Genomic DNA, 72,089 nt, shown 5'->3' with positions numbered 1-72,089 from the left:
AACGGATCTAGCCTCACCCTTGGAGTCGGGGGCTGGGAGGAGCGTCCTCGTCCCAACCTGAGACCCGGATCAGAGTGGTGAAAGCCACGGAGCCAAGCCCGGCAGTCTCAGACGTCTCTGAGATTGACTGGTGGCGGAGGCCCTAACAGAAGGGCTGGCGGTGGGGGAGCACTAGGCGCGGCTGCGGCTAGGGCTAGGCCCCCCGAGGAAGAAGGGGAGGCAGGGGGAAGACAGGCAAGAGAATTTACTCATGAGCAGCCGGGGTCCAGAGAGAATGAGTCGGAGACTGGTCCGGGGGAGGGTAGCCGCCACTCCGAGAGGCGGCTAAAAACCCCTCCTGGGTTTCGGTATCAAATGATTGGCTGGAGGAGACGAAAATGAGGGCGAGATTGAACCAAAGCGAAGTATAAAACAGGGTTTATTAGGGTCTGCGGGCGAGGTTCTCTGGTCCCGAGGGAAGGGGCCAGAGGAGTCGCACGTGCCTGGGGTATAGGCGCGGTTTTTAAAGGTTTTGGCTCAGGATGTTGGTGGGGTCACAGGGCGGGGACTTCTCTGTTTGGCTGATCTCGCTGCCTGGGAAGTCTCTGCTGCAAACCCGGTTGTGAGCCATCGGCCATCTTAGGTATTGAGCCACCTTCCCGCTGGCGTAATGGCGCCCATGAGCAACTGAACAATTAGTTTCAGTTGTACAGTATAATAATTAGAGATCTATAACTTGTTAAGTGGTCACTCCACTAAATGAAGTACCCCTCGTTCATCTTATATATTTTTTACAACATTGTTGACTATTTTCCTGATGCTACATTTTATACCTTGATGACTATTTTGTAACTATCTATTTGTACTTCTCGCTCCCTTTGCCCTTCGTTACCATCACCCCAACCCACCTCCCATCTAGTAGCCCTCAAAATATTCTCTGTGTCTATGAGTTTATTTTAATTTCTGTTGTTGTTGTTTTATTCTTTAGATTCCACATATACCTGAAATCATTTGATATTTGTCTTTCTCTATCTTACTTATCTCATTCAGCACACTACCCTCTAGGTCCATCAAGGCAATATCTTTTTCTATCCACTTCCTATTAGTCTGTGTGTGTCTTTTAATCTGAAATGAGTCTCTTGTATGCTGCATATGTAAGGGTCTTGTTTTCTTATCCATTCAGCCACACTATCTTTTGTTTGGATCACTTATTGTTTCCATTTGAGGTATTTGTTGATAAATATGTAGTTATTACCATTCTTAATTCATGTTTTTGATACATAGTTTTCTTCTTTAAAAAGTCCCTCCAACATTTCCTGTAATACTGGTTTTGTGTTGATAAATTCCTTTAACTTATTTTTTATCTGGGAAGCTCTTTATCTGTCCTTCAACTCTAAATGATACCTTTGATGGATAAAGTATTTTTGGTTGTAGATCTTGGGTGTTCAACACTGACTATTTTGTGCCAAGCTCTAATATCCTGCAAAGTTTCTTCTGAGAAATTGGCTGCCAGTCTTATGGGAGCACACTTATAGGTTACTAATAGCTTTTGTCTTGCTGCTTTTAAGATTCTCTCTTCATCTTTAACCTTTGGCATTTTAATTATGATGTGTCTTGGTGTGGGCCACTTTGGGTTCATTTTTTGGAGGAATCTCTGAGCTCCCTGGGGTTTATGTCTATTTTCTTCTCCAGGTTAAGGAAGTCATCCATTATTATTTTTTCAAATATATATTAGACTTCTTGTTCTCCTTCTTCAGGTACCCCTATGACACAGATGTTGTTAACCTTAATTTTGTCCCATAAGCGCCTTAAATTATTATTATATTCTTGATAACTTTTTTCTTGCCATTCTGGTTGGGCGTCCTTGCTATCCCCATTCTGTGAATCTGTGTTTCAATCCTCTTCTCCTCTACTGTGTTGATTCACTCTAATATATTCTTCATCTCAGATAATGTATTCTTCATTTCTAACTGGTCCCTTTTTAAATTTTTCATTTCCATTTTTATGTTTTTTTAATCTCTATGTTAAAGTTTTCACTAAATTCATATACTCTTCCCATAAGTTCACTGAGCATCCTTATAACCAGTGGTTTGAACTCTGCATCTGGTAGATTGCTTGACTCTATTATTTCTGGATCTCTGTCCTGTTCTCTCATATAGTTTCTGCTTCTTTGTCTTCCCCTTTTGGCTGCCTTTCTCTGTCTGTTTCTATGTACTAAACACAGCTCCTGAGTCTTCTGGTCTTATTAGTGTGGATTTGTGTAGTAGGTGTCCAGTGGCACAGTCCTGAGAGGGCTTCAGCCACATGCCAAATTTAGCCTCAGCCTGTGCTCCTCTGGAGCCACCTGTTAAGATTCAGAAAGCAATCAACAGGTGCTGTGCTTACAGTTGCCTTAAGAGGCCTGCCAAAACTGAGGCCAGCTGCCACTAGTGTGTCTTGACACTGCTTAACAAGTGGCACAAGGACTCACAGAGGACACAACTGAATGTGGCTTGGGTAGGGTCATGAGTTGGGGGAGGCAGAGTTTCAGGTAATCCTCTGGGAAGAGTGACTTCTGTTATCCAGTTTGATGACATCTCAGATATGGTGGCACTGCTTCCACACAGTGGGAGAGGAGAGGGCTCAAGAGAGAAACAATGGATACTGCCAGCACTGCTGCCTGGTATAAAGCCTCACCTCTGGCCCTCACTCCAACAACTCAGTGTCTCCCGAGCAGATAATCCAGCACTGGTGCTCAAAGTGAGAAAATGTCACCATGAAAGTCTGTTTGTGGACAGGCCCCTTTAAGAGTTGTCTGCAGCTGCTGGTTGCAGCTGCTGTAAACTCTGTCACACTCAGCAGCTGGAGACTGGGTAGCCTCATGTCTTCAACCACTCTCACCTCCAACGATTGCAGGACAATTTTTTAAAATTAACTCCCTAGTCGTAGCCTCTGTTACTATAGACACCCGGGTGTCTCTGCTTGCTGATTTCTCTGTGTTTTCATCACAATTTTGATGTGATCACCAGCAGGGATGAAGTGAACATCAATCATCTATACCAATTTTCCTGGTTCTTCAAGTATACAATTTTATTTTATTTTTTTATATTTTTGTAGTGACATTGGTTAATGAAATCCAATAAGTTTCAGCTGTACGCTTTAACAGTAAGGCATATATATGTTTATACTATGTGCTCACCTCCCATAGTTAGATTTCTTTCTGTCACCACATATTTGACCCACTTTACCCCATTTACCTCCCCCCTACTTCTACCCCTTTTCCTCTGGTAAACACTAGTCTATAGTCCATGTCCATGAGTCTCTCTTTGTTTGTCCTGTTTATTTGTTGCTTTTAGGTATATATCCCACATATAAGTTATATCATGTGATTTTCAACTTTTTCTGTCTGACTTATTTCACTTAACATAATTACCTTGAGGTCTATGCATGTTGCTGCAAATGGCAGTATTTCATCTCTTCTTATGGCTAAATAATATTGAATTGTATATATGCACTACAGCTTCTTTATCCAATCATCAATCATAGGACACTTCGGTTGCTTCCATGTCCTAGCCAACGTAAATAATGATGTTATGAAATTCAGTATATATACATTTTTTTCAGATATATATTTTCAAGTCTTTGAGGTAAATACCCAGTAAAGGAATTGCTACATCATATGGTAGATCACTTCTTAATTTACTGAGGAACATCCATACTGTTCTCCATACTGCCTGTACTGAATTGCAGTCCCATCAGCAATGTATGAGGATTCTTTATCTCCACATCCTCTCTAACAGATTTTATTATTTCTTTTGTTAATAATAGCTATTCTCACAGTTGTGAGATAATATCTGATTGTGCTTTTCATTTGCATTTCCTCAACAGTTAGAGATGCCGAGCATTCTTTCATATGTTTGTTGGCCATTTATACATCTTCTTGGGAGAAGTGTCTTTTCAGGTCTTCCGCCCATTAGTTGAATTGATTCCTTTTTAGTTGTTATTGAGTTGTAAGAGTTCTTTGCATACTTTGTATAGTAGGCCCTTTTCAGAGGCATTACTTGCAAATATATTTATCCATTCTGATGATTTTCTTTGCTTTGCTGATGGCTTCCTTTGCTGTGCAAAAGCTTTTTAGTTTGATATAGTCCCATGCATTTATTTTAACTTTTACTTCCCTTGTTTTTGAGGTCAAATTCTTAAAATCCTCTTTAAGTCCAAGGTTGTTGAGTTTAGTTCCTATGTTTTCTACTATGCATTTTATTGTTTCAGGTCTTATATTCAGGTCTTTAATCCATTTTGAGTAAATATTTATATATATTGATAAACAACAGTTTAGTTTCATTCTTTTGCAGGTGGCTTTCCAGTTTTCCCAGCAGCGTTTATTGAAGAAGCTTTCCTTTCTCCACTGTATGTTTTTATAAAAAATTGTTTTCCTATATAAACATGGCTTTACTTCTGGGCTCTTAATTCTGTTCCACTGGTCAGCGTGTCTCTTTTTCTATCAATACCATGCTGTTTTGATTATGTCACTTTGTAGTAAAATTTGAAGCTGGACAAAATAATGCCTCCAGAATTGTTCTTTTCTCTCAGTATGACTTTGGTGATTCGGGGTCTTTTGTGCTTCTACAGAAATCTGATTCTTTTTTTGTTCTATTTCTTTCAAAAGTACTGATGGGATTTTGATGGGGATCACATTAAATATGTATAATTCTTTAGGTAATAAGGTCATTTTAACTATGTTGATTCTTCCAATCCAAGAACATGAATATCTTTCCATTCTTTGCATCTTCTTTAATTTCTCTTGATAGAGTCTTATAGTTTTCATTATATAGATCCCTTATAAGTTTCATTAGATTTATTCCTAGATATTTAATTCTTTTTGTTGCAATTACAAAAGGAATTATTTTATTTTTTTCCACTTCTGTTTTGGACAATTCAATATTATAGAATAGGAACACTATGGATTTTTTTAACATTAATTTTGCATCCAGAAAGCTTATTGTATTTGATTATTGTTTCCAGTGCTGTTCTTGTGGAGTCTTTAAGGTTTTCTAGATAAAGAATCATGTCATCTGCAAATAGTGACAGTTTGACTTCTCCATTTCTTTTTTGGATGTCTTTTATATCTTTCTCTTTCCTGATTGCACTCTCTAGGATCTCTAATGTTATACTGAATAGCAGTGGTGATAGTGGATAGCCTTGCCTTATTCCTGATCTTAGAGGAACGGTTATTAGTTTTTCACCATCAAGTGCAATGTTGGCTGAAGGTTTGTCATACATGACCTTTATTATGATAGGATACTTCTATACCAATTTTGTTAAGTTTTTTTTTATCATAAATAGTTGCTGTATCTTGTCAAAGGCTTTTTCTGCATTTGTTAATATGATCATATGATTCTTGTATTTTAATTTGTTTATGTTATGTATCACATTAATCAATTTGTGTATATTCAACCATTCCTGTGTCCCTGGGATGAATCCCACTTGATCATGTTATATTATTTTTTAGTATGTTGCTGTCTTTGGGTTCCTAGTATCTTATTTAGGATTTTTGTATCTGTGTTCATGACAGATACTGGTTTGTAGTTTTCTTTTTTGTGTGTTATCTTTACCAGGTTTGGAAGCAGGGTAATATTGGCCTCATAAAATGAGTTGGGAAATATTGCCTTCTCTTCAAGTTTTCAGAAGAGTTTCAGGAGAATAGAGAATTAACTCTTATTTGAAGGTTTGGTACAGTTCACTAATGAAGCCATCTGGTCCAGGACTTTGACATTTACGAAAGTTTTTGATGGTTTTTTCAATTTCCAGTCTACTTAGATTTGGCAGTTATTCATGATTTATTTTAGGAAGGTTGTATCTTTCTAAGCACTTTTCCATTTCTTCTACGTTATTGAATTTGGTGTTATATACATTTTCATAGTATTCTTGTATGCTCTTTTTATTTCTGCAGTATCTATCATAATTTCTCCTTTCACCCCTATTTTGTTTGTTTGTGTTTTTTTCTCTTTTATCTTTAGTCGGTCTAGCCAGAATTTTTATTAATTTTATTAAATTTATCAAAGTACCAGTTCTGTACAGAAGTGATGGTAGTATCCACTGTTTCTCTGTTGGGCCTTCCCCCTTCCCAATGTGCAGAACTAATAACCTATCTGGAGTATGAGAAAGCCAAGGACACTCAATCAGAAGGGGGAGAGGGGAAGAAGCCAAGACTATAAAAATAATTTAAGCCATCTATGGGACACTATTAAATGTAAAAATATTCATGCCATAAGGGTACCAGAAAAAAAAATGTCAAAGAGCTACTTGAAAAAATAATGATGGAAAACTTCGCTAACCTGGAGAAGGAAATAGACATAAAACCCCAGGATGCTCAGAGAGCCCCCAAAACCAGGAACCAAAAGAGGTCCACACCAAGACACATTATAATTAAAATACCAAAGGCTAAATACAAAAATAGAATTTTAAAAGTAGCAAATGAAAAGCAGCTAGTTACCTACAAGAGAGCACTTATAATACTTAGCTGATTTCTCAAAAGAAACTATGCAGGAAGAAGGGCTTGGCACAAAATGTTTGACATGATAAACACCCAGGATCTACAACGAAGAATATTTCATCCAGCAAAGCTATCATTTAGAGTTGAAGAACAGATGAAGAGCTTCCCTGACAAAAAATATGCAAAAGGAATTTATCATCACCAAGCCAGTATTACAGGAAACGTTGGAGCGACTTCTTTAAAAAAGAAAAAAAATATGTTTCAAAAACAGGAATAAAGAATGGTAATAACTACATTCTTAGCCACAAGTATCTCAAATGGAAAAGAATAAAGTGCTCCAACCAAGAGATAGACATGACACTCACTTCAGATTAAAAGATACACATACACTAAAGAAAGGGGATGGAAAAAGATATTGTCTTGATGAATGAAATAGGTTGAAAAGAAAGACAAATATGGCATTATTTCACTTATATTTGGAATCTAAAGAACAAAATCAACAACAACAAAAGAGCAGAATTAAACTCATTGATACAGAGAATCTTTAGAGGGATACTAGTCGGGAGGGAGGTTGGGGGTACAAAACAAAGTCAAAGGAATTAAGAAGTACAAATGTACTATTGCAGAATAAACATGGAGATATAAAGTGTAACATGGGAAACATGGTTAATAATGTTAGAATAAACATGTAATGGGGAAAAGGAGTACTAGATTTAGTGGGGTGATCACTTTATGAGTTATGTGGATCTCTGATCACTATGCTATACAACTGAAACCAATATATTATTGCAGGCCAACTATAATTGAAAAAAAAAGACTCATTGAATTGTTACAATATAAATACAAGCAATTAATTGTCTTTTACACTTCAATAAAGAGAGAAAAAATTAAGGACAATATAAAATAAGAATTTAAGTTTATAAAAGCAGATTCATTTTGCAGAAACATGGTGGAGTGAGGAACATCCCTGGATGTTAACCCTTAAAACAACAATAAACTGGACATCTAAAACTCAACAAAAAACCCCCAAACTGCACACCAACATGTTTGAGCATGGAATCTGCACGTAAGTGCTACCACAGGTCAGAACTCAAGGTGTCAGTTGGCAGGCTTGGAAAAACAAAGAAGCTGCATCTCCCAGCTGGATCATCCTGTAGGGGAGGGGGAGGAGAGAAGGTGCAGCCAGTTCGCTGAATAGCACTGCCTAAGAGAGTTGTGAACTCCACTCAAGCCAGTGGGAGGGCCAAGTCATAAGAGCAGAAAGCAGAGAAGCAGGATGGCAGATAAACAACAGTGGATTTTCACCTTCCGTGGATGCAAAACCGAGGCTGAGTCGCAGACACCATCCACCAAACCAGAGGGCCCCAATGCCCATACTATCTGAGATGGAATGCTACAGAACCCCAGGGGAATCTGAGCAAAAACTACCAAAACTGTCACTAACACTGACAGGAACTGAGACTGAAGGTTACAATTGAGATTAAACATCTATAAGAAGAAAAAATACATTATTGAGAATTTTATAAAGCAGAGATCCAGAGGCTTACATACCACCTACTGGAAAGCAAAAGAAAAACACCTTCTTTGCAACATGCTAGGGACCATTACGGAATAAATTTTCCTACCAGAAAAAAAATCAGAATACACATCCATTAATGCCCAGGCAGAGAAATAATCCATTAAAAACCATGAACAACCAAGGGGGAGAGGTATCTCAGAAAGAAAGAGAAAAATCTCCATAAAATGAGCTTTCAGACATAGAAATATGCAACTTAAATGACATAAAATTTAGGATAATGATTCTGAAAAAACTCAATGAGAACTGAAATGAATGATAGCAACAATATCAGAAACTGAAGAAAAAAATGAGTAGAAAAGAATAAGTTCTTTAGCAAGGAGGTTGAAACTCTCAAAAAAAACAGAACAGACCTACTGGAGATAAAGAACACACTGAAGAGTTGAAAAATGAAATAACAAGCTTGGGACATAGAGTCGAACAAATGGAGGAAAGGATCAGTGATATCGAAGACAGAAATCTAGAAATAAATCAGAAGGAAGAGAGAAACCAAAGAATGAAAAATAATGAAAGAGAAATTCAAGAACTAGCTGATACCATCAGGAGAGGAAACATAAAAATAATGGCAATTCTCAAAGGGAGAAAAAAGAGCAGGGACTAGAAAATATTTTCACACAAATAGATAATGAGAATTTCCCAAATCGAAGTAAAGAGCTAGAGCTTGGAATTCAAAAAGTCAACAGAAACTCAATTATCTCAATCCAGAAAGGCCTCATCAAGATGCATTGTACTAAAATTATTAAAAATCAATGAAAAAGACAGAATTCTCAGGACAGTGAGAGAAAAGAAGACAGTTAACTATAAAGGAAAATTCATTAGATTACCGTCGGACTTCTCAGCACAAATTTTACAAGCCAGAAAGGTGTGGAATCAAATATTCAAACTATTAAATGAAGGAACTACCAGCCAAGAATAATGTATCCAGCTAAGTTTCCTTAGATAAGAAGATGAAATAAAAACCTTTCATGACATAAAAAAACAATTGAAGAAATTATCCACAACGAGACCTGCACTACAGGAAATACTGAAAGGAGTCAGCTCACCTAAAACAAAATGACAAAAAAAATTACATAATTAGCAGAAAGGTGGCTATCAGGCAAATAGAAGCAGAGGAGTGCAACCCTTACTAAGAATAAGGCATTATAAGCTTAAATAATAAGAGAATTGCTATAGCAAGATAGCAATGAATGTTCACCATACATAAGGACAAATTGAGATAACAATGACTAAAAAAGGAAGAAATCAAAGAACCAAATTCACAAAGGGGAATGAAAATACGGCACGTGCAGAAGAAAATGGAAAGTTGTGTGTATGTGTGTGTGTGCTTGTGTGTGTGTGTGTGTGTATCCTTTACATATTTCTAATGGTAATCACACATCAAAGATTCAGAACTGAAATATATAACATAAAACAAAAATGACCAGAGGGAAAACCCAGAAGTGCCAACCAAAATAAAGAAACTGGAAACACAAAGACAAGGAAGCAATAGAAACACTGAGCTACCAGAAAGCAAAAGATAAAATGGCTGTAAGAAGACCTCATATTTTAATAATCATCCTAAATGTAAATGGACTGAACTCAAAAATAAAAAGTCACAGAGTTGCAGAATGGATCTAAAAACAAAACCCAACTGTATGTTGCCTTCGGGAGACACATCTCAGCTCCAAAGACAAATATAGACTCAAAGTGAAAGGGCAGAAACTGATATTTCAAGCAAATGATATTCAGAAAAAATTGGGAGTAGCAGTACTAATATCAGACCAAATAGACTTCAAAATAAAAAAGATAAAGAAAGATACTGAGAGACATTTCATAATAATAAAGGGAGTCATGCACCAAGAAGGCATAATACTTATGAATATCTATGCTCTCATTCATGGAGCCCAGAAATATGTAAAGCTATTACTAACAGAACTAAAGGGAGAAGCAAACTAAAACACTATAGTAGTAAGAGACCTAAATTGTGCACTGCTGGATATGGACAGATTATCCAAAAAGAAAATCAATAAGGAAATAACATCCTTAAATGACACATTAGACCAACTGGATATAATTGACATTTACAGAGCCTTCCATCCAAAATCAGCTGCCTATATATTCTTCTCTAGAGTTCATGGAACATTCTCAAGAATTGGCTACATACTGGGACACAGAAATAGACTCGACAGATATAACAGGTTTGAAATCATACCAACCACAGTCTCTGATCATAATGCTTTGAAACTAGAGATCAACTGCAAAAAGAAATTAGGAAGAACCACACATACATGGAGATTAAACAACATGCTACTGAAAAATAACTGGGTCAGAGAAGAAATAAAAAGAGAGATCAAGAGATACATAGAAACAAATGATAATGATACTACAACATATCAAAACTTGTGGGACACAGAAAAAGCTGTCCTAAGAGGAAAGTTTATATCATTACAGGCCAATCTCCAAAAACAAGAACAAGCCCGAAAAAACAACCTAATGCTTCCTCTTAAAAAGCTAAAAAGGAAGAACAAATAAAGACTAAAGTCAGTGAAAGGTAAGAAATAATCAAAATTAGAGCAGAAATAAATGAAATTGAATATATATATATATATATATATATATATATATATATATATATGCAACAAAGAGCTGGTTCTTTGAGAAGGTTAATAAAATTGACACATGCTTGGCCAGACTCATTAAAGTAAAAAGTGAAAGGACACAAATAAATAAAATCAGGGATGGAAGAGGGGAAATTATGACTGACATTGCAGAAATACAAAGGATTATACAAGAACACTATGAAAAAGTATATAACACCAAATTTAATAACATAGAAGAAATGGACCAGTATTTAGAAACATGCAAACTTCCTATACTGAATCAAGAAGAACTGGAAAATCTAATTAAATCAATAAGCAGTATAGAAGTTGAAACAATTATCAAAACCTACCAAATGTAAATGTCTAGGACCAGATGCATTCACCACTGAATTCTACTAAACATTCAAAGATTTAATACCTCTTTTCCTGAAACTCTTTCAAAAAATCGTGAAGGAGGCAGTACTTCCTAACTCATTTTATGAGGCCAATATTACCCTGATAACAAAACCTGGTAAAGATAGCACAAAAAAAGAAAACTATAGACCAGTATCTATCATGAACACAGATTTTAAAAATCCTAAATAAGATACAAGCAAACTGAATACAGCAACATATTAAAAAGATTATACACCACTATTAAGTGGGCTCCATCCCACAGTGATGGTTCAACATATGCAAATCGATTAAAGTGATATGCCATATAAACAAATTTTAATAAAAAGAATCATATGATCATATCAATAGATGCAGAAAAAGCCTTCACAAGATACGGCACCTATTTATAATCAAAACACTTAACAAAATTGGCATAGAAGAAAGTACCTTAACATAATAAAGGCCTTACATAACAAACCCTCATCCAAAATTATACTTAATGGTGAAAAACTAAAAACCTTACCTCTAAGATCAGGAACAAAGCAAGGCTGTCCACTATCTCTACTGTTATTCAATGTAACAGTAGAGGTCCTAGTGAGTGCAATCAGGCAAGAGAAAGATATAAAAGACATCTCAATAGGAAACAAGATGTCAACCTGTCACTATTTGTGGATGACCTGATTCTCTATATAGAAAACTCTTTAGGCTCAGGCTCTGGAATATACACATCATTTTATTATATTTTATTCATCAAAATAACTCACAAAGAAAGATCAAGTTCAAACAGTGAGGGAAAATATGCCACCTCGTGATAGCATGAACTGTAATGTATTGTGGACATGTTTTTCAATCTATCCAAGTTCTCTTCTAGGCAGAATCATTTGCATTTCTCCCTTAAAATAGTTTTGTACATTGTAATCTCAGTGAATCTCCTATTTGGCTGATGACACTTTAGACTCACACCCCAACCCCTTCTCTGGGTGAAAGTATTCCTTAAATTATGACTATCTCAGTAGCCCCATTGCATCATTCCTTCCTATACTATATACTCCTTCATGTGGATTCAAGACAACTGCTGAAGTCTTTACCAAGAACGCCACACTACATTGTTCTGCTTCCACGGGCTGTACCCATTCAGATTTTTCTAGAAGAGAAGCTATAAACTGTAACTGTAACTGTCTACATATACCATGCAAACTCCAAGAGGTACATGTCAAGCTCTCCCCAAATTTCCCTCGATACCCTTGACAACACTCCTATTACAGTGCCACAGGCAGACCTTAGCAAGCATCATGCCAAAGAGTGAGATACATATCTACTATTCTTGCAGGAGAAGGAGAGAGAAAAGCTGCTGTAGCTTGTCACTAAGGAGCTTATCAAATGCTAACTTACCTTCTTTCTTATTGGTCTCTTGTTTTTATAGACTTAAAGAGTGTCCAACAGAGATAATTTGTAATAACTGAGGGAGATATATGGCCCCAATTATTGATTGAGCCTTGGATGCCCTCTTGAAAATGTGGGGATTAACCATTCTTTGTTCTTAGCTTTGGGCTGCAAATACTAATACAAAGGCAAACAAAAAAGCCATCCTCAATGTCTATTTTATCAGTGGCCTTTGTTTATATTATGCTTGTGCAACCCTTAAAATAAGTTTTAAAAAATAGGTACTTCCTCACACATTTTAAATTTCATATCTAAAGTTTACGCCACATTTAAAAAGTTAAAAAGATTTCATTTCCTGACAAAATAAATGTTGATTTTAACATTTTATTGTAAAATTTCATGCCTAAAATAATTAGATAATGCACTTCCTATGCCCATCATCCATATTCAATATCTTAAAGATAGTGCTGCATTTGCTTTACCTATCCTTTTTAGTTATTATCGTTGTTGCTGAAGTATTTTAAATAAATCTTACGACCTATATCATCACACACTCATAACTTCAGCATGCGTTTCTAACACTATGAACTTTTAAAAAGAAAGCCATAATGTAATTCTCATAGCTTTCAAAACTAATAATAATTCCCTGATATCTCTTCTATTTCTTTATTTCTGTGTGTGGTAGTCAGCCTCCAAGATGACCCCACATGATCTCCTCCTTCTGGTGTTCAAACTCTTGCATAATACCCTCCAACATTGTACCAAAGATAGTCTGTGTTACCAATAGCATGCAGAACTTACAATATGTCAATTCTGAGATTAGGTTTAAAAATTATTGTGGCTTCCATCTTGTGTACTTTCTCCCTCTTAAGTCACTCACTCTGGGGAAAACAAACTGCCATGCAGTGAGTTGGCCTATGGAGAGGCATACATAATGAGGAACTAAAATCTCTGGCTAACAGCCAGAAAGGAGCAGGGACCTGCCAACAGTCATATGAGTGAGTATGGAAGCATATGTTCCAACTCCAGCCAAGCTCTAAAATGACTATAGCCCTGGCCAACAGCTTGACTCCAACATCATGAGAGACCTTGAGTCAGAAATACTCAGCTAAGCTGCTCCAAGACTCCTCCCTCTCAGAAACTGTCTAATATAATATTTACTGTTTTAAGCTGCTAAAATTTAGGGTAATTTTTAAATAGCAGTAGAAAAACAATGCACTGTGTAACATTATCCCAAAACCTAAAACGAGAAGGCTTTATTTATTAGTTTTGACTGTGGAATACCTAAGATGTTCTGGTGATCTTGTTTAAACTCAATAATGTAGATACATTCAGCTGACAAGTTGTCAGGGAACTTTATTCATTTGAAATATCTGGGATGGCTGAATCTTGCCCTTCACATAGACTTTAATTCTGGTCTTTTTCAACAGCATATCAATTTCAGGGCAGCATATGTAAGTGATTGAAGACAGAATTCCCAAGGCCTTCTCTTTAGGCTCAGGCTCTGGAATATACACATCATTTTATTATATTTTATTCATCAAAATAACTCACAAAGAAAGATCAAGTTCAAACAGTGAGGGAAAATATGCCACCTCGTGATAGCATGAACTGTAATGTATTGTGGACATGTTTTTCAATCTATCCAAGTTCTCTTCTAGGCAGAATCATTTGCATTTCTCCCTTAAAATAGTTTATTCTTTCTCCAAAACTCAAATCCTATTATGACATTATGCTCAAAGTCTTAATTTTATTATCTAATCTAGGCGTAGATTAGACTCATGAGATATAGTTCACCTAGTACATCTCTGGAAGTGCAGATCCTCTTGATCCTGAGATCTGTCAAATAACATATATTATCTGCCTTCCTAACATATGCCTGAAGGTGAAAGAGGATCAGATAACTATAATAGATAACTTTCATTCTAAAAAGGAAGGCGAAAAGATAAATAAAATGGATAAATCTTTAGCTACTCTTACCAGTAAAAAAGAGAGAGGACTCAAATAATTAAAATTATAAGGAAAATAGGCAACATTATCACTGATACTACACCAAAGATCAAAAGAGACTACTATGAACCATTATACACCAAGATATTACACAACCTACAAAGACTAAACATGAAAAAATATAAAATTAGAACACACCAATTATTTGTAAAGAGATTAAATCAGTAATCGAAAATATCCCAACAAACAAAAGTACAGGACCAATTAGCTTCACTGACAAATTTTACCAAACGTTTAAAGAACTAATAGCAATCCTTCTCAAATTCTTCCAAAAAAATAGAGGAGGAGGGAACATTTTCGAACTCATTTTACAAGGCCAGAATTATGCTTATACCAAAGCCAAATAAAGACACTATAGAAAAGAAAATTATAGACCCATAATCCCTAAACACAGATGTTAAAACTCAAAAAATATTACCAAACCTAATTCGACAGTACATTAAAGAGATTATACACCATAATCAAGTGACATTTATTCCAGGGATGCAAGAAAAATTAAATATCTGCAAATCAATCAATATGATACACAACTTAAAATGAAAGATGAAAATTATCTGATCATTTCAATAGACACAGAAAACACATTTCACAAAATTCAGCATGCATTTGTGATAAAAAATCTCAATAAAGTGGGTATAAAGAGAATGTGACTCAATATAACAAAGACCATATATAACAAGCCCACAGCCAATTTCATACTCAATGGTGAAAAGCTGAAAACTTTTTCTCTAAGATCAAGAACAACACAAAAATTCTCACTCTTGTCACTTTTGTTCGACACAGTAATGGAAGTCATAACCAGAACAATTAGGCAAGAAAAAAAAGAGATATCCAAATTAGAAAGAAAGAAGTAAGATCATTTCTATTTGAGATGACATAATATTATACATAGAAAACCCTAAAGACTCTATCCCAAAACTGTTGGAACAATTCTATCAAATCATCTTTCATTTCCTGTACTTTGTCATACATGTCTAGGGGAAGCTAGCTGTCACATTTAACATTCTGCAGAGACCTGTCCTTAGTCAGAGTTATGAGTTTATTTATATATATTTCCTATTTTTCAAACTTACTTATGTGAAATGACCATATTACTTAAAACATTATACAGATTTAATGCAATCTCCATCAAAATCCCATCGGCATTTTTTAAAGAAATAGAACAAAAAATCATCAGATTTCTATAGAAGCAGAAAAGACCCCAAATTTCCAAAGCCATCCTGAGAAAAAGGAATGAGTCTGGAGGCATCACTCTGCCTGACTTTAAATTATACTACAAAGCAACAGTAATCAAAACATCATAGTATTGGCAGAAAAAAACAGACACGCAGACCAGTGGAACAGAATAAAGAGTCCAGAAGTAAACCCATATTTATATGGGCAAATAGTTTTCAACCAAAAAAAACAGAAACACACAGTTGAGAAAAGAAAGCCTCTTCAATAAATGGTGCTGGGAAAACTGGAAAGGACCTGCAAAAAAAATGAAACTCTTGTCTATCACCACACACCAAAATTAACTCAAAATGAATTAAGGACCTGAATATAAGATCTGAAACAATAAAATGCATAGAAGAAAACATAGAAACTAAACTCAAGAAGATTTTATGAATTTCACCACAAAAGGGAAGTTAAAGTCAATGTAAAGGAATGGGGCTACATCGAACATAAAAGCTTCTCCTCAGCAAGAGAAATTGCCAGCAAGGTAAAGAGACAACTTGCCGAATGGGAAAATATATTTGCAAACAACACCTCCGATAAGGGCCTAATATCCAAAATATACAAAAAACTCATACAACTCAATAACGACAGAAAAACAAATGATCCCATCAGAAAAAAAAAAAATGGGCAGAGGACCTGAACAGTAACTTCTCCCTAGTGGATATATAAATGACCAACAAATATTTGAAAAGATGCTCAACATTGCTAGCTATTAGGGAAATGCAAATCAAAACCACAATGAGATGCCATCTCACACCTGTTAGACTAGCTATAATCAACAGGACAAATAATAAATGGTGGAGAGGATACAGAGAAGATGGAACTCTCATACACTGTAGGTGGGACTGCATATTGGAACTGTCACTATGGAAAGCAGTATGGAGTTTCCTCAATAAACTAAGAATTGATCTACCATATGATCTAGCAATCCTTCTACCAGGTATTTACCTCAAAGACTTGAAAACCCATATCCAAAAAAAAATTCACACGCCAATGTTCATATCAGCATTATTCACAGTGGCCAAGACATGGAAGCAACTGAAGTGTCCTATGATAGATGATTGAATAAAGAAGCTGTGGTTCATATATTCAATGGAATATTACTCAGTCATAAGAAGAGATGAAATGCTGCCAATTGCAACAACATGGATGGACCTCGATATAATCATGCTAAGCGAAATAAGCCAGACAGAAAACTTTGAAAATCACATGATATCACTTATATGTGGAATATAAACCTAAAAGCAATAAATAAACAAGACAAACAAAGACTCATGAAAATGGACAATGGACTAGTTGTTACCAGAGGGGAGGGGTGAGGGGAGAGGTAGAAGGGGTAAAGGGAGTCAAATATATGTGATAGAATGAAATCTAATTATAAGAGGTGAATACACAGTGTAAATATATATGTATATGTATCTGTATATGTATATGTGTATATGTATATGTATATGATTGACTGTTAAATTGTACAGCTGAAACTTATTTTGTTAACCAATGTCACCATAAATAATAATAATAAAGAAAGAAAGGAAGAAAGAATGGTAATAACTACATTCCTAACAAGTACCCAAAGAGAATAGAATTAAGTACTCCAAACAAAAGATAGAGTGGCTGAATGCATAAGAAAACAAGACCTCTACATATACTGCCTACAAGAGACTCACTTCAGATTTAAAGACACAAACAGACTAAAAGGAAGGGGGCGGTAAAAGATATTGCCTTGATGAACCTTGAGAGTACTGCACTGAATGAAATGGGTTGGACAGAGAAAGACAAATATCTCATGATTTCAATTACATGTGGATCCTAAAAACAAAATCAACAACAACAACAACAACAAAAGTGAAAATAAACTCATAGATACAGAGAATATTTAGAGGGATACTAGATGGGCGGGGGTTTGGGAGGACAAAAAATGTCAAAGAGATTAAGAGGTATAGATGGATTGTTGCAGAATAGACATAGAGATGTAGAGTGTAGCATGGGGAAGATAGCTAATAATGTTGTAATAAATGTGTAAGGAGGAAGAGGGGTACTAGATTTTGCGGAGTAATCACTTTACGAGTTATTTGGATCTCTAATCACTATGCTATACAACTGAAACTGGTATATTATTATATGCCTACTATAATTGAAGGAAAATCTCATTGAATTATAAAATAAAGATGTCTATTTCAATAACAATGGGAAAAAAGAAAGGGATACATATTCAAGGAGAAACAGTCCCACAAAAACATAACACATATACTGTTCATGTTCTAAATCTGCTTCTCTCTAGACTCATTTTTTTTATCATCTGCCCTCCGTAATGTCAATTTTTTGCTCAGTAATTAGAATATAGTTGCCTTCTTTCCCTAAATGTCTTCTTTCTTTCCCAGAAAGTTGCTTTTCTCTTAGACTCATGGCAACCTTCTCCACAGTCTCTCCCCATCTTTCTCTAGCTTTCTCTGAATAATGGAAGCTCTTTCATTCCATCCAGCGCACTAGTTCTCACTTGACTCTTCACCCACTAATCAATCACTCATTGCACAAGAATTTTCAGTAAACTCTTGCTCCTCATCCTCCCCTGCCAGAACATCTTTTCAGTTTTCGTCAAAGGCACATGATTACATAGCCAACCTAGATAAGAATAATAAAACAAAAGAGGGATTTTAAAAAGATTATTTCATTACAGATAACACCATAATCTATTGGGCAAATATTAGTCACTGTATCTACCCAGCATAAGATAAAAAATTTATGTATTTTACCCAGGGATTAGTTGAAACTAATTGACTCATAAGGAATTCCCTGCTCAAGCTCTGGCTAGAGAAAAATTTTTTTTAGTAGTCTCAGCCTTTATGTTTAACTGCACATATCACCTTGCTAGTGAGACCATGTCACCTTTAATCTTCCATTTCATCAGCTGTTGGTTTTGTTTTTTAGTTTTATTTTTCTGACAATGAATCTTTTTCTTGTTACTTGGATACCAAACTAAATACAAATGAAACTTGTATTCTAGAGTGAAGTAACTTTCTGTTCAAAAATGTTTTAGCATATGCCATATCATCTTTTTAGAAGTGATATTTTATTACATTATTCCATTTTTTTAAAAAAAGGATAGTTTAGGTAATATTTAATACCAGGTGGCAAAGCTCAATAAAAAGAAATAATAACAACAACAACAAAAACTTAAAAACTCATATCCGAAAAGATAATTGCACACCAATGTTCAAAGCAGCATTATTCACAGTGGGCAGGACATGGAAGCAACTGAAGCGTCTTACAATAGATGATTGGATAAAGAAGTGGTGGTACATACATACAATGTAATATTATTCAGCCTTAAGAAGAGATGAAATACATTTGCGACAACATGGATGCACCTTGAGATAATAATGCTAAACTAAATAAGCCAGACAGAAAATGTTGAAAAACACATGATATCACTTATATGTGGGATATAAACCTAAAAGCAACAAACGAGCTGGGCAGAGACTCATCGACATGGACAATAGACTACTGGTTACCAGAGGGTGAGAGGAGGGGGTAGAGGGAAGTAGATGTGGTAAAAGGGATCAAATATGTGGTGAGAAGAAGAAATTTAACATTGGACGGGAGAGACACACAATGCAATATATATATGCCTTACTGTTAAATTGTATACCTGAAACATACTGGATTCCATTAACCAATGTCACTGAGTGAATGGATGAATGAATGAATGAATGAATGAATGAATGAATAAAATAAAATAAAACTTCCAGATGAATGTTAAAATCATTTTCTCAAGTTTCAAAAATCCTCTTAGGATTTTGATCTGAATTACAGTAAACTTATATCCGAATTTTAGAAAACTTAGCATGTTTATATTCTGTAGTCTTCCTATCCAGGAATGTATTCTTCTACATTTATGTAAATCTTGTGTCTCTTAAGTAAAGGTAGTTTTTTATTTTTTTACCATTGTAAGTGATCTTGTTTTCTACTGTATTTTCCAACTAGCTATTATCAGCATATGTATAGGAAAGCCCCTTAGCCTGTCCATTTACTATATATCTAGGCACTTCACTAAATTTTTCATTCATTCTAAGATTTTTTTATGTGTAATCTTTTAGATTTCATATACAAATACTTCTTATTGCATTCACTGGAGTTTCTGTACCATTATTAAATATTGTAATAATGGAGTATGCCTAGCTCGTTCTTGATTATGATTGTAATGTCTCAGTGTGTCACTATTACAGATGATGTTGGTTATTTTCCTCTGAATATAAAAATATTAAAGACATATTTTTCATGTTTAGGTTTTTAAATTTTTAGTGCTTCATTTTGTTAATCTAGAAATGGATATTTAAATTTAGCAAATGCCTCTTTGGACTATGTAAGACTATTGAGGTAGTCTTATAACTTAGTTTTCTTCTGATCTATGGATATGATATATTAAGAGATTTCCTAATGTTGTCATCCTGACATTCTGGAATAAATTACATATAGTGATATTCTCCTTTTAAGTGAATCAATCTTTAAATTCTCTGTGTTATATTTCGCAAGTTATATTGGGATTATGTTAGCTTTTAAAAGTTCATTAGATTCCTCCCTCTTTTACCATGATCTGATTTTTTAAATTAATGGCTAATTACCTGTTCCATGAAAATCTGAAAAAAAAAAACATAATCAATATGGGAATTTGAATATAGCTTTCCAATAGAATATAAGCTTCAAGGAATATTTTCATCTGTTTTGTCCTCTGGTAGATTCCTACTGTCTAGAACAGTGCCTGACACACAGTAGGTATTCAGTAAAAATTTGTCGAATAAATGTAAAATAATGAATAGTCTCCTTAGATCTTTTGAAGAGTTTTTGAAGAGTTGTTTGGAAGGTTTTTTTCTGGTTTATCTCATGTTTTGTAGGTTATCTCTCTCTCTCTCTCTCTCTCTCTCACACACACACACACACACACACACACACACACACACACACCCTTCTAAAGAAATTGGTTTATTTTAAACAACTCAAGTATAGTTGTTACTAGAAAAACTATGTATTGTACTTAAGTCTCCTAACAATATTAAGAACAATTATCAAAATTTCCCAATGCTTCCTCTTATTACAAGTTATGAAAAGGCTACAAATTATATTTTAAGAAAATTTTCAAGTTAATATTTCAAAGTGTCAGTAATAGACATAATGAATTGTTAAAGTCTCAATTTGAAATGGACATGTAGCTCATTCTCTCAGCAAAGAAAGCTAAAATTTCTTTTCCAAGTCCCTTAAGACATTCTAGAACATATTATAAATCTAAAGGTTACCTAAAATAAACTCTAAATGTCAATTAAAGTAAAACTATGTCATTGAAAATAAAATACCAAATTTAAGCATCAACACTCAGATTATATAATCCTTTTATTTTGTCTATATTGCTACATCAGGGGTGATGTGGAGGTAGAGGAGCAAAAAAGGTCTCAGGTTAGAGTTGATTATACCCTACATAGTCTTTATCTTTTTTTCTTTTAAAACAAAAGACATATGGTCTAATAATTTTAAGTCAAATATGATTAATTTCAAAGAGTATTTTTTAAATACTATGGTAATTTATATGTAAAGACTTCTGGATTATGGTGGTATAGACTAACAATCTGTGATATATTTCACAAATACAATATACCATTTATTTATTTGACCTTGGGTAAGATGGTATAATTCCAAATGAAAAGAAACTGTAAATGAAAAATACAGCAAACCGAAAAATGAAATAAACTTGCAATACCCTCTGTTCATGAAATGTGGACTAGGGAATGCATAATCAGAAAGAAAAAATTAAACATATTTTTAATTCATTTTTATTTCAATTTAGTTTCTATAAAATACGTCCTAATTTAATTTTATAGAATTAACATTTTATGTTCTGTTTTTATAGCAGTCAACAAAATTATTTTAATAAGAAAAATATCAAAATATAAATGATTAATGAAGTAGCTCCAGTTGAATGGCCCTAAATAGTTATGATCTAGTCTGGCTTCATTCTGGGAGTACAATAGAAAGAACAGAATCATTTTTAGACAATTTTAATTAAGACAAGATGAAAGAGGTAGATGGGTGCTATTCTGAATAAGGCAGATCACTGCCCCCCTTCCCATAATTTTCCCTAATCTTCAAATATCATTCAAGTCCTTACAAATAATGGAGTTCATTTGTGGCTTTGGGGCACAAGGATTGGTTGGTATCCTGAGACAGAATCTAAATCCCTTCTTTAGAAGGTGTTACACAGATTGATGAAGATCCTTTGATAACTCTTTCTTCTTTCCTTCTTAGTAGCATAACCATAAATTTTGTTTGGGCATATTGATACCCACAATAAATACCACATTTCTTAGCCTCCCTTGAAGGTAGATTTAGCTATGTATCTACATTATGATAAGTAAAATAAAAGTGGTACTATCATATATAACTTTTGAGATATGTGCTTAAAGGAAAGGATACACATACTTCTTCACCTTTTCCTCCAGTCTGTTAAGTGAAAGCAGTTCAGCAAGCTTCTTTGACCATGAAGTGGAATATATATGTTGAAGATAACAAAGCAACGGAAGGTAAAAACACTTGGGTTCCCAATATATTTATGAATCTCCTCTACCCATACTAGATGGTTTCCTTGTCAACATTTTTGTTTGTTTGTTTAAATAATTATTATTTTAGATCTCGGCTACAGTTTAATCTAAACCTAGTTGAAACAGAAGGAATATTAGGGTAAAAATTTCAGAGACTATGACTCAGGGGTGCTCTCAAACAGCATATGAGTAGCAAGTAAAATAATCAACCATGCTTCCTATCTGTTACATAAATCTTTAAAGCTGAAAAGTAAAATAAAAGATAATAATCAAGCATTATAATGTTATACATTACTTTATGCCAACTATTTGCAACTTTTACATCATTATTTAAATATATCTTCAATGAATTTTTTTACTGAATGTATTAAACATATTTTGTATAAACATTAGGATGAATTTTATTATTATAAAAAGAAAAATATGACTTATATGATCAAATGGGAAACTTTGCCTATTGTAATACCAATTACCAATTAACTTAATTTTGTGGTTATGTTGACGTGTTTATTAAGACGTTTTCTTGATGATTCAGCTAGAAGATAGGGTGTCCTTTTAGGTACAATGAGGACACTAAGGTTTTCACTCTGTGCTCATATTTTTTTTTCCTTCAAAAGCAAATGGAAATGGGTCCACAGTTTTCAGATACCAGGAGCTACTACATTTTGAGATTAAGGTGTATGACATTGTCATAGATGTATCTAAATATGATAGCATAACCAAGAGAAATTCCTGAGCAATTGCATAATCTCCATAGTGCAACTAAAAAGAGGTAAACACTTAAACCACATAAACAATATCTTAATATTTTTGATAGTCCCTCTGACAGTTTCACAACTTAAGAAATTATGAGTTATCTGTTTATGTTCTTGATGGTGAACACATCGAAAGATTTAATGTATATGTAAAATGCTGCCAAGATATCTCCATTTATTTGCCTTTTCAACACAGGAACAGAAAATTAATACCATAGAATATCTAACTTGTGATTCTTCTCTATTAGAGGATAAACATATGGAGGTAGTATGATGAGAAGATCCAGAATCAAGAGACCAGGTTTCTACTTAACTAATTCTGAGATCTTAAGCAAAGCAATTATCTTACACTGGCTTCCAGCTCTATAAAATGGGAATTACTCCTGCTCCACCTACTACACAGTATTGTTGGGAAGATTAAATAAAATAATGTAAATAAATATGTTTTGAAAAGAATAGTAACAATAAACAAATAAAGCATTAACTTGCTATTCAAATTAGTAGATAGCAAACTGTTTTCATAAGTAAATCGACTACATAACAAAATACATTTATCTAACTCCCATCACCATAAAAATCACTCCGAATGATACAACTATAATGTAAAAATTGCATATATTCAAACATTCACCAAGTTGTCCGCAAATATTTCATAATGTTAAGCCAAATGACTAAGGAATGAAATATTTCAAAATTTAATATTCTATGATGTATATATCAAGTGTTGGGAAAAATTCAGGAGTAGTGATAAATTTATATATGTCCTCAGAATTCTTTTTTTTCTTTACTCTGTCCTACTCTCTACTCTCACACACTCCATTAAACCTGTTTTCTCTTTTTACCCCTTCTACCAGCAAAAATCTCACCAGATAACTAATTTAATCAAGGTAGGTTTTTTTTTTTAAGTATTAGAAAAATTGAGATCATGTACACTGTAGTATAAATTAAAGTCTCAAGAGAGATGTAGTTTAAGTTTTATGTCTAAAGTGTTGAGTAAACAAAAGTTTTTGCAACTTTATCCCCTAAGAATTTCAGTTTTGTGGTAGGAGAGTTAATCTTTTCCTGTGTAAGAATGAAGTGGCAAGAGATACACCTAAGGGCTTCAAAATTACCTTCTGTAAGCACGTGAGATAAGCTTTATTCTGATGAGAAATTAAGATGAAAACATTCTTTACCCATCATTCTCCAACAATAAAAGTCTTCTATAATTTCTGTCTGTACAGTGTAGCTTTACGAAATAAAAAGAGCCTATAAGACTGCACAGTCCAGCTTACAAATGGCAATTCAACAAGAAACAATGATTGCTGCTTTTTGCCATATTTTTTTCCTTCTAGACAATTTTCTCTCCACCAATGTAGTCACCAGCCAGTCCAATAGATCAGCCCAAAGTTCAATCCCTCCCATTGATGTGCAAACAGAAACCAAGGCTCAACTAAAACAGAAGGGCACAGACTCACATACAAGAGACATACCTGGAGAATCTGGCTAAAGTGACAAGTGAGATGATGCCACTGGATCCCACAGGACACCTAAAATATAAGGTCACTATACAAAAATTGGAAAACATAGAGCTATATCTAATACATAAAACCAAACACAGGGAAGCAACCAAAATGGGAAGACTGAGAAACATGTCCCAAATTAATGAAAAGAACAAAGACCAAGAAAAAGAACTAAACTAAATGGAGACAAGCAATCTACCAGATGCAGAGTTCAAAATCCTGCTTATAAGGATGCTCAATGAATCTAGAAAAAGAGTAGATGAACTCAGTGAGAATTTTAACAGAGAGACAGAAAACATAAAAATGGAGATAGAAAACATAAAAAATAACCACTCAAAAATAAGCAATACAATAACTGAAATGAAAAATAGGAAAAAAAATCAACAGTAGACTAGATGACGCAAAAGATAAAGTCAGTGGTTTAGAAGATAAGGTAGCAGAAAACACCCAATCAGAACAGCAACAGGAAAAAAGAATCTTAAAAAACGGGAATAGTTTAAGAGGTTTTGGGAATAACATCAAGCATACCTACATTCACAACATAGGGTTACTAGAAGGAGAAGAGAGAGCAAGAAATTAAAAAACTATTTGAATATATAATGACAGAAAATTTCCCTAACCTGGCGAAAGAAGGATACATACAAGCCCAGAAGCTCAGAGTGTCCCAAACAAGATGAACTCAAACAAGCCCACATCAAGACACATTATCATGAAAATGCCAAAAGTCAAGACAAAGAGAGAATCTTAAAAGCAGCAAAGGAGCTCCCGTAAGACTGTCAGTCGATTTCTCAACAGAAACTTTTCAGGCCAAAAAGGATTGACACAAAACATTTAAAGTAAGGAAAAGCAGGGATCTACAACTAAGATTATTCTATCCAGTATAGCTATCATTTGAAGTATCCAAGGACAGATAAAAAGCTTCCCAGACAAGAAAAAGCTAAAGGAGTTTATCACCACCAAGACAATATTACAGGAAATGTTAGATGAACTATTTAAAGAAAAAGAAAAGAGAAAAAGATCAAAATATGAACAATAAAATGGCAATAACTACATTTGTATCAACAATGACTTTAAATGTAAATGGGTTAAATGCTGCAATCAAAAGACATAGGATGGCTGAACGGGTGAAAAACAAGACTCGTACACATGCTGCTGATCAGAGACTCACTTCAGATTGAAAGACACACACAGACTTAAAGTAAAGGGATGGATAAAGATGTTTGATAAAAATAGAAACAAACAAAAACCTGGAGCAGTAAAATTTATATGAGACAAAACACACATTAAAACAAAGGCTATAACAAGAGATAAAGAAGAGCCCAGTAAACCAACTTCTGAGCATCTATCCGAAGAAACCCAAAATGCTACTTTGCAAGTACATGTAAATTCATATGTTCATTGTGGCATTACTTACAATAGTAAAATACGGAGGCAATTGCTGTGTCTGATCAGAGGACGAATGGATAAAAAAAGAGGTGGTGCATGTATTCAATGGAATATTAGTCAGTCGTAAAAGAGAATGAAATCTTGTCATCTGAAATAACATGGATGGACCTAGAGGGCATTGTGCTGAGTGGAGTAAGTCAGAGAAAGACAAATGTCATATGTTTTCACTTACATGTGGAATCTAAAGAACAAAATAAATTAAGAAACAAAGCAAAAAAAATCATAGATACAAAGAACATTTAGAAGGTTGCCAGATAAGACAATGGTGAAGTGGGGGAGGACAGGGCGTGAAAAGGAGGAAGGGAAAAAGAAGTACAAATTGGTAGTTGCAAAACAGTTATAGGAATATAGTCATATAGCATAAGGAATATAGTCAATGATATTGTAATAACTCTACATGGTGTCAAATAGGTAGTATATTTATCAGGGTGATCAGTTTGTAAATTGTGTAAATTTTTAATCACTGTGTTGTACACCCAAAACTAATATTGTATGCCAACTATAATTGAAAAATAAATTTAAAAATTTTAGACTATAATAGAAATCTAATAAAAATATCTGCCACATTGTAAAAAAAGAATTTAAAGTAACAACAAATACATAAAGTAATACTATCCAAAGGCTTTTTCATCTTGTTAAATTGTAGCTGTTATATAAATAAAGAACAAGGGTAAATAAAAACTGTGTGCAATGACCAATGCTTTGTGCACCTTTCTTGATTAGAAATTTCTGGATAGCCAAAGAATGTTTACCAAGTCAATTTATCATAAATTTAAGGACATAAAGTTAACCTATAATTTAAGCCAATGCAATTATTCTGTATGATTTGTAGCATTAAAAAAAATCACAAGACTGAATGTCAGAAGTGTGGTGGTGTGAGCGATGTCCCCAGAACTCTTCTCTTGAAATAACAATATCTACAACTCCACAAATAACACCCAACCTGCACACAAGCATGTCTGAGAGATTCGAGCATCGGAGCATCCAAAGGTGGGCAAATCTATATGAGACTGGAAGACAAATTAGGAGTGTGAAACAAAGGATCTGCCTTAGGCAGCCTGAGTTCCCTGCAGGAAGAGGTGTGGGGGAAATTTGCAGTTGGGTCTTGGCCCTAGGAAACCCGGAGTAGTGCTGCCTGAGTGATCAGCATATTCCTCTCAGTGGACTCCAGCGATCAGGACAGAGGGCAGGGAAGAGACTCCGTGAAAGAGAGGTGACAGCTGTGGTTCAGCAACTGCCGTTGTCAAGCGGAATGCCAAAACAAGGGAACTTGGTCCTGCTCCGCCCCCACCAGCCCAGAGCACTGTCTTCCCCTGCCCACATATCCTCTCAGAGCTAACAACACTGAGCCCCAAGGGAATTTGCGCAGTCAATACTGAAACATACATTACAGCTGTTAACTGGGACAGGCGCAGGTGATATGGATACAAGACTACTGAAAACTGGGGGACTGCACTAAGGGAAGTGAAATAGCCACACACATAGCAGACTGTCCCCAAAACCCCACCCCCACCCAGTCAGGCTGAGTCAGAAGGAAGCAGCAGAACATTGTCTCTCACTGTTGGGGCAGTAACAGAACCTCCGAGCCTTTTCAGAGACTCAGAGCCCCATTGCACATCACACCTTTTCACAGGGGTGGAGTGTTGGGGCTGAGGGACCTGATTGCAGAGAAAGCACACAGCCCACCAGAGAGGGGTGGAACAATTTTAGCCTCAAAGCAGAGATCCAAGAGCCTGGGACGCCACCTACTGGAAATCAAAAGAAAAACCCTTCTTATCATCCTAAACAGAGATCACTAAATAATAGATTTTCTTAAAAAAAATTTAAAAAGCAGAGTACTCTCATTAATGCCCAGGTGAAGAAACAGTCCATCAAACACCATAAACAACCAAGGTGACAAGGCAACTCAGAAAGAAAGTGAAAAATCTCCAGAAAATAAGCTCAAAGACATAGAAATATGCGATTTAAATGACAGAGAATTCAGGATTGCACTACTGAGAAGACTTAACAAGATGCAGGAAAATTCTGACTGTCAATTTCAAGAAATTAGAAATAAAATAAATGAACAAAGTGAATACTGTACCACAGAGATTGGTAAAAAAAAAAAAGTAGAACTTCTGAAGATGAAGAACATATTAAAAGAGATGAATAATGAAATAGTAAACATAGAAAATAAAGCTGACCAGATGGAGGACAGAATTAGTGATATCGAAGACAGAAATCTAGAAAAAAATGCAGAAGGAGGAAGAGAGAGACTTGTGACACCATTGGTAAAAGCAACATAAGAATAATAGGCACACCAGAAGGAGAAAAGAGGGGGAAGGGAACAGAGAGCCTATTCAAACAAATAGTTGACAAAAATGTCCCAATCTATGGAAAGAACTGGATCTTTGAATCCAAGAAGCAAACAGAGAACCCAATTATCTCAACACAAAAAGACCTTCTCCAAGACACATTATATTAAAATTGTCAAAAATTAATGACAAAGAAAGAATTCTCAAGATAGCTACGGGAAGGAAGACAGTAACCTGTAAAGGAAAATTAGATTATCATCGGACTTCTCAACACAAATCTAACAAGCAAAGAAGGAGTGGAACCAATGTTCAAACTACTGAAGGAAAGAAATTACCAGCCAAGAATAATATATCCAGCAAAGATCTCCTTTAGATATGAAGGAGAAATGAAGACCTTCATAGACATACAAAAGCTGAGGGAATTTTCCACCACAAGGCCTGAATTGTGGGAAATCTTGAAGAGGGTCATTCTACCTGAAACAAAAGTACAAAAAAATACATAACTATGTATAAAATGACCAACAGGCAGACAGAAGCAGAAAAGTGCAACCCTTATTAAGAACAGGGTATTATAAGTTACATATTTTATAATGGTTAAAAGTAAGAAAAAAACACTTTAAAAAGAGAAGGAAACAGTAAAAAGTACAGAGAATTACAGATCAGTAGATGCCTGGAGGCAAAGGATTTAGGTGGAGGAATATAATAGAACTTCTATGGCCCCAGGAAGAAACTATGGTGAGACATTTTGGGAAATTAAGACATTTAAAAGCAGCTGGTGAGTTGAAATTTTAAAATAATAATAATAATAAAATAGCATAGCCACAGACTGAGAGAAAAGACCTGAGAAGACCTCAAGCTGTCACCCTGGGCTGATCCCAAGGCTAATGAGGCCTCTAATTCATGAACGTCTTCCATGTCAGTCTGCAATGACTGGAAGAGGTAGCTACTTTTTCAAATCAACAATTTTTAGCTAAGTATTAAAAGACATATGAAGAAAGAATAATTCGTGGTCCATTCAAAGCAAAAAATAGATCTTCACTAATCATTCTTGAAGGAACTCATCCATTGGATTTATTAGAGAAAAAAAAATTTTAAGTGTCTTAAATATGCTCAAAGAACTTAAAGGATACATGGATGAAAATACTAAAGGAATTTGGAGAAATGATATATGAACAAAATGAGAATATCAACAGAAATAGAAATAATAAAGAATCAAAGATATTCTGAAGCTTAAAAATGTAATAACTAAATTGAAAGTTTTACTAAAGGAGTTCAAAAGAAGACTGGAACAGGAAGAAAAAAATCAGTAAGTTGAAGACATTGAAAATTATAGAGTCTGAGGAGTAAAACGAAAAAAGACTGAAGAGAAGTAAACAAAGCCTAAAGTATTTGTGAGACACCAGCAAGTGGACCAACATATGCATTATGGAAGTCCCAGAAGAAGAAAGGTTATTTGAAGAGAACTTCTCAAACATAGGTAATATGTAAATATATAAATTTAAGAAGCTCTAAATAATAAACTCCAAGAGACCTACATCAAGACATTATAATCGCACTGTTGAAAGCCAAAAACAAAGAGGAAATAATGAAAACAGCAAAAAAGTGACTTATCATTTACAAAGATTCCCCAATAAAATTGGGGTTGGATTTCCCAGCAAAATCCTTGCATGATAGAAGGCAGTGGGATGATATATTTAATGGGCTGAAAAAAATAAACTATCAACTTAAACTCTACCTCCAGCAAATATGTAAGTCAAGAATAAGAGAGAAATTAAGACATCTCCAGGCAAAAATATCTGAAGGAGTTTAACACCAATAGACCTATACAAAAGCAAATGCTAAAAAAAAAATCCTTAAGTCGAAATGAAAGGACACTAAGCAGTAACTCAAAGATCTCTGGTAAAAGACAATGCATAGGCAAATATAAAAACAAAAGTAGCATAGTAATTTTTGTTTGTAGCCCCACTTGCTATTTTCTACAGTATTTAAGAGACAAAACCCAAAAATTAATTATAAATATACGTAATTGGGTACACAATATGTACTAATGCAATTTGTGAAATTAATAACATAAAATGGTGAGAAGGGAGCAGAGTTGTAAAGAAGGAGCATTTATGCATGCATTTGAAGTAATTTGGTGTTAATTTAGTAAGGTAGATAGTCATAATGATAAGATGTATTCGTAATCCTCATAGTAACCACAAATAAAATATCTAGAATATAAACAATAGGAAATAAGAGAACAGTCAAAATCTTCACTATAAAAACAAAGTAGACTAAAAACAAATGAAGGCAGTAATCCAGAAAATGTGGGACAAAAAAATTGTAAGAGGTACAGAAAACAAAAAATAAAATGCTAAAATCCTATCCTACAAGCAATTCTTCAAACGTAAATAAGTAAAACACCCCACTCAAAAGATGTAGATTGGCAAATGGATTTAAAAAAACAGGACCCAAGTATATGTTGTCTAAAAAATATAAGAACATGCAGAAATTGATAGTAAATTGATGTAAAAAAAACCATTCTACACAAATAGCAATAAAAAAAGAGCAATGTTAGCTATACTAATATCAAACAAAAAAGATCTTAAGTCAGGAGCTGTTAAGAGAGGCAAAGAAGAACATTATATACTGATAAAAGGTCAATACAGGAAGCAGATATCACAAGTATATCACAAGTACATATGCACCAACCACCAGAGTTACTAAATATATGAAATAATCATTAACAGAATTGAAGGCAGAAATAGAGAACTCTGCGACAATAGTAGGAGACTTCAAAACCTCTTTTTTAAAAATAGAACAACCTGACAGAAAATTAATAAGGAAATACAAGACTTGAACAACACTATAGACTAATTAAATCTAACGGACATGTACTCAACGATCGTTGAATGTATATTTTCCTCAAATATACACAAAAAGCTCTCCATGATAGACCATATGTTAGGCTATAAAACAAGCCTTAATAAATATTAAAAGATTTAATCATACAAAGTATCTTTTTTTATTACAATGGATGAAACTAGAAAACCAGGAAATTAAATTGGCTATTAAACAACACATTCTTAAACAACCAATGGGTCAAAGATTCACAAATCTTTGGATTTTTCACAAAATAAATAAGATACTATCTTGAGGCAAATAAAAATAAAAATACAACATGCCCAAAGTTATGAGAGGCATCAAAATTAGTGATGAGCAGGAAATTCATAGTTTCAAATGCTTTCATAAAAAAGAAGGAGAAGAAGAAGGGCCTCAAATCAACAACCAAGCTTCAGACCCTAAGGACATAGGAAAAGAAGAACAAACGAAACCCAATGTTAGCAGAAAGATGAAAATAATAAATATTAGAGCAGAAATAAAGGAAATAAAGAATATCAAAACAATATGAAAAACAAGAGCTAACAATTTGAAGAGATCAACAAAATTGACAAACGTTTAGTTAGATTGACTAAGAAAAAGTTAAGATACAAATAACAAAAATCAGAAAGGAAATAGTGGGCATTACTGCTGATTCTACAGAAATAAAATGAGTTATAAGAGAGTACTATGAACATCTGTACCCCCGACAATTGGATAATGTAGATGAAATGGAAAAATTTCTGGAAACGCACAATCTACAAAGACTGAATCATGAAGAAATAGAAAACATAAATATACCTAAAACTGAAAGGAGATTGAATTAGTAATCAAAAACTTTCCAACAAAGAAAAGTCCAGGACCAGATAACTATACTGTTGAATTTTACCAAATATTTAAAGAATGGTTAGCATCAGTGCTCAAACTCTTCCAAAAATTTGAAGAGGATGGACAACTTCCTAATGCCTTCTATGAAGCCAACATTACCCTGATACCAAAGCCAGGTAAAGGCACTACTAAAAAGAAAAAAAATTACAGAAAAACATCCTTTATGAATATTAATGCAAAAAATATTTGACAAAATGCTAGCAAACTAACACTATTTGAGATTTCTAGTTTCCAGTCCACCATGTAAGAGACTTAGAAGTTGACACTCCATTCTTACCGTAAGTAAAAACTGAACAAATTTAAAAATCAACTCATCTTCTTATAATCATAAGAAAAGTGAGGTCACTAGGTAAATGTCCCCTAAATTAGACAAAAATGAGAATACAAAGAATTGCCACTTACCAGAGCAGAAACTAATAAATAGCAACATTTGAGAAAGTGTTAGGGTAGGAAACAATGAATTGTAACTGACAGACTGCTGGAGGCTCAGTGTGTACAAGTCTGAAAGATAAGAACCTCAGAGGCTGCCAGGCATCAGCAGCCCCCAACTTTTGAGAGTTTTACTACACAGAGTTCTATTAGGTTATCACAGTGCATATTGGAGAAAAATCCTTTTATGCTTCTGGCAAGGGAATGAAAAAGGAACCATCATGAAATATGTTAGAGAATTCTATTATTCTTGTAACATGTGCTCATAGTAGAAACTATTTAGCCAGAGACTAACATTCTTGGGTTTTATCAGAGGCTAAATAACATGGGGGAGTAGAAATAACCAATTCCAGCCGCTCTAGACTTCCATGGAAGAAAGGAAATGCTCAGCTTCAGCCCCAGTTTCCCTTCCACATGAGAGAAGGGAAATACTAAACTTCAGCCCACTCTAGCCATTCTATCCTTCCTAAAGTAGGGTAAGGGGACTAAGATGAATGTGTCAAGTTCACAATCTAAGGTACAGGCTCACTAAAACACTAAGACCTAAACATATGCCTGTAGATATTTCATTTCCCCCCACATACACCTTATTACCACATTATGAAACTTGGTGGACAGACTAAAAGGAGAAAACACAGTTTGAAGAAACAAAGCAGCATCAAAAGCAGACTCAGATATAATAAGGATGTTGAGATAATCAGACTGGGAATTAAAAATAATTATAATTAATGTGCTAACGGCTCTAATGTAAAAAGTAGACAATATGCAAAAACAGATGGGTAATATAAGCAGAGAGATGGAAAGTCTAAACAAAGAAAAACTAGAGATCAAAAACACTATAAAAGAAATGGAGAACGTCTTTGATAGGTTTATAAGTAGACTGTACACAGCTGAGGAAAGAATCTCTGAGCCTGAGGATGTTTCAGTAGAAATCTCCAAACCTAAAATACAAAGAAAATAAAAGACTGAAAAAAAAATCTGGAATGGAGTACCAATGACTGTGGGATAACTACCAAAGGGGTAACATATGTCTGATAGGAATACCAGAAGAAAGAGAGGTGGAAGAGAAGGGGGAGGAGAGGAAACATTTGAAGCAATAAGGGCTAAGAATTTCCCCTGAATTAATGTCGGACATGAAACCACAGATCCAGGATGCCCTGAGAACAACAATCTGCTTTTGCTACTAGTTTCAGATAATGTAACTTGACACCTGAATCTGTTTCTGCATTTCCCAAACTAGATACAGTATTAAAAGTAAGTATAGCACAAAATTGTTGTAAAATTGTATGTGAAAATGTCCCTAGAATTACTTTTTAAACTGCGCAGCCATACGAATGTACACAATTATCTCAGCGAGAACAGGGTTGCAGTGAATTTTAAAATAGGAATGGGAGCGTGGAGGTTTCTGGCAAAGTCTTACAATTTGCAGATAACTACTTTTTTATGGTGTATTTGTCTTGTTTTTGAACTTGTTTTTGAAATAAATAATGGAGCGGTTGCCCCAAAGACAAAGATATCTTTTTTAAAAAAAATTAAAAAGGAGGCAGGAATACTTTTGAATTTTTGCGTTTAACCAGACAATTTGGAGCCTGTACTTCTACCATGTTTCAGCTTCTTGGACTCCCCTAACTCCCCCACTGTCTCCGACTCTCGCAGCTAACCACCTGATATGGTTAACCAAGTGCTGCCTGATTTCCTGCCGGCAGGATTTTACGTCCTGGGATTGTGGCGTAGCCCTTCTCCCCCGCCCCCTCCCCATGCGCATGCTCAATTGTGAGGTCACATGCCCTCCAGCATATAAAGCTGGACGCTGAAGCTGAAGCGTATCCCAGTTGCACCAGGTAGTGCCAGACGCTAGGCGCTCTGGCCGCGGGCTTCTTGAGTCCGGGTGGCTAGTGGCCCCCTGCCAGCCGAGTGCCTCAGTGGCTGAAGAGGAGCTATGAGTATCTTGTTGCTCCTGGTGGGTGGCGTTCTGTTTGCCTGTATTGTCGTCTACTGGAAAAATCAGTTTCAGGTAAAGTTGTAAAAGAGATTGGAAAGGGATAAAGTTAAATGAATACATGGATGGGGGGGTTGTCTAAGAGAGTAGAAAGATAGTAAAGTGGTAAGATAAGGGTGAGGGGAGGTCCCTTAATTCCTCTTTTTCTCTCAAAAGAGCTCCAGATGTTTATTCTTTACCCCCACACATCTTTCATCTTGACCAGTGAATTGACAACTGTGGTCTGTTGTAAAAAGCTCCAAATCTCTAAGTAACATGGTCAGCTTTTCAGCCACTTAAAAACTACAAAGGGCAGTGCCTACCCCACACAACCACCTCTCATCTTTATCTATACCTTCTCTCTTCTTTTCTGGCTTCTACTACTCTCATCTTTCTGTTTGACTTTTCCTCCCCTGTATTTTCATTTTCAGCCATCTTCATGAGACCTTATGGGACATTCACAAAGAATTCAGGTCAAAATATGATATTCCTGGTGATATTTAAAGTTGCAGTCTATGGCCTTACTACCCTGAACAAGCCCAATCCCATCTGATCTCAGAAGCTAAGCAGGGTCAGGCCTGGTTAGTACTTGGATGGAAGATCACCTAGAAAGACCAGGTGTTGTAGGCATAAAAAATAAAATAAAATAATTAAGGGATTGTAAATTGACAAGGTCCTTGCAATCTGTGAGTCAACCAAGGATTGCCTCGCTGATAGATAGATAGATAGATAGATAGATAGATAGATAGATAGATAGATAGACAGACAGACAGATAGATGATAGATAGATAGATAAGAAAGTTGCAAGTGATTTTATGTAAGGGTCAGACAGGGTCCAAATATAGACCTACTGGACCGTTCAAGAAATGTAAGGCGAGGATATGGCATTTTAGCCTTAAAAGACCACTTTTATATTTTTTCCCAGTCTGCATTTGGGAAGACCATATTTCCAAATCGATGTAATCATTTAACAGATTTTAAATCTCTAATTCTTAGGAGAGAACAGTCAGTTCCTTTTGGTAACCAAGATTAAGCATGGTGTTATTTGGTAGGATTTTTAAATTGCCGAACTCAATAAACTACATAGGTATAATTTCCTTCCCTTACAGAGAAACAGTGATGAAATATCATCAAATTCGACTTCTCTTGCACTAGTAAGACCATCCTCTTCTACGGGGTCAAGTAAGAGCAATACTGATAAGGATCTTACAGCCAACAGCACCTCTCAGGATATCTTAATTAACTTCCCACACTCAATAGCCATGCAAAAACGAATATGGGCAAACCTCGGAATGGTGGAATACAAGCTGGCTGAATTGGAACATCTCCTAGTTACCAAGAATTTAAATGGTGCATTAGTTAACCGGAAATCCACTGGCATGTTTACCAAACGTATTAACAATGAAAGCAATCAATAAAGACACTTCGAGTGGATTCATTTGGTTGTATGTGTTTATATTAAATGAATTATTGTTTAAAAGGGGAGAGGATACCAAGTCAGATACAAAGTCCAGACGTTTATCAATTTGCTAGCTCGCATTTATAAAATTGATTAGATGTTAATATATTTTTTACCAGGGAAAAATGAAAGCACAATAAAAGTTCAAAAAAAAATTTAATAAGCTATAGTAAAAATAATATAGTTGAGATATAGAGATTTTAACTTCACTGGAGTGAGAAAACATTTTTCTCTAATGGTTTACTATGCTGCACATCTCCAAGTTTGCATTCAAATAAACATGATTTGATGAGACACTTTCCATTATGCAGAATTCACTTTCTTACCATTGTGGAATCTCTGTAATGAGCTATCATTGAGCACTCTAAAATATGCCACACACTCAGTTAAGATCTGTACTTTACACACTAGTGAAAATAGTCAACGCATGCTCTTAGCCTCTCATCATAGTCTGCACTTGAAGGGGATTTCTTCCCCATCACCTCCTCCCATTCACACACTGTCATTTAGATATTATTTCATTAAAAATGTACCCAAATCTTCCTTATATTGCAAGAGTCACTTACAGAAAATGTCATGCATTTTTCTACATGGTGAAAAATCCGTGCCTCAAATAACACCAACATATAATGGTTGAATGCATGTAATGTGATATGGATTAAAATTAAAAGAAAAATGTCTAGCTAAAGCACTGTATACCTCAAACTAACTTTTAAAATTAAGATAAAAGTATTTCTAAGCTCTAGTTACCCATCTATTTTGTATATTCTTTTAGAAACCCCATAGAACTGAAGAGTTAATCTTTTGACATTTACTAACAGCATTTGAACTACCTTCAAAGAAAAACTTCAAAATATCTGAGTTCATCTTGTATATATGTATATAACTCACAAATTGTTCAATTGCAGGTCTACCAATTTATCTAACTTCCTCCCCCCTCTCACCAAAACAAATTAGCAGTATACATTAAAGAAATACCTTAATCCCTTACTCCTTTTATCTTCAATCAAAAGGAAGAAGAAAAAGAATTTAAAATATATAAGAAATGAAGGTATAAAATTATTCCTTTATTCCTTATATGCCAAGAACAAAAGCCAACAGTGTTGCATGTGGTTCGTAAACTTCTTTGCATCATGGACCCTTTTGATGGTCTGATGAAAATTATGGACTCTCTCTAAAAAAAGCATGCACATACACACATAGAAAAATTTGTATGTAATTTCAATTCCATATGTCCTCTGAAGCCCAGGTTAAAAACCTTAAGAATAGTGGAAAGGTTTTTTATATAGTTAGGAAATATTCATTATCCTAGTCTGTGATGTTCAAACCAATAATTAATTATATATAATCAGTGTACAAAACTATTAGTGATATATGTTTTCATTGTCTTTTGTAAGAAAACTGGGACATAGGACTCTCTAATTTGGCTCCTCTCATCCTTGACAAGTTTAAGAAGTTTATCTCCTATAAGTATGTAAATAAGTTATCACCCATAAGTAGTAACTTATTCAATAAGACAAAATCATTCTACTTAATCTATTAACTATATATTACAACGTAAGATCTTAAGTTTGATTGAAGCCATTTCCTCATTGGTATTTTGTTCCTTGTTCTAGTTTAAATTAAACCTATATTTCAGAGAGTATAATAAAATACTCTTAATTTTATGAAACACAGTAGAAATTAGATGGGTCATATTTTTCTTCCAAATAGAACCAAAGGAAGACATCATATGGGGAAAGACGTACTCAGAGATTCAGGGGGGATTCTATTTTCTAGATTTATCACTTACTGGCCATAAGATCTTTATTTTTCTGTGTTATTTCACTATATGTAAATAAAGAACATAACTATTAAGTTCACATAGAAAAACTGAGCCATAAATACATGAGGTTTTCAGACATATTTGGATCAAAAGTATTAAACTACAGTCCGTGCATTATACACATAGTCCATTTTTTCCATATATGTATGGCATTTCTAATTAAGTAAGGCCTTCAATTTTAACACTTTCTTTAAAATATACAGATTTATTTTCTCCAGTTTTATGGAAAAGGAAGATTATATACCAAGGAAATAGAAACAAGTTATACTTAAAAACTTTTAAAATAGAATAAAAACTTGTAAAATAGAAAATATAACTATTTTCTAAATAACCAGCTCAAAATAAAGCTTTTAATATATTAGAAAAACATTATAGTAATATGTATAAAAATATTATCATGAAATAAAGACAGCTATGTGTGTTATACAGATAGATAATCTAAAAAGAAATATAATAAGCCCATTGTTAAACATTACTAGATTCATATTTTTATATTACAATCCTGCTTACATGGGAAAATATTTTTTATACTATTATGACATAAAATATACATTTTTCTACTCAATTAACATACAAATAAATAAAAATTTTCCTCTATTCTAAAATGATAACATTACACGGGCATATATTTTTTAAAATTAGATCTCATTCTGGTTTTCCTCTGCCACTGATAGTAGGTATTTCATGGTCAGTCTCTTTTTTAAGATCTACCATGTCTTTATATCTCTCCCCACGATATTTTTCCAGGTATGGCCCCCAGTTAGAAGCTGGTCTGCAGCAGCTTACAATGCGCTAAAATGAAAAGGAAAAGAAAAAGGACTTGTCTTAGAACTCAAGAGATACAATCTAAACAAATAAATATAAAACTATATTTTCATCTTAGAATGTTAAATTTCTTTTTCATGGCCTTAGGGTGACAGCTAGGTGAGGATCTAAATCAATGTATACCTGAGAAGTTTCAAGAACCAAAGGAAGGGGAGATCCAGGGTCAAACGATTGATCTGAAATCATTCTTGGATTGGCTTGGAAATTTGATTTATATCTAATTCCTGAGCCTATCTTGTCATTGTCCTATGTCCTAGTGAGATGTCATAATTAACTCCATCCCCCTAGGCCTTCATGATAGGGGGATGATTCAATCTAGTTTGTGTCCAAGATCATTTACCAAGCTTTTTCCAGTCTAAACAAACCTTATTAGGACATATGTTATAACCATACTATGTTTTAAAAGTGAAGATTATAGGAGATAAAGCAAAAAGATCATTTGCTTCACATCATCTTCATGAACAACTTAGCACAAGTATAGATATCATAACCTTTATATGCTAAGCACTCTGATAGGGCCTGAGGTTACAGAAACAAGCAAGACGAGACACTTTCTTAAAGGAGCATACAGTCTAGTACAGGGAGATACACAAATATATGTATAGTATAGTACAATGTTATGCATATAGTAATAGATGTTTGTATCAGATATAGAAGTAGACTAAAAAAAGAGTTACCAATTTGATCTCATGGTCATATATTATCACCACATGGGTAAATTAATCTTTGGTTTGATCATAAGTACTTTATGTGAAATATAAATAATATTAATTTATGTGCTTACTTGAAAGATGTTTCCTTTTGCTTGAATTATTTTAATGACAGCCATAATTGGAATCCAAATAATGCAGAAAATAATCATACCCCAACCTAGAGCAACTGCCCAGTCTGGGTATGGAATTTTAGCATAATCAGGTCTATGAAATTTCACCAGTGACCAGACCAAAATTGCCTGTGAAAGTAAAATATGAAAAGACAGTGCTAAAGATTAGGCTTTATTGCACTAATAATTTCACTTACAGTAATTATTAGGAATTTGATCCCATTCCTTAGAAATAATTTATCAAAAGCAATTACAATAAAACTGTATTCAAGTAACTAAGATAATCAGATAACTAGCCAGAAGATAACAATACTAAACAAACCAATACAAAATAATTTATATTTAGCTTTGAAAGATTCTTTCAAAATTAGTACCTTCATATACTTATAAAAGATACAAATATTTTTCAAAATGTGTTTCAAAAAAATACTTTACCATGAAACATAGTAGATTGAAAATAAAATAATATTCGAAATGATCTGTTGCCAAACTTTAGCTTTCATTTACGACAGCATGATTTTATTCTATTTCATGAGCTAGCCAGAGTGTCAATTAATTCAATAAGAATGTTAAAGTCTACTTTAGTGAACATTCTTTGCTCCTTGCTTAGCAATTGTTTCTATTATTTCTCACTGCACAGAGCATCGCTTTCTCTGCACCCAAACACACACACATTCATATGTTACTAGTACATATTTACCAAAGAACGCTTTATTTCCAGCCTTTTATTGAGAAAAAAAAAACAAGTTCAACGTATGTTTGGGTAAAACAGTGACATATGAATCTTAACACTGAAAACATTTTAAGGCAAAGTTTTTATAAAAATACCTTTAAAAACCTACTATACATGTTGTAGCATTAAAACAAATTATGTGTATAGAAATCTACAAAGTAAATTAAATAAAATAATCAAAACCAAAACTCACCTAGTAGTTTCACTAAATTTAGCTTAAAATGTCTTTAGAATTTTAGAATCTTTATAAATGGGAAAATCCAAAATGGTAAAGTAGATAAATGCTGTGCTTGCCTCTCCCCATGACTACATTAAAACTATAACTAAATTATAGAATAATCAATCAGGGGAACTTGCTGAATAGGTGTTCTATAACTAAAGATGTAAAGACAAAGCCATGTCTAGACTAGTAGGAGGGGCGTAGACTCCAAACAGGTTGGCCCTACACTCAAGTGTGGCAGTCAAGAAGTGGGAGAACTATCTCAGCTGCAGAGCTTCTTCTGGAGGAGTGAGGGGTCCCAGCTCCACACCAGGTTCCCGAGCCCAAGGTTTCAGTGTCAGAGAGAAAAATCTCCACAACATCTGGCTATGAATAAAAGTGGGGAACTCAGTCCGAGTGAAACAGAAGGTGGCTGGAAACCTAGGCATCCTATTTAAAGGCCTGTGAACAGATTTCTTACTCCCAGGAACTCACCCTGGGCTCAGGTATAGGGACAGTAGCTCAGGGGATGCCAGAGACATACAAGGAGAGACTGAGTTGTGTGGCATCAGGGCAAGGGCTGGAAAGACAACCACCATCTTTCCTGGGTTAAACCCTCCCCGCACATGGCCAAATCTGAATTTGCATTGGCCTGGTGAATTCAGGTTGCTCTACCCAGGTGACTCCCTAGGACCCTGTTTGACCGAATTTGGGTGACACAAAAAGCACTTTATGCAGCAAGCAGCTGACCTTAGCTCATGTACCATGGGCATCAGGCAGGTGGTGGCCAGCCTGAGTATGCTCTGAGGTTTTTGCTGAGTGGTCACAGGCTCAGCATTGGTATCAAAAACAAATCTGCATTAACCTGGTGAATACCACTCATCCCACTCTGGTGACTCTCTGAGACCCTGTCTCATTCAAATCTCAGACCTTCCAAAGATCTTTTAGAGGCTGAGCCTTATAGGCAGGAAGGTGATGCTTGGACTTGGAGTGCCCTGGGTCATTTGTTGAGTTGCCACAGGCCAGGTACTAGTGTCAGCTGGTCTCTGTTCACATCATAGACTCTCCCACATGTTTCCAGGTTCAGCACAAGAAGCGACAAACTATGAATTGCTTTGTAGCTCCGACCGGATAGCCCTGGGCTAGTCAAAGGCAATGGCTTACCTTGCCTTGCATGGCAGCCCCACACAAGAGGTCCCAGAACAGAAATATGTGGAGGCTGGCTTCAGATCACAGCATAACACCACCTGATTAGCCCAACAAGTGGCACACCCAAAGAGTGGTCTTGGCAGGCATCAGAGACTACTGGGGTGAATCATGTTCCATGGGGTCAGGCACAGCATGGTAGCTTATGTACTTTGAGTGTGGCCAGTCTTCACGACTAGTCAGCCTGAAGTTCAATCCTATTCACGAACGCGACAATAATCAAGAATCAACTACAACAGGAGGGCACACATAACTGACACAAGGGACACACCTGTAGCACTTGATACAGGTAAATAGGGAAACTGAGCCACTGGGCCCCCCAGGGCACTCACTATATAAGCCCATCCTTCAAAGACTGGGAGACATAGCAGAACAAATACATAGATACAAACACAGAGAGGCAGTCGAAATAAAGAAACAAAAAAAACCATGTTCAAAGTGAAAGAAGAAAACTTCAGAAAAAATAAACCTAAACAAAATGGAAGAAAGCAACCTACCAGATACAGCATTTGAAACACTGGTTATAAGAATGCTCAAGGAACTTAGTAAGAACGTCAACAAAGTGATAGCAAGCATTAAAAAATAACATAGAAAGCATAAAAAAAAACCAGTCAGAAATGAAAAATACAATAACTGAAATCAAGGATATACTCTAAGGACTCAACAGCAGGTTAGATGGAGCAGAGGATCGAACCAGTGATTTGACAAACAAGGTAGCATGAAACACCCAATCAGAATAGCAAAAAGAAAAAAAAGAAGGATAGTTTAGGGATCCCAGGGGCAACATCAAATGTAACAACATTCGGATCACAGAAATACCAGAAAGAAAACAGAAAGAACAAGGGATTGAAAACTTATTTCAAAAAATAATTATAGAAAACTTTCCTAACTTTGCAAAGCAAATAGACATATGGGTCAAGGAAGTTTAGAAAGTCACAAACAAGATGAAACCTAAGAGGCCCACACCAAGAAACATCATAATTCAAATTCCAAAGGTTAAAGACAAAGACAGAATCCTTAAAGCAGCTGGTTACTTAAAAGGGAGCTCCCATAGAGTGTCAGCTGATTCCTCATCAGAAACTTTGCAAGTCAGAAGGGATGGCATAAAATACTCAAAGTGATGAAAAACAGGAACCTACAACAGAAATTACTCTCCCTAGCAAAGCTATCACTTAAAACTGAAGGAGAGATAATGAGCTTCCTAGACCAAAAAAAAAAAAAAAACCCAGAAACAAAAAAAAACCCAAAAAACAAAAATAAACAAACAAGAAATACAAAACCAAAATAGTTCATCACCACTAAACAAGTACAAATGTTAAAAGGACTTCTTTAAGAAGAGAAAAAAGGGGAAACAAACATAAATATAAATAACAAAAAGGCAATAACTATGTACCTATCAATAATTATTTTAATGAAAATAAAAAAAAATCCTCCAATCAAAAGGCAAAGGATAGCTTAACGGATAAGAAAACAAGACCCATATATATGCTATCTACAGGAGACCCACTTCAAATTGAAAGACATACAAACACTGAATGTAAAGGGATGGGAAAAGATACTTCATGCAAATGGAAATGAAAAAACGAGCTGGAGTATCAATACTTATATCAGATAAAATAGACTGTAAGACAAAGGCTATAATAAGATACAGTGAGGACATATCATAATGATAAAGGTATTAATTCAACAAGAGGATATGAACATTGTAAACATGTGTGCATCCAACATAGGTACACCTAAATATATAAAACATATACTGACCAACATAAGGGAGAGATTGACAGTAATACATTCATAGTAGGGAACTATAACACCCCATTGAACCCAAAGGGCAGCTCTTCTAGACAGAAAATCAACAAAGAAACAGCAGCCTTAAAAGATACACTAGACCAGATGGATTTAATTGATATCTTTAGAGCATTTCAACCTGAAGCAACAAGATATACATTCTTTTCATGTACACATGGAACATCTTCCAAGAAAGACCATATGTCAGGCCATAAAACAAGTCTAAATAAATATAAGAGAATGAAATCATATCAAGCATCTTCTCCAACAATAATGGCATGAAACTAGAAATCAGTTACAAGAAAAAAATGGGAAAACACAAAGCACATGGAGGCTAAGTAACATGTTATTAAACAATAAATGGGTTAATGATAAGATCAAGGAAGAAATCAAAAGGTACCTTGAGACAAATGAAAATGAAAACAGAGACACCAAAATCTATGGAACACAGCAAAATCAGTCCTAAGAGGAAATTCATAGCAATATGAGCCTACCTCAAGAAACAAACAAACAAAAAGTCTCAAATAAATAATCCTACCTTACACTTGCAGGGACTAGAAAAAGAATGGCAAACAAAGCCAAAAGAGAATAGAAAAAAAAGAATATAATAAAGATTGAAATGGAAATATATACAATAGAGTCTAAAACAACAATACAAAAGAACAATGAGACTGAGAGCTGGTCCTTTGAAAAGATAAACAAAATTGATAACCTTTAACCAGAGCCATCAAGAAAAAAGAGAGAGAAAAATAACAAAAGAAAGAAAATCAGAAGTGAAAGAGGAGAAATTATAAATGACACCACAGAAATACAAAGGATTATAGGAAAATACTATGAACAATTGTATGAAAACAAATTGGACAATCTGGAAGAAACGATAAATTTCTGGAAACATACAATCTTCCAAGACAGAGTCAAGAAGAATCAGAAAATCTGAGCTGACTGCGTACTACAAACAAATAAATTCAATAATGAAAACACTTCAAACGAAAAAACTCCTGGACTGGATAGCTTTGCAGATAAATTTTACTAAACATCCTCAGAAGAATTAATACATATCCTTCTCAAACTATTCCAAAAACATTCAAGAGGAGGGAAAGCCTCCAAGTTCATTTTACAAGGCCACTATTACCCTCATACCAAAAGTAGATAAAGACATTACAAAAAAAAATTATAGGCCAACATCACTGGTAAACATAGATGCAAAAATCCTCAAAAATACTAGCAAACTAAATTCAGCAATATGTTAAAAAGATCATATACCACTATCTAATGGGATTTATTCCTCGGGTGCAAGGTTGGTTCAATATCCATGAATCAATTCACTTGATACCACCACATACAAAAAATGATAGATTAAAATTCCTATCATCATATCAATAGATGCAGAAAAGGTGTTTGACAAAATTCAGCATCTACTTATGATAACTAAGCAAAGCAAAAACAGAGGGCATATACCTCAACATAATAAAGGCCAGATAAGATTAAACCACAGCTAACATCATACTCAATGGGGAAAAACTAAAAGTGTTTTTCTTAAGATCAGGAATAAGACAAGAATGTACACTTTCACCACTTTTATTCAACATAGTATTCAAGTCCTAGCCACAGCAATCAGTCAAGAAAAATAAGGCATTAAAACTAACATGGAGGAAGTAAAACTGTCATTGGTTGCAAATGACATGATACTATTTATAGGGAACCCTCAAGATTCCACCAAAAAATGTTAAAACTGATAAGTGAATTCAGTAAAGTAGCAGGATACAAAAATAATATTCAGAAATAGGTCACATTTTTATACACCAATGAAAAACTGTCAGAAAGAGAACTTTTTAAAATCCTATTTACGATTGCATTAAAAAATTGGAATAAATTTAATCAATAAGGTAAAAACTCATTTGTGGAAAATTATAAGACATTGAAGAAATAAACTGAGGAAGACACAAATGGAAACACATGGATAGGAAGAAATAACATCGTTAAAATATCCGTAGTATTCAAAAGTAATCTATAGAGTCAGTGCATTCTCTCTCAAAATATAAATGGCACTTTTCACAGAACTAGAGAAAATAATCCTAAAATTTATGCGGAAACAAAAAAGGACCCCAAATAGCCACAGCAATCTTTAGAAAGAAGAAAAAAGTTGGAAGTATCCTGGTACATGGTATAAAACTATACTACAAGGCTATAGTAATTAATACATCATGGTACTGGCATAGAAACAGATACATAGATCAATGGAATGGAACAGAAAGACCAGAAATAAATCCACATCTATATAGTCATTTAACCTATTACAAAGGAGGCATGAATATACAGTGGAGCAAATACAGTAATAAATGGTGTTGGGAAAAATAGACAGATACTCATAAAAAATGAAATTGGACCACTTTTTTACACCATATACAGAAATAAACTCGAAATGGATTAAAGACTTAAATGTAAGACCCAAAACCATAAAATTCCTAGAAGAAAACATAGGGAGTAAACTCTCTGACATTGCTGTTAAGAATACTTTTTCTGATATATCTCCCTGGACAGGAGAAACAAAATAAAAAATAAATGAATGGTACTACATAAAACTAAAGAGTTTTTGCATAGCAAAGAAAGCCATCGACAAAACAAAAAGACAATCTACTGAATAAAAGAAGTTGTTCGCCAATGATGCATTTGATAGGGGGTTAATATCCAAAATTTATGAAGAACTCATGCAAATAAATGCCAAAATAAAAACCTAACAATCCAATTAAAAAATTGGGAGAAGACCTGAATAGACATTTTTCCAAAAAAGACATATAGATAGGTGGCCAACAGACATACAAAAAGATGTTCAACATCACTAATCATTAGAAAAATGCAAATTAAAACCACGGTGAGATATCCCTTCACTATTGTTATAATTACTATCATCAATAATCAAGAAAGAACAAGTTTTGGCGAAGATGTGTAGAAAAGGAAACCCTTGTGCATTGTTTTTGGGATTGTAAATTGGTGCAGACATTATGGAGAACAGATTGGAGGTCCCTCAAAAATTGTAAATAGAACTAACATATGAACCAGCAATTCCATTTCTTGGTGTCTATCTGAAGAAAAGAAAAACACTAATTTAAAAAAATATATATGCACCCCTATGTTCACTGCAGAACTATTAACAATAGCCAAGATATAGAAACAACCAAAGTGCCTATCAATAGACAATTGGATAAAGAAGGGGTGGCACATATATACAATGGAATGTTACTTGAGCATAGTAAAGAATAAATTTATACCAATTGCAACAACATGGACGAACCTAGAGGATATTATGCTAAGTAAAATAAGTCAGAGATAGACTAATACAATATTATTTCACTTATATGTAGAATCTAAAAAATAATAGTAAACAAAACAAATGGTCTCAGATATAGAGCACAAACTGATGTTTGTCATATGGGAAGGGAGTTGTGGGACTGGCTGAAAAAAGTGAAGGGATTAAGAAGTATAAACTGGTAGTTACAAAATGGTCACAGGGATGTAAAGTACAGCTTAGGGAATATAGTCAATAATATTGTATAACCAATGTATAGTGCTAGGTGGGCACTAGACTAATTATAGAAATGACTACCTACTATACCATAAACCTGAAACTAATATAAAATAATATTGAACACAACTGTAACTGAAAAGTAAAAAGATTTTTTAAATAAATAAATAAATCACCTTTATAAAATAATCATGTTTAATTTTAGAATTAAATAGATTCGTCTCATTCATTTAATTTAATTACAGTAATTTAAATGTATTTCATAATTACCATAATTTTACATGACTGAAAGAGAATGAATGAGGTTTAATGAAGTCTAATATGCACGATTTTATACAAAATGGTTGATGATATACATCATTTAATATTTCATACCTTTGCATTTTAAAGTGAATTCAGTTGTCAAACCTATGAAATCAATGAAAATTAGCATGCTTAACAGTCTAGTTAGGTCTTCTAAATTTATACGAGGCTTATTTTATTATGGAGACTTATCAATACTTAAGCACTCTTAAAGTCATTTAGTAAGAATATGGGACATCCGAGTATTTCAATTCAGCACATCCAATCCTAAGCTGCTGACAACTTGAAACCAATATTATATTAAAAAAGTAAAATTTATCACCCTCTAAAAACAAACAAACATGTTACTACGGATGTGAAGCAAATTCTAGATCAAATTATTTAAAATGGCCTTCTCCAGGAAAACTTTTAAGGCATGAGGCAAAAAGAGCCAAATCACTTCCTCTATGAAGCTCTGCCACTGCCACATCCCCACTATTATCTCTAGTAGACAGTACTTCTTCATCCTATTAAAGTGTTTGTTTTGGCATTCAGCCATTTACTGCCCTAAACTGTTACTTAAAGATAGCATGTCTATACGTCATGTCTCTCCAATAAGACCTCTTTTGCTTTCCCTCAGCACCGAAATAGCACCAATTGTTGAATTTTAATTAACATAAACAAGTGCCTATATTGACACGGGTGACTTTCTTTTAATAATTTCATTTACTAAGTATCTCTCATAAAGAGAAAAAATATATATTAAAATCTGAATGTTAATTCTTAGCAATTAGTATATTTAGATCGAATTCCTTGAAGGCAGAAGATGGCTCTTACACATATTTTTTTTTATTTTTTGTACCTAGCAGACTGTAGATGGCTTAGCAAATTTTTTAGGAAATGAGCAAATAAATAATTACTTTTATTTTTCCTATTGGTAATTTTGAAATATGTAGGACTTTTAAGTCTATGGGAGCCGATTTATTTTCTCAAATGGTACACATTTAAAACTATGGCCTCAAAAATAATACTGCAAAGGCATTTTAATTTAGGCAACTCAGAGGCATCAGTCATAAAGCAGATGTTGAAAATTATTAATTTATGACATTAGCATATCGTCATCAATGTGAGTTGTTCTTCATCTTAGAAATATTTAAATATATATTGATATGAAATTCATAGCAAATTAATACTTACAATCAATAAGATAGGAGTAACGACAAACCAGCAAATCCTCCACCATAGCCAGAATATACATCTTTTTGCTCCAATCATCATTTCTATATCTTCAATGAATCTATTCCCTCCTGGAAATAAATCACATTCAGCTCTTGCTCATAATTTCCTCCATTAGTCATCATGGCCCCAAATTTTCTGTCTGAACATTTTCCTATACTTTGGCAATAAAATACACACTTACATTTTATTCATAAAATATTTTTCCCAGTTATACTTTATTATTATAGTACACATAACAAAAAAAAAATCAGACTAAATTCTTTAATAAAATGTGTAGATAATTCTGTAGTCACTATTTACCATAAATCCAGATGATTCCTATTATTTCTAGGATAGCTGTAATCAAAACACCCCATCCAGCACAGAAGTGGTCAATCAGATGAACCCAGTAAATTCCAGCCTACCAAAAAAAAAATCAATTACTTCTAAGTATAGTTTTAAATATTTTTATGATTCATGAAATATTCAAAATAAATATATTAATTTGGTTTTAACATAGGCTTCTTGGTTTTACCTCTGCCAAAAAATGTAAAAATGAATGTTTTCAAATATGAACACAAATGTGGATTTAAAATCTCAGAAATGATGCACCTTTTATTCTGTACTGAGTAACTTGGGAAAAAATAAGCATTTAGAAGAGTTGATTTTAGAAATGATATGCAGTGTCTGTATATTCATAGTAGCTGCTAAGAAATATAGTGTACATTTTAAGTCTATAACTTTATTATTATAGCCTCCTTCTCCTTTGCAAAATATACTTACTATCAAAATTGTGCTATAATGAGAAAAAATCTGGGCTGAAACTCAGAAAACCTTGATCCAAGTCAGACATAGACTTTTCATAAAACACCCTCTTAAATCTTGGTTTCTTCATTTGGATTATAAAGTATGTGCCAAGTAATATTTTGTCTATGAAAAAATACTGTAGTATACCTGAGTTACACAGACAAGACCAAGGAGAAACAAAACCAAGCAGCAACCCAAAGTTATGGGAATCCTCATTTTCTTCATCACTTTGGGAAATAAATCTTGAATCGTTGTTGTAATTGTTTCTTTGGAAGGAAAAAAATAAGGCACGTTATATGTGAACTTATTTGCCAATATGTTTAGTCAACAGAATTCAACTTCTATTAATGAAATTTATACATATGTCGAGAATATAGTCTGGGCCCTACTCCTTGCTTTTAAAAACCAATAGGGTCCTTTCTCTTGGCAATCATCCTTGTAGGTTCTGATAAAAATCGCATGCAATCTGATTTGTCATTTTTAGTCTGTTTTATAAGGTTTTTCATTGTAGCAACTATAAGGTAAGAGGTCCCTAAGGGCTAAAGTAGTTTGAAAAAATTATAGAAAAGGAGGAATTCTAGCACAACTTTTCAATAAGGTCAATATTCAAATAAGTGTCATGAAGACAGAAAAGCCTTCTGCGTTTAAGAAATAAATGTGTTTATGAAACAAGTTATTGGCTAAAAGTAGAAGGGTATATGAGTGTTAGGATTATGACATATGTTTGAAATTTTTGAAGGCTCTGAAAGTCAATTAGATTTATGAGTTTGACCTCAAAAGCAAAGGAAGTAAAAGAAAATAAATGAACGGGACTACATCAAACTAAAAAGCTTCTGCTCAGCAAAAGAAATTGTCAACAAGGTAAAGAGAGAACCATCCAAATGGAAGAATATATTTGCAAGCAATGCCTCCAATAAGGGCATAATATCCAAAATATACAAAGAACTCCTACAATTCAATAACAGCGAAATAACAAATGATTCAATTAAAATATGGGCAGAGGACCTGAACAAACACATCTCCCTAGAGGACATACAAATGGCCAGCAAATATATGAAAAGATGCTCAAAATCGCTAGCTATCGGGAAAATGCAAATCAAAACCACAGTGAGATACCATCTCACACCTTTTAGAATAGCTATAATCAACAAGACAAGTAGTAACAAATATTGAAGAGGATATGGAAAAAAAGGAACCCTCATACATTGTTGGTGGGACTGCAAATTTGTACAGCCACTATAAAAAACAGTATGGAGGTTCCTCAAAAAACTAAGAACTGATCTACCATATGATGCAGCAATCTCTCTACTGGATATTTATCCCAAAGACTTGAAAACCCATATCCAAAAAAAGATATTTGCACACCGATGTTCATAGCAGCATTATTCACAGTGGCCAGGACATGGAAGCAACTGAAGTGTCCTACGATAGATGATTGGCTAAAGAAGCTGTTGTACATATATACAATGGTATATTACTCAGCCATGAGAAGAGATGAAATACTGCCATTTGTGACAACCTGCATGGACCTTGAGATAATCATGCTACGTGAAATAAGCCAGACTGAAAAAGTTGAAAATCACATGATATCACTTCTATGTGGGATATAAACCTAAAAGCAACAAATGAGCAGGACAAACACTCATGGACATGGGATATAGGCTAGTGGTTACTAGTGGGGTGGGGGAGGAAAGGGGAGGTAGATGGGGTAAAGGGAAGCAAATATATTTAGCTGAAAAAAACTGGACTTTGGGTGGTAAACACACAAGTCAAATTATAATGTACATCTGAAAATTATATAATTGTATTAACCAATGTTACCCCAATAAACTTAATTAAAGTTTTATTAAAAAAGAAAGCCAATTAGAGGAGGCTGGAATTTATTCTGCAAACAGTTAAATATTGAAATGTTTTATGTAAAGAGAGTGATATAATAAGAACTTTTTGAATTTCTAAGCATGTACCTTAGGGAAAATTCTTCTGTATACATAGGACCATGTGCAGGAATAGCCCTGGCAGCAGTGTGTGTTAAGTTTTAAAAACCAGAAGTAATCCAAATGTCCATCATTATGGCAACAGATTGTGAATTAACTAGATCTATATGTCTATACGTCAAGATGGATTCATAATATATGTTAAAAAACTGTCAGAATAATGTGTATGCAATAAAACTACATATTTATGTGAACACTTAAAAATTTATGTTATCTATGGGTACACATAAAATGTATACAAACATGGACTGAATAACATACATTATCCATAGGGATGGTTGCTTCTAAGAAGGAAGAAACATGAATTGTATTAAGGAGAGAAATATAGAGGAATTCAAATTCACCTATAACAGTTTATTTTACTAAAAAATATCTGAAACAAATATGATAATATATTAACATTTGCTTCTTTTGGGTGTCTGGTACAAGAGTACTTTGTATTTTTTAAATTTTTGTTAAAAAGTATTTCCAGAAAGATTGTTCGGAGAGTAAATGTTAAGGGGGACAACCAGGGTAAGAAAAGGATTTTTTAAGTAGAAGAAACATGGGTACAATGTAAGAGGGATAGGTTAACACTGGGAGTATTACTTACCAATGGAAGCAAACTGAGAGTCGAGACCCAAAGTCAAAAGCATGAAGAAAAATAATATGGACCAAAACGGCCCACCTGGAAGCTGGGCTAGAGCTTCTGGATAAGCAATGAATGCTAAATCAAAACCTAAAAAAATATATATATATGGCATTTTAATTTAAATTCACTGCCAAGAAAATTCACGTATTTGAAAATTCACATTTTCAAAATAAGATATTAGAAAAATCATATTTTAATTTGGCACCCCAATCCATGATATACATTCTTTAGCAATTATTTCACTTTCGCTTTTAAAAATATTTGATTTGATTGTTCTACAATGAGATAATGTAAACATGTAACATAAATTACGCTACTGAGATCAGTTTTGGAAATGGTACATTTTTCACATAAGAAATCATAACTATTTCAATGATTTTGTTTCACTGGTTTCATTTTTTAAGAGTGATGAAGAATAACAACTGTCTTAAACTCCAGAAACTTAAATTATATCACCCTATCTTATCCTAGAAATTCTAAAGGGATTATTCTATCAAAAAAGATATGTGTATGAAACTAACCTTTTAGTCTTCAACCATCTCTCAAAATGCCTATCCAGAATCAGAATTGAATCTTATTTTCTATTTGAGGTATGCTACCTTTAGAGATGCTTTTTTAGAAAAGCATTTCTATATTATGTGATATTTAGTTTTAAGTACTTTAAGTTTCTCCAACTGCCCAGAGGACTGACCTAGGATTCAGGAGAATTCACTTCTAGCCTAGGCTCTGTCATTCATAATTATTTGATCTTCTGTAAGACATAACATTTCTGTGTATCCATCTGCTCCTCTGTAAATGAGAAGCTAAACACTAAATGATGTCCAAGGTTCCTTCTAATCTTAACATTCTAGTCTTGTTCATCAGTCTCTCCATCAAATGATACTAACCATAAATAAGAATTTAGTAAGGAATTCCTACTTAAAAGAATCCTAGAATTATTTTCCTAAGAATCTTTAGCTAGGTAATTAAGCTTCCCTAGCTAGTTCTTTAAAGTTAGGAAGTTCATCAAACAAATTACTTTCAAAGCAGGACACTCAGAGTCACTTGAGTTTATGTCTATATGATAATGATGTGTTTTAAAAAATCAAACTCAATAATGTAATTGTACATAGAGGAACATATATGTATATACATCATATATGTAGTCTCTTTTTTACATATGTGTGTGAATACACACGTATATATGTATATTTACATATATAGCTGCAAACACCAATATAATACATGTAATTGTGCAGTAAGAAGTTCATATTAAGGACAAAACAAAATTCAGAAAAAAATCTTAAATAATTGTTTCTTAATATAGTCTTGTTTTCTCAGATTATCTAAGAATTATTATATCATTAAAATAACCAAATTATATATAAGATGCAATGAGAAAGAAAATACAACACCCTAAATCTTGAATGCTTTAAGTAAATGCTGTAAAATATATTAGCGCTTCTCAAATGAGATACAGTGAATTAATCGAAGTTATAATAATCATTTGATACCTGATTTTACGACTTGAGAGACTTCCTTTCCAGATATGTGAGCCATGTGTCCCAATATAGAAAAAATAGCAAATCCAGCAAACACACTAGTAAGGCAGTTTGTCAAACAAACCACAATGGCATCTGAGAAGCAGTTGTTATTGAACTTATTGTAAGATGATAGGGCAACTAAGCCACCCCAAGCCACCGAAAGGGAGTAAAATATCTGAGTGGCAGCATCTTTCCAAACCTATAAGAGAAAATAATTTAGTATTTAAAAACATAAACTCTTATATTTTCATTTGCATATAATATTTCATATTACTACTGAATTAGTGTAAATAACAATGAAATAAACACCCAAGTGCCCACTACTCAGCTCAAGCAATAAAATGTTATCTGTCTGTTAAAGACCCCTGTATGCCCCTTCCTGATCATATCACCATTCCAACCTACAGTGGAAACTGCTGTCCAGACTTTTGTGTTTATTATTTTCTTATTTTTCTTACTACATAAATATGTAAACCTAACTATGACGATGGCATTTAAATTTGCGTGTCTTTGAGTTTATAGAAGAGTTTTCTTAATATGTGTAAACTTATATAATTTTCTTTTTTTCTTTCAATACTATATGAAAGTCAATCCTTATCAATTGGAACTATCTGAAAATACAATTTTGTAAGTGAAAATAAAAGAATATAAGCAAATTCATATGGTCCAGTTAAATATATGTAGTTTTGAACATTTTTTTTCACTACTGTATTGTCTCACTATGTATACCACACTTTATTCTTTATACTGTTGATGGACATTTAGGTGGTTGAGTATTTTGCTACTAGAAACAATGTAGCCATGTTTTCTCATACCTAGTTGTGGAACTGTGATGTCATAGAGCATATAAACTTTCTCTTCTATTATATGTTGACAAATTATTTTTCAAAGTGGTTATACCATTTTGCACTCCCACCAGCTGGGCATGAGAGTTTCCATTCTTCCACATCCTTGCTAACACTGGTCAGAATTTTTAATATGTTCTGATCTACTGGCTGAGAAATGAGAGTTGATTATACTAATGACTTACAAGGTTTAGCATGTATTTATGTGTTTATATTCCATAATTTTTTCCTGTTCATATCTTTTGCCATTTTTTTTTGTTTGGATTATTTGTCTTATTGGATCTCTAGGAATACTTTAAGCAATTTGGATTCTAATCATTTGTCTAATATATATCTATACAATATATATCTATATAATATGTATCTATATTATATATATAAATACTTCCTCCTAACTTGTGGCTTATTTTTTTCATCACTTAATATTGTGTCCTTAGATGAACCAAAGATCACAGTGTTGTTTTAATGTAGCTGAAGGTGTCCATCTTTGCTTTTATGTATCATCCTTGACTTTAAATAGGATTTTCTTAACCTGAGATCATAAAGATACTATGCTATATTTTCTTCTAAATGATTCAAAGTTTTGCAAACATCATTGTTTTCAATTCAATTGCAATTGATACTACCCATTTTATATGAGAAATCCCAAGTTCTGGTCAAGATGACAAAGTGGGTAAACGCTGTGCTTGCCTCCTCCGACAATCACATCAAAATTACAACTAAACTACAGAACAACCATCGTTGAGAATTATCTGAATCAATTTAACTGAACAGAAGTCCTATAACTAAGGATATATAGAAGAAGCTACGTCGAGACTGGCAGGAGGGGCAGAGATGCGAAATGGGCTGGCCCTACAACCTCGTGTGCTGGATAAAAATCACAACAGATCTCATAGCTGCAGAGGTACACCCTGAGGAGTGAGGTATCCCAATCCAACACCAGCCTCCCCAGACCAGGGTTCCAGTGCTAGGAGGAAAACTCTCCATAACTTTTGGATGTAAAAGCCAGTGGAGATTGTGGCTGAGTGAGAGAGAGGGCTGCTGGAGTACACAGGTATTCCTCTTAAAGGGCTTGGTAAGCATGCACTTGCTTACCAAGGAACTCACTTGCTCTGAGCTACAGTGTTGGGACAGCAGCAGAAAAGGTGCTTTGTACATATGGCGAGGAGCTGAATTGTCTGGCTTCAAGGTGAGGGCTAGAAGGGCACCTTTTCCCAAGATGGAGGTGCTGACTACTGTTTCTTTGTTGAGCCCTCTCCCCTTCCCAGCATGCAGATGCAGGCAGCAGCCATATCGGAGTCTTCATCAACCTGGCTAACTCTGCTTGTCTCACCCCAGTGATTACCTGAGACACCACCCCACCCAAACTTTGGGTCCAACCAAGTAAATTCCAGTGGCTAACCCATACAAACGGTCTGTAGTGGCTCATGCTGTGGACTGTCAAAAATCTCTCAAAGGTTCAGGGAAAAAAAGTGGTATCTGAACTTGGTGTGCCCTGGACCTCTTAATAAGCAGCCCAAAACCTGGCAGCAAGGACATCAGCCTCAGTTCACAGCGTAGCCTCTCCCAGGCACTTCCAAACTCAGCACAAGTGGCAGCTATCTTCAGATCACTTAGTCCATACCAAGTGGCCCGGAGGAGGGCACAGGCAGCAGCTGACCTTTAGCCTTTAACAATGCCCTTCATAAGAGTCCTCAAAATTAACACACCCCAGATGGCCAGCTTCGGACCACACCAGAGTACCATTGAACTTCCTCTACAAATGACACACTCAAAGAGCAGACTCAGTAGGCACCAGAGCTCTGCTAAGGAGAATCCTGTTTCATAGGCTCAGGCCCTGCAGAACAGCTCTTCCACTGTAGTTAATGACCAATCTTCACAACCAATCAGCCTGAGTATCCATCCCTCCTATTGATGAGCAAACAACCACCAAGGCTCAACTACAACAGAAAGGCACACACATTCCATTCAAGGGGCACACTTGGATCACCCAGCTCAGGTGACAAAGGAGACTGAGCCTCTGGGTCGCACAGGACACCTACTACATAGGGACACTCTTCTAAGACCAGGAGACCTGGCAGCTCTACCTAATACATAGAATCAAGCACAGGGAAGCAGATAAAATGGAGAGATTGACCAGGAAACATGTTCCAAACGAATGAATAGAACAAAGCTCCCCCAAAAGAACTAAACTAAATGGAAACAAGCAATCTACCAGATGCAGAGTTCAAAACTCTGCTTATAAGGATGCTCAATGAACTTAGAGAAAGTGCAGATAAACTCTGTGAGAATTTTACCAAAGAGACAGAAAACATAAAAATGGAGATTAAAAAGACAAAAAAAGAAATGAGCAATACAATGCCTGAAATGAAAAATACCTTACGAGGAATCAACAGTAGATGAAACTGTTGATAAAATCAGTAATTTAGAAGATAAAGTAGCAGAAAACACCCAATCAGAACAGCAACAAGAAAAAAAATTCAAATATAAGAATTGTTCAAGGGGTCGCTGGTACAACATCAACTGTATCAAAATTTGCATCACGGGAGTATGAGATAAAGAAAGGAGACAGCAATGAATTGAAAAGCTATCTGAAGATATAACAGAAAACTTTCCTACTTGGTGAAGGAAAGTGACATGCAAGCCCAGGAAGATCAGAAAGTCCCAATCAAGATCAAACAGCCCCACACCACAACATAGTATTGTTAAATGCCAAAGGTTAAAAACAAAGAGAGAATCTAAAAAGCATTAAGAGAAAAGTAGTTAGTTACCTTCAAGGGAGCTTCAATAAAATTGTTGGCTGATGTCTCAACAGTAACTTTGTATGCCAGAAGAAATTGGCAGGAAATATTCAAAGTGATGAAAAGCAAGAACCTCAATGAAGATTACTCTACCCAGCAAGGCTATCATTTAGAATCAGAGAACAGGCACAGAGCTTCCAAGACAAGAAAGAGCTTAAGAAGTTCATCCACTAAAGTTTTATCATTGGATTGAAGCAATTCAGTCACATCCTAAGGCTCCACTTCTAATTCTAGTTCTCTTGCTATTTCTGACACATCTGCAGTTGCTTCCTCCACTGAATTCTTGAACCCCTCAATGTCATTCATGAGGAATGGAATCAACTCCTGTTAATGTTGATATTTTGACCAATTCCCACGAATCATGAATGTTCTTAATGACATCTAGAATGGTGAATCCTTTCCAGAAGGTTGTCGATTGACTTTGCTCGGGTCCATCAGAGGAATCACTATCTATGGCAGCAAAAGCCTTACAAAATGTGTTTCTTAAATAATAAGACTTGAGAGTTGAAATTACTCCCTGACCCATGGCTGCAGAATGGATTGTTGTGTGAGTGGGCATGAAAACAACATTAATCTCATTGTATAGCCCCATAAGAGCTCTTGAGTGACCAGGCACACTGTCAATGAGCAGTAATATTTTGAAAGGAATCTTTCTTTTCCCGAACAGTAGTTCTCAATATTGGGCTTATAATATTCAGTAAACCAAATTGAAAACAGATGGGCTGTCATTCGGACTTTGTTGCTTTATTTATAGAACATGGGTAGAGTAGATTTAGCATCATTCTTAAGGGCCCTCGGATTTTTGGAATGGCAAATGGGCCTTAGCTTCAACCTAAAGTCACCAGCTGCATTAACCCATAACAAAAGATCAGCCTATCCCCTTGATGCTTTGAAACCATGCAATGACTTCTCCTCTCTAACTATCAAAGACTTAGATGGCATCTCCCTCCAACATAAAGCTGTTTCATGTACAATAAAAATCTGTTGTTTAGCATAGCCACCTTCATTCATTATCTTAGCTAGATATCTGGATAACTTGCTGCAGCTCCAACATCAGCGCTTGCTGCTTTACCACATTGTACTTTTATGTTCTAGAGATGGCTTCTTTCCTTAAACCTCATGAACCAACCTCTGCTAGCTTCAAACTTTTTCTGCAGCTTCCCCACTTCCCTCAACCTCTAGAGAATCAGTGACATTTAGGGACTTGCTCTGGATTAAGCTTTGGCTTAAGAAAATGTGGTAGCTGGTTTGATCTTCTCTCCAGCCCACTAAAACTTTCTCCATATCAGCTATAAGGCTGTTTTACTTTCACATCATTTGTGTGATCACTGGAGTAGCACTTTTAATTTCCTTCAAGAACTTTTTCTTTACATCAACAACCTGGCTAACTGTTTGACACAAGAGGCCTAGCCCTTGGGCTATCTTGGTTTTGACATGCCTTTGTCACTAAGCTTAATTATTTCTAACTTTTAATTTAAAGTTAGAGACCCAATTTCAATATTGTTATGTCTCAGGGAATAGGGAGGCCTGAGGAGAAGAAAAAAGGTGGGAGAACTTAATTTGCTAATTGAGTTTGCCATCTTATATGAATGTGATTTGTTGATTTGTGGTGCCCCCAAATATTTACAATAGCAACATCAAAGATTATAGATCACAGATCACCATAATAAATATAATAATGAAAAAGCTGAAATATTGAGAATATTACCAAAATGTGACAAAGAAACATGAAATGAGCAAATGCTGTTGGAAAAATGTCACCAACATACTTGCTCGACACAGAATTACCACAAACCTTCAATTTGTAAAAAAGTATTATCTGTGAAGCACAATAAAGCAAAGTACAATAAAATGAAGTATGCTTGTATTTAGAAAATAGCCATTTGTAGAAATAAGCATACGTTCTACAAAGAATACCACAGCAAACTAAAACAAATATCCATTTTATATAGCACTTCTAGATGTGACTATTAAAAAGGTGAAAGCATTCTTAGGCTGTATCAATGCAAGCATAGTATAGAGGCTACACTTATTTTAATGCTCTTTGAAGTCAAAACTGTAAAAGATTATATTGTACTTGTGATATATGCAGCCATTATATGGAGATGGACTAAAGTTAAAAGAGGTTTACCCAATTCATATTCATAGCATATGTTTATGTTTCTGGTATTAGTAACAATTTTGATTATGTAATGCTTTATACATTTCAAATTTGTATTTCAACTTCATGAATTATTAGGCAAAATTTGACTTTACTTTCAGAATATTAACTTTTGAAAATAATTAAAATGTATATTAGTCCATTAAACTTTCAACTATAATCTTTAAATTTACTATGAGTTTATCCAGTAAATCATACTCTTAGTCATTAACTTGTAGGGGTTCATGCATGAAATATACTTTTTCAGATTAATAAGCCTCAAATCTTTTTGGTCAAATACAATCAGTTATATGAATAAAATTATTTTTAAAATCCTATTGTCAAAAATGATAATTTCACTTCCAATAAGAAAGCATTAGTGTCATATTAAAGCTAAGTAAGATATCCTTGTGGACAGAAATATTAATAAGTATAACCGCATATTCTTTTGCAAGCTACTACATTATGACACCTTTATATGTAATCAAAGATTTTTAGTATTTGCTTTAAAAGTTTATCTCTGCAGATAATTTGAAATTTAAATTGAGGCTTACCTCAGCTTCCTGAAGTTTTGTAAAATTTGATTGTGCTCCAATATAGTATGAAATGCCTTTTGATGCACCCTCTAGAGTCGCGCCTCGTATTAAAAGGATGAGTAGGACAACATAGGGGAAAAGAGCTGTAAAATATACCACCTATCAAAAAAATACAATTTAAAGTTAATAAATCATTTTTTAAATCATTGTATATAATTGTATACAAATAAAGTCATTAGCCAGTTAACATTAATAAAATAAAGTATCAAAAATTTCATGAGATTCTTAAGTCTAATGATACCAAAGCAAAGTTGGCATAATTTCCTCTTTCTATTCTCATTACTCTCAAAAGATTCATTTTTAAAACACTCTGATGTATGGAATGATATTTCCCAGGTACATGTCATAAGTATACAAGATATCACAAGTGATAACTTGGAATCCACATGGATTCCATATATATATATACTGAATAATACCTCTTCATAAATTACTGCACTGAAGTGGGGAAAAAATGATTTTAAACCCTCCAATATACACTCACTCCCCAAGGAAAAGGAAAACAATCTCTTAGTAAATGTCCAAATCTCATGAAAGTTGATTAAAATGAACACTTGACATTTGCTATTATTATCTTTAAATCTACCATTAAGACAGTTTGATAGCATACATACAAGTGCACCGCTTGTGTCCTAGGAAACACATGGTTCCAGGTGAGCAAATTGGCTTTGATGTTGGCTTTTCATTAATGTGGATGTTTTCTTTGATTTATAGATGCCTTATGTTTGATAATATGGCTAAGGAGATGATTTAAACAAGTCAGCCAGAGACCAATAAAAATTAATTGCCTGGATAAATGACCTTTAATGGATTCTTTAAAAATTATCAGCAAAAAAGGAACCACAGTTTCAAAAATGTGAAATTAAAACATTATTTTGGAAAGTTTCACTGACTTCATTCACAGTATTTTTGTGATCTAACAGTATGTTTCATCACAGCTTAACATTAATTAAATGTGCTAGATGTTGTACCAGAAATACAAAGATAGTATCCACAGTTATTCCTGTCCTCCACCTTTAAGGACATTTTACTCTACAGTTGTAAAAATGTAAACATTCACTTTTCTAGGTACTGTACAAATGTTCACAGAAAAAAATTCAAATTCGCTCTCTGAAATTACCATAATATTTTCTGAAAGTTTAAAAAAACAATGAAGTAGGACAATATAATGTTTTTCAGATGAGGACTCTTTGTTGAAGGAGAGGGTTCTGAGTCAATTTTAGCGAACTTTAAGAGAATGATTACATAATTTATTTTGTTCTATCTCTTTCCAACTAGCAGAATCCTGAAATTACTATGCTATATAAGAAGGATCTAGACTTTTTAAAACAAAAATTACAATATATAATTCCATTCAAATGTGTATTTATATAGTAGGACAGAAAAGTTAAAAATATACTTGCAAGCTTCGGAATACTGTATCAGTAAGAAGGGTCCAAGTTTTGAGTAAATGCACAACTTTAGTACTAGTTTGTGCTTGTCTTGTTTTATTTTTAACAATAACAGTGATCCTATGTATTTTTTAGAAAGATTTTCACATATTTGAATGTTCCCATTAGAGAAAAAAAGCATGCATTCAATAATGCTTAACACTGAACTGCAATGACATTGGAAAACAGCCCCATCTCTATATAATGTGTTTTTCAAATTACCTTGCCTGAAGACTTGATTCCCTTAAATAGTGCTGCACCAACTATGAGCCAAGCCAGAAGAAGACAAAGTGCTAAATACCACACAATTTCTCCAGTCTCATCCATTCCACTTGAACGTTGGAGTGCCACTTTGCTGAAAGCACATAAGCCCTTGTCTTAATAAGGAGGAAGCTTCATAAGTATTTCATCTTATTAATACATCAATGTTATATGAACCTTTTATTGATACTGTATTATGGAAGGGAAAAAAGTGTTCAATGAGAAGCCAGGCTCTAAACTTTAATCTTAACTACAGCCAATGCAAAGTTCCAAATCCTAGAATAAAAGGTCTACTAATTCCTTTGACTATGATTTTCCCTAGTCTTTCAAAGGCTCTTTATGTTAAAAAAACAAATAAATAAATAACCTTACATCAGATTATTTCATTTTACTCACTACAGTATCTTTTTAAAGTAAAAATGTCAAAGAAAACATTTAGAATTGTATTAAATACTTTCTTATTCATCGAACTTGTATTTATCATTATACCTATATGGTCCCATTATTTTTACCTATTCCAAAAGCTTTCTGTAAAATTCTATAATTTCCACTAGTGGAATGCATGGATCTATGACTTGGAGCATTTAAGATACAAATTTTAAAAGGATCACAACAAATCATTAACATCTAGATGAGGAAGAGCTCATTACAACAGTAGTCAAGGAAATTAGGGTCAGAGTAAAAAGTAAGTACACAATAGAGAAAATAGAGAATATTTAAAATTAATCAAAGTAAATATACCCGAAATGTCTCTTTCTATCATATAGTGACAATTATAAACAAAATGGATAATGAAGAATTGCAGCCTTAAATAGCAATTTATCCCAAAATTACTCATCACCTAATTGTTTATCCTTGGAACTTGTGAATTATAGTCTAAAATTTGAAAGTTTTTTCTTCAAAGCAATGCCTTAATTTATAGTGTTGAATAAATAATTACTGACAGTGTTGTACCCATTTAATAACTAATTTATAGATAGTAATTTATTGACTAGAGCAGGTTATCACTACTCACACAAAAGGTAAACATTTGAGTCAAATGGATTAGAATTTGCTCTGATTCCCTTTTTTCTCTACTTATATGACTTAAGAAAAGAGCTGATTAATATTTTATTGTTAATTATAAAAACTTTTTAGTAACAATTGCTTAAGAAGTAGATCATCTAAGGTACTTACTTCCAATATTGTTCACTGGGAAGCTGCCCTGGCTGGTAAATTTCACTTCCATTGATGCAGGTTAAATTGTTGGCGTCTATCCAGCTTTTATTGACTTGAATGATCTCGTTTGTTATAGTCACATTACAGTGAGTTACTAAAAATTATTTTAAAAAGAATGCACACACAGATATGTACTTAGTTTTAAAAGAGTACTTTCCTAAGAAAAAGTTATAATAGTAAAATATTTAAAGTACTGTCTAAATTGTTACTTGGTAAAGATGGAGTAGAAATTGTACAAATGGATTAAACCATGCATATTTAGCATCTTAAATCTTCTCTATTACTAAGCTGGGAGTGAGAATGAAAATAATTGCCCTTATAAACTATGATCATATTTATAGTAATAACAGCTATAAAGGAACAATAATTTTAGTTAGGATTTAGTGCTCTAAGGAACTTTTAGTATGTGGACTTATTTAACCATATAGAAAAATAACATCTTTAAATTCCTAAGAAGCATTCAATCTTTATTACTTTATCTTCTGATATATATAGGCAGTCCTAGTAGTAATAGTCTACAATATTAATGCTACAGTATCTCTAAGATTAGTAACATATGATGTGGAGAACACCCACTGTCTTCTGAAACACACAACTAGTATCATGGAAAATACTTTTCTCTTTTTATCATTTTCCCATTGTCTTCCTTCTTTCTTGCCCATGACTTAGGCCTGTGAGAAGTGCTCCTAATACTGGTTTAGCAGTACTGGCTGCCCTCAGAAATTAATATTGCATTCATCAATTAATTAATCAATTTTCAGGTTATACATGCTTTGTTCTGCTTTCATCAATAACCTATAGCTTGCTTTAAACTGTTCCTAAATTGGTTAGAAAATGATTTAATGCTTTAAGTTTATTAGAAAATATAAAAGAATGAAATAGAGCTAACAATATTTTTAAAAATAAGTAAATGAATTTTACCTATAGGCAATCTGCTACAGTTTTCATCTGCCCAATAAGAACAAGTTTTCCATGGTAGTTCACTTTGAAAAGAAGCAAACATGTAGTAAAGACTATACGCAATTATGACATTGTAATAGATGGTGACAAAAAAGGTTATCAGGACCATTGTAATTCCCACACCTGAAAAAGAGAGATATTTTAAATAAAAGTGAAATTGCTATTGTTAATTCATAAAAATGCTGCATCTCAATTTCTACAAAATCTATTTTAAAGTGACAAGGCTGTTTCAAAGAACTTTTTTTGGTGGGAGGAGGTGATGAAGCAGTACTACTGTCTGAATAACTTCTCAAATTTAAAATTATTTTGATGACTGGCTTTCTGAGACAGTTTTTTAATTGATTCGAAAAAGTTACTAAGATCAAAGGCAGAAGACTTGTATTAATCCATTAAATTCACATAAAGAAAAACCCTTGTTCATTACTCTTTCTTATTAAGTCTGTAAATTCTTATCAGAGTAGGTATTATTCTTTTAAAAAGAAAGGGAAAAAAATTATTCAAAGCTCATATCGTATTGATTCACCAATACTTACATCTTGATCTATGAAACAACATTTTGATGAGCAGAAGATAAAACCTATGAATTAGTGTCCTGAAAGGATAGTGTACAGAATTCTACAGATACATGTAAAGAAAATTAAATAATTCAATAACGATCTGAATTTAAACTTAAGTTTTTTTTAACTCAGTAGTTTTAAAATGCAGCTTAATGGATTGAATGTAACTCCTATACTTAAAACTAGCTTTTGAGGAAGCTTTCTTAATATTCTGGCACAATTGTCTACTGACACCATTATAAATTTATTTTGATGTTGCATTGAGGCTTTTACAAGTAGTTTTCAGCAGCTAGCACGTACCAAAATGAGATCTAATCCTCAGACATTAAAGTCATTTGATGTTTGATAACAATCAAAGCATATTTAAAAAACGTTTCCAGTGTCCTATTCTTAAGAGCATCCAAGAAAAAAACTGTGACCTGCCTTTCAACTTTTCTGAATGAGGCACTGTAAAAGATATGCAAAAACCAGAAGACAAGGACTGCATGTGAAGTAGATTAAAAGGTGAAAATCAGAAAAGAATGACACTCTTACAACCCTGTCTAATATTCTTCCCTATCCTTTCTATATCTGCAGCTCTAGATAAACAAAAATAAAAAATTAACATTTGCTTTTTAAATTCTACAGTGGCAAATATGCAGAAAAACTATGTGTTTCTTTACCTTTAACCTGTCTAATTTTTCCCCCATTTTCCCATCACCTCCTCCATCAACATTTTATTTATTTATATTTATTTTTTTAACATTTTTTTTTTATTTTCCTCCTTCCCTTCCCCTCTCCCTTCTGGTAACCTCTAGTCCATTGTCCGTCCAACTTTTAAACACTTTCTTCCACATAGTGAGGACAGTTATATGCATGAATAGACTGATGAGCCCAATAAGGAAAATATTTTAATACTGACCTTGAAACAATGGAAGAATCCTCCAAACTGAAACTGGACCTAAGCTAGCAAATTGTCCCAGTGAACACTCTAAGAAAAACAAAGGCAAACCAGCCAATGCTAGCATAATCGCATAAGGTATCAAGAAGGCACCTAGAAAATGCAAAAAAAAGGATACAAAGCACTATAGTATCCCAAAACTTTGATGACATTTTGACAACCAGCATAATATTTTGAAAGCATTCTGATATAGTGCAGTCAGGCCCTAAATTTACTACTTTCTGTGGGAAAGTCATTGGTTCTCTAAACCTTGGATTCTTCATCTATGAAATGAAGATGCTGGTACAGTTAGTCCTCACTTAACATTGTTGATAGGCTTAGCAACTTTAAGTGAAACAATGTATAATGAAACCAATCATCCCACAGACTAATTGATACAAACAAGAGTTAAGTTCCTGTGGCATCTCATCAATGTTAATGAAAAGACGTTGAATAAAATTGTTATTCAAGGATTGGCTGTGTTACATAATAAGGATGTTGTGATTACTACAAACAATAGCCTATAAAAAGCGATACAGACGATTTGAAGTATCACAGGCTTTGGAGCAAGATAGACCTAGGTTTATATCCTGGCTCCAGAATTTACTAGTTATGTGACCTGGGGCAATTTATCTAACCTCTGAACCTTGGGTTCTTCATAAATGGTGAGAATAATATGTACCAACTCATCAATTTGTGGTAAGGGTCCAATTCAGAGCCCGTGAAAACACTTGGCAAAATGGCAGGCACATACTATATATTCAAAGTTGGTTTCCCTCCTTTCACCTTTAAAAATAAATGATCTATTCATGAGATTGGGTGCAAATGCTAAATGCTTTTCAGAGTAGAAGTCATTGCAGTTAAGATCATTATTCTCTAAATAGTTATATGGTTTTTTACTCGATGTTAATAAATTTGTCATTTTTGTCAGAAGAATCTGAACTTTGAGATTCATTAAGAGTTAACTTTCAATTTATTAAGGACTCATTATCATACATTTAGATTTATTTAAAACCTTTTATTATTTTACTTTTTTCTGCCCACTTTTGGGGCATAATATTACTCATTAGAACCTTTACAAGATTGTGGGTAGAAGCAGGGACAGAATATTAAATTTATTGATCAAGTATTCTAGAAGTCTTAAAATTTAATAAGAAAATAGGAGAATTAGTGTATAAAAATGAGCTTTTGGATTATGTACATTTCATTTATCCATATTATATAATTTTCCTCATGTATTTTTCATATTATGATACTGTAACATCATATCTAGGAATTACATTTTCCAACCTTCAAACTATATGCTACTGAAAATGAGACAGTGAAGTACTTGTTATATATAAGCCACTAGTCACTAGAACATAGGGACAAATATGTTTTTATAGATGTTGCAATATACATACCATTATTACTATAAATAATAGAAGTTTAATTTCTGCCAATGATAAATATGAAGAAAATGTAATACACAATATTTCTATCAAAGTAGAACAATAATCAAAGGCTTACTGGCCCAGTGTAAATAGGGTTTTTTTTGGAAAAAAATAAAGGATTATTTTCTTCAGTGTCATGTGTAACTTTTTACCATTGTATTATTTCATTCTTAATAACAGCCATATTGTTAAATTAACACAATATAGTCATCACAAATTAGTAGTAAGTTAGTATGATACTTTCCTTTCATAAACTGTTAAAAAGAATCTACAGATAAAAATAAGTCCAGATTTTAGCAATAATTCTTCAAATCTGAACATATTTTTAAAATTGGATCTATTAACATTTGACAAAACTGAATTTTATGTTTATCTTCTATTCTTGGGCAAGAGAGAAAGAAACAATTGAGAGAGCCTAGATCATCCATTACCCCAAAAAATGTGATCTTTAAAACTAAGAGCAATACAATAAATTAATTTTAGAGGATATGTTGAAAGAGATATGGGTGTGCAATAAATGATACTATGTGGTTTGGGCTATGTTTAAAATTCTTTATCAAACTTAGTTTAATATAGTTATTGGAAATTTATGACAAATACTGGCCCTGTCTATGATGTCAAGTTACAGGGAATTTCTTATTCTAAATCTGAATGCAAGAGGCTGGAAAGGAGCTTAAATGTTTCTCTTCATTACACTAGACCTTAGGACATAGTCATCAAAAATATTGTGATTTTTCACTCATTTTCCAGCTCAAATTTACATAAAACCCATGACTAAATGATGTAGGTTCTAGGTAGAGATTTTTTTTTGCCGCCAGCACATAGCGTTTGATAAACAGACCTCCTTTCTTAAGTTTCTGAAAGCCAGTATGAATCTTTTAATGCAACCAATTAAGAAGGAATATAAAATTGAAATATCACTACATAAAATCTTATTGTACCAAAAAAAATTACAGTGGTACAGTTTCACTGGTACCTATTTATGAAATATAAGGGAATGTCACTTCTACACTTCTACGAGAACCTGTAATTATAAGTAAACAAAATATGGTGCAAGCAAAAAGCTGTTTCAGCATTACTATAGAATTGTGCAATTCATTTTGTATTCCTCTGTGTGTCATCTCAGAGTTAATTTTTTTCTCCTTGTTCTGAGTCTTAATGATTTCTGAGCTATAAACAGTATTGTTTGCAGAAATTAAACATCTAGCCTTGAACTAAATTCTATTACATTTTAGAACTATTTTCTAAATAGTCAATTCAATTTGGAATATTTGTAACTGAATATTGAAGCTTAAAATACAAAACCTTTCCTTACGTTTTAATCAACTGCTTCCACAATTAAATTTTCAAAATGCAATGCCTTATTCTATTTACACAATTTATTTGAGCTTCTATTAGAACTAGTATTCACTCTTTTGCTTAGATTCAGCTATAAATTAAGCAAAACACTACCTAAGTCCGAACAGATTATCATAGAAATGTATAAATTAAGAAAAGTCACAGTTGAAGATTACACATTATCTCAAATCAGAAACTTAGAAATGATAAACACACAACTTTTATCAAGTTTATATCTGAAGATTTAGTGAAGCCACCTTTCTAACTTGAGCTAGCAACTCATAGTCTAATAATGAATGCAGTATGCTTTTGTGGCAGCCTCTCATTAACCCAAAACATAATATGCCTTTCCTCATTCTTAAAATATCCTCAGAGGTCATACAGCACCCCACTTAAAACTGGAGAATAAAAAAGTTGGGGGGAATACCTCCGCCATTGTTGTAGGTCAAGTATGGGAATCTCCACACATTCCCCAATCCCACTGCATATCCAACCATAGACAGAAGATAATCTGATTTTTTTGACCAGTTACCACGGTCTTGGTTCTCATCATTTTCACCAACATGGAAATTCTCAGATGAAGCCGTCACTTTCTGGAGAAGGGAAAATATCATCAATGGCTTGTCTTTCTACTATCAAAAATTCCACAGAAGAATAATTTCACAAATCCATGGAATGACGAGAGAAAGAGAGAGAGAGAGAGAGAGAGAGAGAGAGAGAGAGAGAGAGAGGAAGAGAGAGATGGTGGGGCAGGGAGAGAGAGAGAGAGAATGAACCCTGAAAACCATAGCAAAGGAAATTGGTATCCAAGGTTGAGATTTCTGCTAATGACTGCTTTTACTTTACAACACTTGCCCCTTGAAATAAAAAATAAAAATAAAAATAAAGCTCTGTAGGTGGATAGTCTTATTACTTCTTCCCGTGAGATAATCCAAATTGTGGTAGACAGGTTACATGTGGCACCCAGCACAAAGGGCCAATGAAGGATGACAAAGTTTTAAATACAAATACCTTAATGATGAATTAGGTAAAATCAACACTCTTGAGGTTGTAGATATTTGAAAAGAATCAACTATAGCTTCCGCCAAAAGAGAGATTGAAAGAGAGAGAGGAGAACCGAAGAGAGAGAAAAGGAAGAGAGAGGAAAGAAGAAAGAGAGAGAGAGAGAGAGAGAGAGAGAGAGAGAGGATAGCGAGAGGCAGAGATGAGAGAGAGAGAGAGAAGAAGAAAGAAAGAAGAAAGAAAGAAAGAAGAGAAAGAAAGAAAAAGAAAGAAAAGAAAAAGAAAGAAAAGAACAAGAAAGAATAAGAAAAAGAAAGAAAGAAAGAAAGAAAGAAAGAAAGAAAGAAAGAAAGAAAGAAACAAGCGAGCAAGCAAAAGAAAGAAAGAATTGAAAAAATCATAGACTTATTTTCCTATAGGCTTATAGTTTTGAATGCTTTGAGTTAAGGGAAGTTTAACTTCTCTCCCTATCTTAGAGAGTAAAATCAGTGCTTTTCTGAAAGCCACCAAATAATATTCAAAGACAAATTCTCCTGTCCCACCAGGTGGAGCAGCTCTCTCTCCACTTCATTGGGAAGGGGTTGTCTCCCTACTTATTAGCTGTTCCAGGGTATGGAGGATTCCTCAGGTAGGATAAGAACAGTGTTTTTTCTCATTTCCCTCCAGCATATGGACACATTTTAGAGAGAAAGAGAAAACAGGATTTTCTGGGCACATTCAAGATATAGGATGAGGTGATCCTGTCTTCTAGCTACCAGGAGTTAAGAGCTGTTCTATTTTTCCTCTACTTAGTGGAGACATCTCAGGCACACCTGAAGGCAGTTGAACAGAAATGTGAAGAAGTAATAGCCATAGAAAACAAAAACTGATACTTGCCTCCCCTTAAATTTTTCCTTCCCAGGCCCACCACACCTCCACAGCTCCCAGACCCCTACCTCCTTCCCTCTGCACTTGAAGAAGCTGGGACACTTCAACTTGTCCATGGTTCACTCACTCCCTCTGCTCGCTCTGCCTAGTCTCGTCTCGCAGTCTGACTGAGCTTGACTGGTGACAGGTGCACACTTCCCCGTTTCTTTCTGCCAGAGTGAGCCACCTTACCCAGGGGTGGAACAATTTATAGAAGGAAGCTCTCTCCTCCCCCTCCTGAGCGACCTGTCAATTACCGGAAAAGACCAAAGTGAGGCTCTGGTTTTTCCCCAGGTAAGCTGGCATGTAGCAATCCCCTTCCCGGCCCCAGGAAAGGGCTGGGCTGTGAGATAGCAGAGCAGCTTAAGCCAAGATGACTGACAGCCTTTGACTCAGAGCCGAACAGGTGCCTTCGCGATCTCTCCCTATTTTTCCCCCGATTCCCCGCTTCCTCCTTCTAGCCTCCTCGGCCTAGTCTCCTCTCTGTCCTGAGGCCAAGTACTGATCTCCACTGGTGCTGGAGGGGGGAAGGGCACGGTGTGCAGGGCCCCTTTCTTACCCAAGATTTTTTTGAACGGATGGTACCACACTGGGCTCTGGGATTTCCCAAATTTTTGCCCCTCATTAGAAAACACTTGATCCCCTGGAGCAAAGGCTGCTCCCAGAGGGAAAGCTACTGAATTGGGCACCTTGAAAAGCAGCCAACTGAGATATAATTACTCAGCTGGCTCTGCCTGAAAAGGGCGACTTTGAGCCTATGTCTGAAGCACATTTTTCAGCCTTAAGGACAGCATTGCCTTTAACAGGGATTGCTTTGTGTAGTATTTCAAAGAAGCCAAACAAAAACAAGTCATTGAGCAGTTTTATGGGAAATTCTAACCCTAACAAAGGACTCTACTTTTGCAAGAAAGGTGAGGCCTATAGTGAGGAAGAATCGTCATAGCTTGGCCAGGAAAGAAAGAATTATTTTAATTCTATTTACCAATATATCACCTTTCTATAGAAAATTCAAAGTATTTAAACATCATCTGCCCAGTTTTAAAAAAAGTGATGGAAGTTCTCTGATACACAGCACAAATCAGGGCACACAGAGGCACCAGCAAAAAGCCAAATTCTGTACCCCATGTACAGCTCCTTTGTTCTCCACTGACCAAAATAAATTTCCCATTTGAAGTAAAAATATGCCCTGGGGAACGTGGGCCGGTAAAGAAAAAGGAAAGTCTAAGAGGGAAGTGGGAAGGTAGTAAGGAGAAAGCATCAAGAAGTTTTATCTACACGGGGATGGGGAGCAAGGCATAGGGAATGCAGTCAGCAATAATGTAATGGTGAGGTATAGAGACAGAGGGGAGATAAAGTAATTGGGGGGATCATTTCATAAACTATATAAATGTGTAACCAAAGTACCATATGCTTGAAACTAATAATAAAATAAAATTGTTTTTAAAGTTTCATCTAACTTCGCCTTGAACATAGCAAAGGCTGATGTATGTGTGTATGAGTATGTGTACACATGCATGTACCCACTTGCACTTGCATGTCTATTAGCATGAAATACTACCGGTATAACTGCCAGAGCCAGCCAGCTAACTTCAAACAGCACCTGAAAGAGGGGGGTGAAGCCTAAGAAAAAAAAAGAAGACAGGAAAGAACTTTCGGGAGGGCATACAGTCAATGCTGCAGCCCCGAGTTTATTTAGCACAGCATATTTATAACCTATCAAGCGCGTGAGAAGCAACACTCACAAGTATGCAAACAATAGCTGACATTGTCCTAGGAAGCCTGTGGTTATCTTAACATTCTCTTTCTCAGGGCTAAAGAACATCAGAAGCTAAAGAACATCAGATACTTTCCTAGAACTCTATGTGTACTTTTTCCTGCGTCAGCAGATTAAACAGTGTGTCAACTTTGCAAAACATCTTGCTTTCCTGGGAGTTTAATACTGCCTCCAAACTGCTCCCAACATATAACCTAAAGGCTAAAATGAAACAACTATTAGCCCGTCTTGTTCATAGAAGAGAGGTCATTATAAAGAAACCTCTTTATAAAATAATGAGCTGAAAAGCAAATCTAATAGCATTTTCCAAACTATCAAAATCCTGTATCAAAATTCTGTTCACATGTGGCACTGCAAATAGGTGGTAACCATAGGAATAGAAAGAGAATAGGAGTCTTAGGGATATCTAGGTTATGGGGGTAGTAAGGCAAGGGTTGGGGGCATGCACAGGAAACCACAAACTATTTTCCCTGCCTATTAGACAATAGAGAAATTTCTAGCAACTTTGAGAGTTTAAAGCATCTGAGGCATAAAATTTAAGACAGAATGTATTTTAGAGAATGTATTGTTTACTTTTTTGATTTGGGGTTATTATTCTTGTTGCCATGCATGGCTTTTTATAACATGGCTCCTGTCTACCTTTTTATTGTCATCTCTTATCATTCTTGGCCTCAAACTCTTAAGTTTGTGTGTCCTCTACTATGCATACACACACATGTTGTTTCTCACTACTATGC

At 34.4% G+C, this 72,089-nt stretch overlaps 2 protein-coding genes and 1 pseudogene across 2 annotated transcripts; 2 read left to right on the top strand and 1 right to left on the bottom strand.

The window, feature by feature from the left end:
* Positions 1 to 34,296: 34,296 nt before the first annotated feature.
* On the top strand, positions 34,297 to 35,754 carry CT83 (cancer/testis antigen 83). Its single transcript, XM_016158991.2, has 2 exons — positions 34,297 to 34,372; positions 35,446 to 35,754. Exons 1-2 carry the CDS (start codon positions 34,298 to 34,300, stop codon positions 35,752 to 35,754), a joined length of 384 nt encoding a protein of 127 aa, XP_016014477.2. The 5' UTR covers position 34,297.
* Positions 34,848 to 34,966, top strand: LOC118608440 (annotated as a pseudogene).
* Positions 35,755 to 38,189: 2,435 nt separating the features above from the next.
* SLC6A14 (solute carrier family 6 member 14) lies at positions 38,190 to 69,791 on the bottom strand. Its single transcript, XM_036226980.1, has 14 exons — positions 69,608 to 69,791; positions 68,098 to 68,263; positions 64,882 to 65,013; positions 63,385 to 63,546; positions 62,422 to 62,557; positions 61,207 to 61,339; positions 59,513 to 59,653; positions 53,143 to 53,371; positions 51,611 to 51,736; positions 49,172 to 49,290; positions 48,539 to 48,638; positions 48,197 to 48,306; positions 39,230 to 39,397; positions 38,190 to 38,412 (listed from the first exon to the last, which is right to left on the bottom strand). Exons 1-14 carry the CDS (start codon positions 69,653 to 69,655, stop codon positions 38,266 to 38,268), a joined length of 1,917 nt encoding a protein of 638 aa, XP_036082873.1. The 5' UTR covers positions 69,656 to 69,791; the 3' UTR covers positions 38,190 to 38,265.
* Between the last annotated feature and the right edge of the window lie 2,298 nt (positions 69,792 to 72,089).

Source organism: Rousettus aegyptiacus, unplaced genomic scaffold, assembly GCF_014176215.1.
Source record: "Rousettus aegyptiacus isolate mRouAeg1 unplaced genomic scaffold, mRouAeg1.p scaffold_m13_p_9, whole genome shotgun sequence".
Classification (NCBI taxonomy): Eukaryota; Metazoa; Chordata; class Mammalia; order Chiroptera; family Pteropodidae; genus Rousettus; species Rousettus aegyptiacus.
This window is presented reverse-complemented; position numbering and strand designations above follow the sequence as displayed.

Excerpts from the sequence above, each read along its gene's own strand:
- SLC6A14 (XM_036226980.1), bottom strand. The coding sequence starts at position 69,655 with ATGGACAAGTTGAAGTGTCCCAGCTTCTTCAAGTGCAGAGGGAAGGAG. Across the intron at positions 63,547-64,881 it reads GATTCTTCCATTGTTTCAAG|GTGTGGGAATTACAATGGTC; the intron begins GTCAGTATTAAA and ends TCTCTTTTTCAG. Across the intron at positions 48,307-48,538 it reads AGGAATCATCTGGATTTATG|GAGGGAATAGATTCATTGAA; the intron begins GTAAATAGTGAC and ends ATTTATTTCCAG.
- CT83 (XM_016158991.2), top strand. The coding sequence starts at position 34,298 with ATGAGTATCTTGTTGCTCCTGGTGGGTGGCGTTCTGTTTGCCTGTATT. Across the intron at positions 34,373-35,445 it reads ACTGGAAAAATCAGTTTCAG|AGAAACAGTGATGAAATATC; the intron begins GTAAAGTTGTAA and ends CTTCCCTTACAG.